This window comes from Ceratotherium simum, chromosome 1 (assembly GCF_057802395.1).
Source record: "Ceratotherium simum simum isolate JZ-2026a chromosome 1, ASM5780239v1, whole genome shotgun sequence".
NCBI classification, from domain to species: Eukaryota; Metazoa; Chordata; class Mammalia; order Perissodactyla; family Rhinocerotidae; genus Ceratotherium; species Ceratotherium simum.
Window position 1 is genome coordinate 103,686,139 of NC_141900.1, and position 72,089 is coordinate 103,758,227.

At 42.0% G+C, this 72,089-nt stretch overlaps 1 protein-coding gene and 1 pseudogene across 3 annotated transcripts; one reads left to right on the plus strand and one right to left on the minus strand.

The window, feature by feature from the left end:
• Window positions 1-9,622: 9,622 nt before the first annotated feature.
• Window positions 9,623-58,391, plus strand: LOC106801813 (GTPase IMAP family member 7-like). 3 transcript variants are annotated; one of them, XR_015553451.1, is made up of 2 exons: window positions 9,623-10,042; window positions 10,617-10,861. XR_015553451.1 is itself a non-coding variant. In XM_087436151.1 (2 exons), exon 2 carries the CDS (start codon window positions 56,958-56,960, stop codon window positions 57,849-57,851), a length of 894 nt encoding a protein of 297 aa, XP_087292277.1. In that variant the 5' UTR covers window positions 9,623-10,042; window positions 56,907-56,957; the 3' UTR covers window positions 57,852-58,391. The 3 variants fall into 3 exon arrangements, 2 of the variants coding, with proteins under 2 accessions (XP_087292277.1, XP_014643132.1); XM_087436151.1 differs by lacking the exon at window positions 10,617-10,861 and adding an exon at window positions 56,907-58,391; XM_014787646.2 differs by lacking the exons at window positions 9,623-10,042; window positions 10,617-10,861 and adding exons at window positions 51,619-51,725; window positions 56,907-58,391.
• Window positions 22,334-25,166, minus strand: LOC147918334 (GTPase IMAP family member 1 pseudogene; annotated as a pseudogene).
• Window positions 58,392-72,089: the final 13,698 nt, after the last annotated feature.

Below are 72,089 nucleotides of genomic sequence, written 5' to 3' on the forward strand. Positions count from 1 at the left end.
ACCGGGGCCACGCACAGGGACCTGGGCTTCTCTCTAGAATCATCTGGATCTCTGCAGGACGCAAGAGGCCAAGCCCGCCTCAGACTGAGACACTCACCCCAGAACGGTTGCTCCAAGGAGAAATAGACGTCTTGGTTGCTTAAGTCCAGTAGCTGTTGGGACTCTTCTAAGAGCATCCTCTGACCCCGACATACTCCTTTATAGAGAAGACCTGAGGAAGTGAGGCCCTCAGACTAGCGCTGCTTCCCAGGCCAAAGATTTCTTTCCCCAAGCTAGTAAAACACTTGAAATGCTAGAACTTGGAGCTAGCAAAACACTTAAAATGCTAGAACTTGGATGCTTTCATATAGGTCTTAAAATGAAACCCTTTTTGTGAGAGATAATACTGTCCAAAGTCCCTGGTTGCTGCTACAAAAGGATGTCCAACACTTCAAAAGACTTTTTTATTTTATCTTCTTTTATTATGGTAAAAAAAACCCATAACATTAAATTTACCACCCTAAGAGCACAGTTCAGGAGCGTCAAGTACATTTACCTTGTTGTGCAACGAGCTCCAGAACTTTCCCATCTCGCCACACGGAACCTCCATACCCTTTAGACACTAATTCCCCCTCCCGTTCCTGTTCCCTCCCTGGTAACCCCCTTTCTACTTCTGTTTCTATGATTTTGATGACTTAGATACTTCATACCGGTGGAAGCAGACAGGGGTTTGTCCTTTCGTGTCTGGCTTTTCTCACTTAGCATCATGTCCCTGAGGTTCACCCATGTGAGAACACGTCATCAGGAAACAGAGCCTGAGCCCACACCGTCACACCAGGCTTTGTCTTCCACACGTCTGAGGTGGTGCTGAGCCTTCCAGAGACCCCACAGAAGGAGCAGCAGTGGGGGCCCTGAACAGGCTTTGAGGGACCTCTCTGTCCCCAGGGGTCCACCTCCCTCTGGGCTGGTCTTCATGGTCAGCCTCCTTGGGAAGCTGAAGGAAAACCTGGTTATGCTGGCGCTGCCCACTGAGGGCTCGGGGCTGCACCCTGGTGGGGAAACTGACAAAGCCTCCCTGTCCCCTCCCACTGACCCCCTTAGTGAAGGAGGACCCGCCGCAGGAAGACGGCCCACCTCTACTTCTGTTGGGCACTAGGTCAGTTCACGTCAAATCAGCTCATCAAAACGATCAGACAAAAGTCTTCATCCCTGCCAGTGCTCACCAGTCACCCCAGAATGAACCGCCCATCAGAAAAGGTGTAACTGACCAGGGCTGGGGTGGGTTTTTGATGACAATCAGACTTCACGAAGTGGGTTATATTTAGGGAAACCCTTAGGAGTGGGGCGAGGCCTTTAGTCGTGGAATTTAGATCAAACCCTGGTGATGTGCGTTGTGGGGGCAGAGTTGTGTTTAGGTGGGAGGGCCCAGGGTGGGGCTGGGTTCGGTCAGGGTTGTCGGGAGGCCATAGTTTGTTACTGACCATCTACAGTATGCCTCGTCCTGGGATAACAGACCACTCTGGGAGGAGCAGGGAAAGAGCAGGCACTCTGCACTCCAGGAGCTTCCACTCGCTCTGATCCTCGGCCAACCTGGAGGGAACCTCCCAGACGCACCCCTTCTCTGCTGATTGTCAGTTCCTCTCCCCTTTACCCTGTAACTGTGCCATCTGCCTTCCTGCCTCTGCCTTCCCTAGTATTGCTCTGAAATGTGCCCCTACCCCCTGCCCCGGCTCAGCCCTCTTCTCCACCAGGGCCTAGCTTCTCTAACCGTCTAGCCCCCATTCCCCCTTACTCCTCTGAGCAGTACCCATGTTAATCACCATCTCACTCTCAGGTATTATGTGCAGTCTTACACTCCAGCTTCCTGTGGGTGTGTGTGTGTCTCGAATCTCCAATGAGACTGTGGGCTCCGGGAGGACAAGGGTCTAGCACAGGGCTGGGCCCGTAACCTCAGGAAATACGTGTCGACTGGCTGACGGGTCAGGTGCCGGAGGTTGTGGGGTGGCTGGTGCCGGGAGGTGCCAAAGGGGAGAGGGCCTGTGAGCTCACCGGTGGGTGCATATCACTGAGCTGTGGGCTGGCTCCCCTGGGCAATAATGGCCAGAGGAGGCCTCAGATCCTCCCCTACTTGGGGCTGTGGGACAGGAGGGACCCCCTATGGCTGTGCAGGAGTGTGCGTAAATGCTTGTCCAGACTGGATATTTCCGAAGGTCACTGACACCTGCCGGAGCTGACCGAGTGGAATAAACATTCTCTCGACGTGAGCAAGTGTGAGGACTGGTCGTTTAGGGCTCAGCTGGGAGAGGGCGGTGGCCTCTGGCTTGCTCCATCATTTCTTGGGGAGTTATGTTCACGGTAACTCGTGGTGGCCAAAGGCTAGAGGAAACACAGCTCAAAGGCCACAGCAGTGAATTAGTTTAGGCTCCCCCCCAGTGTGGATGATTACTGCCATTTGCATTTGGATAACGGATATTGGGGCTCCTTGAAGTAGCCCCAACTGCTTGCTCAGCCCGCAGTGAGGCCTGAGAACCTGCGGGGTGATTCCCATCAGTACCTGAGAGGTGGGTGGCTGAATGTCAAGAGACCATCCAGCTCTGGAGCTGGGCCATCTCCACCGAAGGGTCTTGGCCAGTCACATAACTCTCCTGAGGTTAGTCTTCTCATCTGCCACACGGGGAAAGCAATTCCTGCTCCTCTTACCCCGCGGAGTCATGGGAACAAATAACACACATAAGCTGTAAGCTGCAAGCTGCACAGCACAGGGCTTTGTCATCCTCCTCCTCCTGCCGAAGGGGGCCCTCCCTGGCCACTGACCACGTCATTTCACAGCCCACGTGTCTTCTGTCATGGAAAGTGCTGGAGAGTGTTTATGTCAGGCCGGCCACCAGCAGCCATGAGACTTGGCTGAGTGAGTTCCCTCCTGTTTTTTGGTGAGGGGCTGGGCCCAATCATGGCTGAGGCTCACTCCAGAATGTTCTATCGGGGAGGAAGACAAATCTTCTACCCACTCTAGGTCCTTCTGGCTGGGTACAAATTAAATTGACATGAGTCAGAATAACAGGAGAAAATCAAACAAAGCTTTATAACATGTGTACTTGAGAGAAACCCAGGAAAGCTGAGTAACTCGCCAAAAGGGCTGAGCTGCCAGCTTAAATATCATCTTCAGCTAAAGACAAAGGAGGTTGTTGGGCATAGTGGTGTGGGACTTCAAAGGGGAAGAAGGCAATTCACCTGGAGATGGAAAAGCAAATGTTTGGTAGATAAGATTGGGCTTAGCAAGGACCCTCCAAGTCTCCCGATACCCAGAGTTATCCATGGTGATGGCCTGTCCTGGGGACAGGGCTTTTATCTTAAATTCTTTTGGGCAGTTAGGGGGAAGACCAAAGTTTCTTTTAGAGCCTTTTGTTCTTAAAAATAATCAAGGCAGGGCAAAGAGACACATTTTGGGGTGGCCAGTTCTGATCCCCCACAGTTCCTTCTGTGCCTTGCTCTTTGACCCAGATTTGGGGCTGCATCAGTTGTCTCTGTCAGCCAAGGAGGGTCCCCAGTGGTGGTGACTGGAGGACAGGGCCTTTGAAACTTGACTGGGGGAGGGGAGGGAATCAGGCAGGACTTGTTCAACTCCACTTGATGCCACAAGGGGAAATAGTCCTCACATAACTGAGAGTGCAGTGACTCCATGGGACACCGGGACCGGCCCGCCTTTGGCTCTGCTCTCCCTCGTGTTGGGTGTTGGCCGCCACAGCTTACAGGGAGCCCCCTGCCTGCCCAGGCTTGGTTCCTCCCTGAGCGGATCTGCGGGGCTGACTCGTTGGCCTGTTACCAGACCAGCGTCGCGCCAACACATCTATGCAGTGTTCTGAATGGCCAGGCCTGGGCAGCGCTGCCGCTGAGGGGGTCAGCCCCACCCGGAGTCCACGGTCCGCAAGCGGGGGCAGGGAGGGTTCACAGGGAAAACCGGAGGCAAGAAGGCAGGCGAGTGTGTTCCAGGTGGCAGACCACCACCCCTGCTACCGACCAGCAGACCAGCAGCGTTGCGTCTCCTGGGAGCTCGTTGTAAATGCAAAGTCACAGCCCCCTCTGGACTCCGGGTCAGGAGCTGCATTTTAACCGGATCCTCAGGGAATTGTGATGCAGGTGCTCTGCTCTGCGTCACTTTCCCACCTCTCTGGTGGCTTTTTCACTCTGGTGTTCCGTCAACTCTACCTCCAAAAGGGAGGAGACGGAGGCCTGGCATTTCTCGTAGGCAGGCTTGTGGGATGTAGAGACAAGACACTGCCTCCGCCAGGGCCCAGGGTCTGGGCCACAGTCGCCTCCACTGCACCCTGGGGACAGGCACGTAAGTCAGCGGTGCCCGTCCTGACCGGCCTGCCCGGCCTGGTCTCATGGGAATTTACCGTCAGTACAGAAGACGGTACAGGAGAGAAAGGCCCAGAAAAGGGCCAGTCCAGGTGAGAAAGCAGGCCACTGGCCTGGCGCGATTCCTCCACCCAGTCTGTGCACCCTCCCGTCCCCTTCCCCACCCTCCTACGACCCCCTTCAGAAGATCGCCAGGCCCTGCTTTCCTCACTCTAATAATGCCCAAGCGAGAGGATGCCTGCCGTGATGCAGCTGTGCCAGATCCCCTTTCCAAGCTGCTGATGGTGCACAGCTGCCCAGCCTCGGGGGCTGCCCCTAGCCCACCCCACCTCAAGGATGACCGCTGACACAGGAGGGGCCGGCTCTGAAGTTCAGTGTGCCCAGAGCTCCCAAGGGACCAGAGGACGCTGGTCTCCAGCTGAGACCACATCACTGGCCCCTTTCCCTGCCCCACCCTGCTTCCCACTCCTCTTCTCCAGAGAGCACTTCCCGACAGTTCTTGTTCCCCTTGAACAGAATCCTCGTCTCAGGCTCTGCTCGTGGGGACTCCGACCCAAGGCAGCATCTCTGAGGAGTGCACACTCTGAGCATCTTGCACACATAAGAGATCATGACTAGTCTCTTTTTTGGTGACTCTGTGTGGAGCTGGTCACCTACAGGCTTTCAGGGAATAACTGCTGATGGATTAACAGACTGGAGGTGGCCATCTCCCTCGTGAGAGGCCAGGCCAGAGGACCCACGTGCTGGCGTGGCAGCCCCTTACCAGCTGCTCTGAGGCCCATCAGCTGGAGACCAGGCACAGGAATCTAGTTCAGGGTCAAGGGTTGGGGTCTAGTGACTGTGTGGTTTTGGCCAAGGTCCTTACCGTTTTGAGCCCATTTTCCTATCCACGAAATGAGCGGTGCACCAGCTGCCCTCTGAGGTTTCTTTCTTTCGGGTCTGAAATTCTACAGTTGCCTCCCCACTGCTTGTGTGGGCTCTTTCGGGTGGTAAGGAGCTGAGACCCACTTGGGCTGGTGATGGGCCATGTGGCAAGGCCTCAGGAGATGTGAGCAAGCCCCCACGTGCCCCTGTGGCCCCCAGGACAGCATTCCTTCTCCTCTGGTCCCGAAGCCGTTCCTATGACTCAGCCTTGCTCCTTCCTTCGGCTGCCACCACCTCTACGCTGTAGCACGTGCTCAGGGAACTGGAACTGGATTTTCTTTTCTTTAAGCAAGAGAACTGCAGTTTGTGGTGGCGGAGACAGAAAGTCACCTTGGAGCAGACCTTCTTTGTTTCTGGAAGGTCATCGGACCCTTTTGGTTAAACCCACATAGAACAAATACCCACCAGTATTCTCACTATTCTTTTTTTTTAAATTTTTTTTGTGAGGAAGATCAGCCCTGAGCTAACATCCGTGCTAATCCTCTCCTTTTTTTTTTTTTGCTGAGGAAGACCGGCTCTGAGCTAACATCTATTGCCAATCCTCCTCCGTTTTTCTCCCCAAAGCCCCAGTAGATAGTTGTATGTCATAGTTGCACATCCTTCTAGTTGCTGTATGTGGGACGCGCCCTCATCATGGCCTGAGAAGCGGTGCGTCAGTGCGCACCCAGGATCCAAACCCTGGGCCGCCAGTAGCGGAGCACGTGCACTTAACCGCTAAGTCACGAGGCCGGCCCTCTCACTATTCTTGAACTAGCCTTGGACTCGGGAAGCATTTCAAACGCAGATGCTTCGGACCGGCATGTTCACTGTTGTGTTTAACAATAATCATTTTTAGAAGGCTATTGTTAGGCAGAGCACCTGAAGACAGGGGCCTCTGAGAAGTGGGAAGGACCTGAAATTCTCTCCCTGGTGAGGGGCTGAGCTGGCCCTTCCCCTGGCATGTGGAAGCCTGCTAGAGGGCAGCAGCATCCCCTGGGACTGGGTTTAGACGGTGTGGGTTCAAGAGAGCCTTGTTTATAGGAGCAGCGGGAACTGTGTCCTTGTGCGGGGCAAGAGGGGCTCTGGAGACGGGTGGCATGGTGGTGCCCGTGGGGTCCTGAGAAGTGGGAGAGACACTGGCTGAGGGACAGAGGGGCAGGCAGCCTCCACTGTCCATGAGCACTCCCAGTAATTACTGGGGGTGTGTCTGGGGCCCCTGGAGGAAGAATGGACCACATAGAGGTCTAGGGATGTGGATGGCTCGGTCTTCGTCAGAGCAGAAGAGGCAGCGTGTTTCAGGCCAGTGAAGCAGGACCCACTGGCCATTGCTGCCCCCGCTGCCTTCTGCTTGCTGCTGTGCCTCCTGCTCGTGGTTAGTGCTTGTTCTTCTCTTTTCTGCCACTGCCCTCGGCTTCCTCGCCACCAGCTCTGTGCGCCACCCCCGCTTTGTCTCACGTGCGGACTCTTCGAGGCAGATTTTGGTGGGACTGGTCACTGTCCCTTTAGGGTGTCCCTTGGACAGAGCCCATCCTCCCAACACTGCTAACGTTGCTAGTGAGTCTCTAGCTGGCATCCCTGGGTGCGCGCACACGCCAGGTCCAATAGCTCTGGCCATGCTGCCAGAGGGCCAAGGTGTCAGTGCCGGGACTCCTCGCGAGGGAGGGCCGGAGGGTGTGTTCTCAGAGGGGGCAGCTCACAGGCCCTGGGCTGCCCAGCTGGTCCAGCCAGTGCTCTGTATTTTCTCCCTAACGTGCACTGTGCAAATCTCTAGTTCGGTAGATTATCCCAAATGCTTTGTGCCTTTTGTGTACTGTTTTCTTAGGATTTAGCTTCTCGTGTTTTTGGCTTGATCTGCAGTCAGTGACAGATTGTGCATCATTTGATGGCTCACTGTCGCATGTGTAAACCCCTCGAGGGCTCGGAGGAGATTTTGCAGGTCTGGGACCGCGGTGTCCGACACTGGGAGGCCCCAGCGAACAGGTGGATGGCCTGCTTGCATGAGCGTTGGCTTCGATTGATTCACGCTCTGGGTACAGTGCTGGGGTTGGAACAGAAACGTCACTTTGGGGGCTTCTTTCAGTTCCTGTTGCCTCCTTCTGGTTGGTATAAATTATAGGCACTTCTCCCTAGTGCCCGGAGAGCATTATAAAATAGAACTGTTTTCTTGGTCTCATTGGAGCATATTTGGGAAATCTTACAATGTGAGAAAATCAAGAAACAGAGCCAGTGAATACCGCAGTCCCATTTATCAGTAACTCTCAAGAAAACCCCAGTTATCACTGGTAGGTCATATTCTGTGAACACAATGCAATAGGATTAGAAATTATTAACAACAACAACAAAAGCAGCTCTCAGGCTGCCAGGGTACCCCGAGCCTGAGGCTGACACCACCCCAACAATGTGGGGAGGGGGCTCTGCTCTCCTCATCTTTCAATAAAGCTGTTGGTCTAACTCAAAATAAAAAAAAGCAAATAAAAGCTTCTATACGTTCAAGGATGTAAAAACAGACATTAATAATTCATAGATCATGGAAGAAATTGTAATGGAAATGATAAAATATTTATGAATGAAAGACAATGAAAACACTACATCTCAAACCTTGTGCCAATACAACTACAAGAGTAATTAGAGGAAAACTTTAGCCTTAAATGTTTTCATTAGGAGAAAAGAAATTTTGAAAATCAAGAAGTCAAGAGTTCCGCTGAAAACGTTAGAAAAAGAACAACAGAATATGCCCAAAGAAGGAGAAAAATAAGAAGAAAGATAGAAGTTAATGGAACAGAAAACAAAATAATATTAGAAAAACTCAATAAAACCAAAACTGGTTCTTTGAAAAGACAAATAAAATAGACAAGCCTCTGGCATAAAAGAGAGAAGACACATGTCAACAGTGCTAGACATGGAAAGGGGGTTATAACTGTGGACACAGTAGGGATTTTGAAGTCATAAAAGATACTATGAACAATTTGTGACAATTTTACATTTATGTGAAATGGAAAATTTTCTAGAACATAAATTACCAAAGACTTAAAACAGTCTGAATAGACTTATAGGAATTTGAGTAATTGAATCAGTAATCAAATATGACCCTCATTCACCAAGATTAAGATAGGAGCCCAGATGGCCTTGACTGGGAAGGTTTGTCAACCTTTAAAGATGGGACAATCCTTCATATACAATCAGTTCCAGAGAATAGGGGGAAACCTTCCCAAACTCATTTGATGAGGCTGGTAAAACCTTGAAGATGAAACCAGACAAGGATAGCACAATGAAGGATAATTTTAGGCCAATGTCACTTATGAATATAATCACAAAAATCCAAAATAAAAAATTGGAAAATCAAATCCAGAAATATATTTAAAAATATGTCATGATCAAGGTTTTATCAAACACATACAAGCATGGTTCAACATTAGAAAATCTATTAGAGAAATATACCACTTCAACAGATTAATGGAGAAGAAAACATGGTCATCTCAATAGATGCAGAGAGAGCATTTGCTAAAATTTAATTTATTTGTAATTAAAAACCCAAACCAAAAACAAGTAAACAAAACCAAAATCCAACAAACCTCCTTCCCATGGTTACCTCTGATGTCTGTTCTTGTTTATTGTTTCAAATGTAAAGAAATATTTTTGAGACTACGTTTAACAGGAAGCAAAGCTGATATGTTGCTCTTTGTAGATAGTTAATTGAAGATTTGTTGATTTCAATTTTGCAATTTTCTGGTATTTTGGAATTAAAATAGTCTTCAACATTTTCATAATTTTATAAAACCGGTAAGCCCTAGGCATTCTGCCCATGTCTAGTGGATAAATGGACCTGTTTGGGGAAATATATAATTTCTATCTTTCCGTCTCTGTCCATGCATCCAATAAATGGAATTTATTTCACTTTTAAGGTGCAAGTTGTCTGAGATCCTTCATTTGGTTGACTGTGCAGCTAGGTATAAAGAACCTAAATAAGATGAGGGGGGTAAGATGGATGTTGTTTAAAGGTACAAGCTTGCAACGAGGGTAAATAAGCCACAGAGATCTAATGCACAGTACAGGGAATATAGACAATATTGTACTATAATCATGGAATGTGGTAAATATCGCAATCATGTTCTAATACAGAAACGTATCAAAGTAACACCTTGTACCTTAAATTTACACACTGTTATGTGTCAAATTTATTGAGTTAAAACAAAAAAGGATATAAATAGGCTGCTCATCCAGTTGCCCTGGACTTTTTGTAACCGATGCCAACGGGAGAGTGGCGCCCTCTAGTGCACATTGAGAACTGCTGTTGAATGAATTGGACTTGGTAATGAGGGCTGTTTCTCAGGTGCCCTAAGACCCGCCGGCTACGTTCATATCAGAATGTACAAGTCAGGCACCGCGGAGGTTGTCAGTAAATATTTGTTGAATGAATAAATAGAACCATGAGGCTTTTCAGAGTGCCCTATGGAAGTGAGTCAAAAAAGCGGACTTGTAAAAGTAAATTGTCCACTTAGAGATGAAAGGAAGGCTGATGGTGAATACTGGGAAGAAGAGAAAATTGGAGGGAAAGAAATTAGACATATGTTTCTTTTCTGGGTTTCAAGAGGAAATAAGAAGGAAACATAGAGTAACTTTCCAAAGAGAATTAGCTGAAAAGCCAGCAACGAAAGCTTGCTCATACAAGCTGACAACATTCTAAAAGGGACTGGGCACCAACCCCACTGGAGGCTGAGCCGACCGCAGACGAGAGAGAAGGAAGGATGGAATAAGAGGGTGAGAAACAACAACCAGCTGAAAAGTAGGGGCTGTTTCATCCGTAAGTAAATCTTCAAAATGTAGATGTATTGGGGAAATTTGAACACTTATTGGATGTTTGATAATACAGAATTATTCATCTTTTATTAGTTATAGTTAGGTCATTGTACTTATGTCAATAAGAGGATCTTGACCTTCCAGAGAAACATACTGAATGAAATGCTCTCTGGGGTCTGGGGGTGGGTGTGAGGGGTGAGGATAGAGATGGAACAACCCAACTCTGTGTGACCATTTGAAGTTGGGTGAGAGGCAACTGGGGGCTCATGACACTCTTCTCTGTGCCATTGTCATGTGTTAGAAAATTTCTGTAATAACAGATTAAAGTATGTTTGTATCTAATCCTTCCAGCGTTCTGAAAATTCCCTTCTTAAAAAATTCCCTCCTTAAAAAAGCTAAAGTGTTGGTGAGGGGAGAGGAAATGTTTGAGGCTGATTTATTTATTTATTTTTAGCTTTTCTATTAAGTTTTTTTTATTAGTAATAAAATTGAAATCTTAAACATGTGGAGTAATGACGTCATATAAACATTTCCCAAGGCCTCAGCACTGTTTACATTGACCATTTCTTCCTTTACAGCCACACACCACAGCAGCTTTCTTACTGGCCAGCCAGCACGTCTACCTTCATCGTCACACCTGCATCAGCTGTCCTTATTACAGCCAGCAGGATCTTTTAAAAAGACCGTCTGCTTATATTTCTTCTCACCAAGGCCCTGTGTGATTTGGCTCCAACCACACTTCCCCAGCCTCATGCCACTCTCCCCTTTCTCTGTATTCCAACCATAGAACTCAACAGAGACTTTTCCATGTGCCAGGCACTATTCTCATAATCCCATTATATAGAAATTATTATTACTATTTTATTTACTTATTTATTTATTTTTGTGTGTATTGCAGTAACATTGGTTTATAATGTTGTATAAATTTCAGATGTACATCATTATACTTCTATTTCTGCATAGATTACATCATGTTCACCACCCAAATACTAATTACAACCCATCACCACACACATGTGCCGAATTATCCCTTTCGCCCTCCTCCCTCCCCCCTTCCCCTCTGGTAACCACCAATACAATCTCTGTCTCTATGTGTTTGTTTATTGTTGTTATTATCTACTACTTAATGAAGGAAATCATACAGTATTTGACCTTCTCCCTCTGACTTATTTCACTTTGCATAATACCCTCAATGTCCATCCATGTTGTCACGAATGGCTGGATTTCATCGTTTCTTATGGCTGAGTAGTATTCCATTGTGTATATATACCACAGCTTCTTTATCCATTTGTCCCTTGATGGGCACTTAGGTTGCTTCCAAGTCTTGGCTATTGTGAATAACGCTGCAATGAACAAAGAGGTGCATTTATCTTTACGCATTTGTGTTTTCAAGTTCTTTGGATAAATACCCAGTAGTGGAATAGCTGGATCATATGGTAGTTCTATCCTTGATTTTTTGAGGAATCTCCATACAGTTTTCCATAGTGGCTGCACCAGTTTGCACTCCCACCAGCAGTGTATGAGAGTTCCCTTCTCTCCACATCCTCTCCAACACATTTTGTTTCCTGTCTTGTTAATTATAGCCATTCTGACGGGTGTGAGGTGATATCTCATTGTAGTTTTGATTTGCATTTCCCTGATAGTTAATGATTTTGAACATCTTTTCATGTGTCTGTTGGCCATCTGTATATCTTCTTTGGAGAAATGTCTGTTCAGGTCTTTTGCCCATTTTTTAATTGGTAATTTTTTAATTGGTTGGTAGTTTTTTTGTTGTTGAGATGCATGAGTTCTTTATATATTTTGGAGATTAAGCCCTTATCAGAAGTATGGTTTGCAAATATCTTCTCCCAATTGTTAGGCTGTCTTTTCGTTTTGTTGATGGTTTCCTTTGCTGTGCAGAAGCTTTTTAGTTTGATGTAGTCCCATTTGTTTATTTTTTCTATTGTTTCTCTTGCCCGGTCAGACATGGTGCTTGAAAATATGTTGCTAAGACCGATGTTGAAGAGCGTATTGCCTATGTTTTCTTCTAGAAGTTTCATAGTTTCAGGTCTTACATTCAAGTCTTTAATCCGTTTGGAGTTCATTTTTGTGTATGGTGTAAGGTAAGGGTCTACTTTCATTTTTTTGCATGTGGCTATCCAGTTTTCCCAACACCATTTGTTGAAGAGACTTTCTTTTCTCCGTTGTATGTTCTTGGCTCCTTTGTCAAAGATTAGCTGTCCATAGATGTGTGGGTTTATTTCTGGGCTTTCTATTCTATTCCATTGATCTGTGTGTCTGTTTTTGTGCCAGTACCATGCTGTTTTGGTTACTATAGCTTTGTAGTATATTTTGAAATCAGGGAGTGTGATACCTCCAGCTTTGTTCTTTTTTCTCAAGATTCCTTTACCTATTCGGGGTCTTTTGTTGTTCCATATAAATTTTAGGATTCTTTGTTCTATTTCTGTGAAAAATGTTGTTGGAACTTTGATAGGGATTGCATTGAATCTATAGATGGCTTTAGGAAGTATGGACATCTTAACTATGTTAATTCTTCCAATCCAAGAGCATGGAATATCTTTCCATTTCTTTGTGTCTTCTTCAATTTCTTTCAGAAATGTTTTATAGTTTTCCGTGTACGGCTCTTTCACCTCTTTGGTTAAGTTTATTCCTAGGTATTTTATTCTTTTTGTTGCAATTGTAAATGGGATGGTATTCTTAATTTCTCTTTCTGCTACTTCGTTGTTAGTGTACAGAAATGCAACTGATTTTTGTACTTTGATTTTGTATCCTGCAACTTTACCATATTCGTTTATTACTTCTAAAAGTTTTCTGGTGGATTCTTTAGGGTTTTCTATATACAAAATCATGTCCTCTGCAAATAGCTACAGTTTCACTTCTTCCTTTCCAGTTTGGATCCCTTTTATTTCTTTCTCTTGCCTGATTGCTCTGGCTAGGACTTGCATTACTACGTTAAACAGGAGTGGTGACAGTGGGCATCCTTGTCTGGTTCCTGTTCTTAGAGGGATAGCTTTCAGTTTTTCACCATTGAGGATGATATTAGCTGTGGGTTTCTCATATATGGTCTTTATTATGTTGAGACACTTTCCTTCTATACACATTTTATTCAGAGTTTTTATCATAAATGGATGCTGGATCTTGTCAAATGCTTTCCCTGCATCTATTGAGATGATCATGTGATTTTTATTCTTCATTTTATTAATGTGGTGTATCACTTTGACTGATTTGCAAATGTTAAACCATCCCTGCATACCTGGAATAAATCTCACTTGATCATGGTGTATAATCTTTTTAACGTATTGTTGTATGCGATTTGCTAGTATTTTGTTTAGGATCTTTGCATCGATGTTCATCAGTGATATTGGCCTGTAATTTTCTTTTCTTGTGTTGTCCTTGTCTGGTTTTGGTATCATGGTAATGTCGGCTTCGTAGAATGAGTTAGGGAGCTTCTCCCCCCCCTCCTCAATTTTTTGGAAGAGTTTGAGAAGGAAAGGTATTAAGTCTTCTTTGAATGTTTGGTAGAATTCACCAGGGAAGCCGTCTGGTCCTGGACTTTTATTTTTGGGGAGGTTTGTGATTACTCTTTCGATCTCCTTACTGGAGATTGGTCTATTCAAATTCTCTACTTCTTCTTGATCCACTTTTGGAAGGTTGTATGATTCTAAGAATTGATCCATTTCTTCCAGATTGTCAAATTGGTTGGCATATAGCTTTTCATAGTATTCTCCTATAATCTTTTGTATTTCTGAAGTGTCTGTTGTAATTTCTCCTCTTTCATTTCTGATTTTACTTATTTGTGCCTTCTCTCTTTTTTTCTTGGTGAGTGTAGCTAACGGTTTGTCAATTTTGTTGATCTTTTCAAAGAACCAGCTCTTGGTTATATTAATTTTTTCTATTGTTTTTTTGGTCTCGATTTCATTTATTTCTGCTCTGATTTTTATTATTTCCCTTCTTCTACTGATTTTGGGCTTTGTTTGTTCTTCTTTTTCCAGTTCCTGTAGGTGCATTGTTAGATTGTTTATTTGAGATTTTTCTTGTTTGTTGAGATAGGCCTGTATCGCTATAAACTTCCCTCTTAGAACCGCTTTTGCTGTATCCCATAAATTCTGGCATGTCGTATTTTCATTTTCATTTGTCTCCAGGTATTTTTTGATTTCTTCTTTGATTTCTTCATTGACCCAGTCATTGTTCAGTAGCATTTTGTTTAATCTCCACGTATTTGTGGCTTTTCTGATTTTCTTCCTATAGGTGATTTCTAGTTTCCTACCGTTGTGGTCAGAAAAGATGGTTGGTATTATTTCAATCTTCTTAAATTTATGGAGACTTGTTTTGTGGCCTAATATGTGATCAATCCTGGAGAATGTTCCATGTGCATTTGAAAAGAACGTGTATTCTTCAGTTTTTGGATGGAATGCTCTGTATATATCTACTAGGTCCATCTGTTCTAGTGCATAATTTAAGGCCAATGTTTCCTTATTGATCTTCTGTTTGGATGATCTATCCGTTGGTGTAAGTGGAGTGTTAAAGTCCCCTACTATTATTGTGTTACTGTCTATTTCTGTTTTTATGTCTGTTAATAATTGCTTTATATATTTAGGTTCTCCTACATTGGGTGCATAGATATTTACAAGTGTTATATCCTCTTGTTGGATTGTTCCCTTGATCATTATGTAATGCCCTTCTTTGCCTCTTTTTACAGTTTTTGTTTTAAAGTCTATTTTGTATAATATAGTACTGCTACCCCAGCTTTCTTTTCATTGCCATTTGCATGGAGTATCTTTTTCCATCCCTTCACTTTCAGTTTGTGAGTGTCTTTAGGTCTGAATTGTGTCTCTTGTATGCAGCATATATATGGGTATTTTTTTTTAATCCAATCAGCCACCCTATGCCTTTTAATTGGAGAATTTAGTCCATTGACGTTAAAGTAGCTATTGATAGGTATGTACTTACTGCCATTTTTTTAACTTTTTTTTTTCCTCAGTGTTATGGTAGTCCTTCTCTGTTCCTTTCTTCTTCTATACAGAATTGATGGTCTCTTTAGTTTGACCTCTGTCTGAAAGCTCTACTGTTTAACTCCCCTCCTCCCTCCTTGTATGTTTTTGATATCATATCTAACCTCGTTTTTGTGCATTTGTATCCATTACCCTCTTATCATGGAAATAGATAATTTTTCCTATTTGTGGTCTTCTCTTTTCCTCTTAAATCAGTCCCTTTAACATTTCTTGTAGCACTGGTTTCTTGGTGAGAAACTCCTTTAATTTTTGCTTGTCTGGGAAATTTTTGATCTCTCCTTCCATTTTGAATGATAACCTTGCTGGGTAGAGTATTCTTGGTTGTAAGTTTTCTCCTTTTAGCACTTTAAATATATCATGCCATTCTCTTCTAGCCTGTAAGCTTTCTGTTGAGAAGTCAGCTGATAGACTTATGGCGTTTCCTTTGTATGTAATTTGACATTCTCTTGCAACTTTTAGGATTCTCTCTTTACCTTTAATTCTGGACATTTTGATTATGATGTGTCTTGGTGTGGGCCTCTTTGGGTTTGTCTTGTTTGGGGCTCTCTGTGCTTCCTGTACCTGGATGTCTGTTTCCTTCCTTAGGTTAGGGAAATTTTCATCTATTATTTCTTCAAATAGATTCTCTGCCCCTTTGTCTCACCCTTCTCTTTCCGGGACACCTATATCATGGATGTTAGTGCGCTTGATGTTGTCCCAGAGGTCCCTTAGACCGTCCTCACTGTTTTTAATTCTTTTCTCTTTTACCTGTTCAGCTTGGGTAATTTCTTCTAGTCTTTCGTCCAGCTCACAGATCCGTTCTTGTGTATCCTCTACTCTGCTTTTGAGTCCGTCTAGTGAATTTTTCATTTCCAGTATTGTATTCTTCATTTCTGATTGGTTCTTTTTTATATCTTCCATTTCTTTTGACATTCTCACTGAGTTCATCTATTCTTCTCCCCACATCAGCGAGCATCCTTAACACTCTTAGTTTGAACTCTCTGTCGGGTAGGTTGCTCATTTCTGTTTCACTTAGTTCCTTTTCTGGGGTTTTGTCCTGTTCCCTTACTTGGAATGTATTCCTTTGCCTCCTCATTTTGCCTCTTTCCCTGTGCTTGTGTCTACGTACTAGGTAGGTCAGCTATGTCTCCTGCTCTTGGATAGTGCAGGAGTGATGGCTTAGGAGGCCTGCAGTGTGCTTCCCTCAGTTCTCAGTGTTCCAGGGGTGACCCCTATGTGTGCTACGTGTGTCCTTCTGTTGTGGCCTGTTTGCTCTCCCTGTAGGTGCCCACAGAGGCCGAGTTATGCTTTTGGTCAGCTGTTGTAATGCTCAGCTGCTTGTAGTTGTTGTGGGCCCTTCAGTCTCTTTGCCAGGTGTGAGGAGCCCCAGCACAGTTGGCTGCAAGTTCTAATACCACATTTGTGTTGCAGTCTTTCTTTTAAGTGAGTAGGCCCCCAGCGTGGCAGGTTGTTAGGCTCAGGGCCTTACAATTGCTGTAAGCCTCCAGCCTTTAGGTCTCTTGTCAGCTCTCTGAGGATTGCAGCTGGGTGATTCTGGCCTTAGGCACGGGAGCACCCAATTGTTTCAGGCTTTGGAAGGTGGGGCAAACCCCCTATATGGGTCTTTGAGAAGCACAAGTCTTCTGCATCTGACAAGCCCTGCAGCCCACAGTTCCACACACACAGTCAACACAGTCCTGCCCCGTGCGCGTGCCCCAACCACCCAAAGCAGACCCAGTCTCTCCACGGCAGGAGCCCCACACACTCCGCCACTGCCCCACACTCTCCACCCACTCCTTGTGCACGCCCTGCCCCACTGAAGTCGTCTCAGTTGCCTGGCTGCAGAGAATCCAGTCACCAATCTATGCAGGCCCACAAGTTGCCTGAGGGCTTGTTATTGGGTGGGGCCAGTCTTTAGGGTGGGCTGCCTGCCCTGGCTGAGCTGGATTAAATTGGTGCTCTAGCTGGTGGAGCAGACTCTGGGCTAGCAGGCCTCAGGGAGAACTCCAATGGCGCCTGTGTCAGCTCGCCCACACCAGGCCACCTGGTGGTGGCCGCCGCCACCACCGCCGCCAATGTCCCAGACCCTGGAGAGGTCTCACCTCTCACCGAGATGCACACAGGGCCTATTAGGTGAGTCTCTTTTCACCAAAGCACTGTGCACCTTTCTTTCTGGTGATTTTAGGTTGCTTTCTGAAACGGGTGAGTTTGCGTGGGTGCCCTTTAAAAGCTGGTTTTAATTTCTTTGTGAACCAGCTTTTCTGGGGGTACTCCCCAATGTTTTAGTAGCAGGCAAAGTCAGATATTATGCCACTCGTCTCGTTTGTGCTGGGTCCACACAATGCCCCCAGCGGCGGTGCTCCCCGGTTCAGGGTCCTGCTCCTCCAGGGAGGGCTGCTTACCTGTGGCCTGCTCCTGGGCGACCGTGATGCTGGCGGCTTGTGAAGGCGGTGTTGTTCCTCTCCAGAAGGGAGTTTCTGCCTCTTCTACCTCAGTTAGGATTGTCCGTTGTTGCAGGAGTTCCTCTTATCCAGTTTTCAGTTCTGTTTCAAGGGTAATTTTTCCACGAGTAGTTGTAAATTGGCTGTGTCCGTGGGAGGAGGTGAGTTCAGAGTCTGCCTATGCCACCATCTTGACTTCCTCGTCCAATTAATTCTTAACATGTGCCTTTCAGTATGACTTTTTAAGTGATTGTTCTAAGTATTTTAGTGTATGTAAATAACTTATCACAGTCCACTGATGTTATTGTTTTACCAGTTTGAGCGAAGCATACAAACTTTACCTCCATTTATATCCCCTAACCTCCTCTGTTTACAGTATAACTGTCTTAAATTTATTTTCTCTACATAAATTTAGAACTACATCAGACAGTGTTATAATATTTTTTTCAACCATAAAACATAATTTGGAAATCTCAAGAGGAGAAGGAAAATCTGTCTACCCATATTTTTGCTACTTTCTTCCTTCCTGGTGTTCCAAGGTTCCTTCTTTTATTGTTTTCTTTCTGTTTCAGAACGTCCCGTAGTCATTGTTTCAGTGTAGGCTTGCAGGTGACAAATTCCCTTAGTTAATTTTCCTTCATCTGAGAATGTCTTGATTCCCTTTCGTTCTTGAAGGATATTTTCTCTGGCTATAGAATTCTTGGTTGACAGCCCTTTTAACACTTGAAAAATTTGTCATATCCTTCTGGCCTCCATGGTTTCTGATGAAAAATCTGGAGATGAGCTTGTACCACCATGCAGGTAGAGCATTATGTACCTCACAAGGGTCTTCCACTTCTATATCCCCTGTCTACAGGATGCTAGGACCCAGGCACCCCACTCCCCATCACACTATGTATTTAGGGTTCTGAGGTATACATTTCCTGGTGCTTCCAAGTTTGCCCTTGTGCATCAGTGACTCTAGGATCACCCTGTGCTTGAATTTCACTCAGCTCACAGTGGGTCTCAGCTTACTTTGGTCTTGGTAAGCAGCTGGCCCTCCAGAACCAGTGTCATCCCTAGGTCATTGCTGCCACCACCGAACGATCCTCAGTGGAGCATTCCTCTTACTGCTCTGCCTACCCACACCTATGTATGACCTGCCATTTCATTTCCTAACAACATGTAATTCTGGTGTGTTGACCAGCGTTAACTATAGTGAATCACAACATGGAGGAAGTAGTAGTTTCCTAGGGCTGCGGCAACAAAGTACCACAAACTGGGGGGTTTATAATAACAGAAATTTATTCTCTCACTGTTCTGGAGGCCAGAAGACCAAAATAAAGGTGTTCGCAGGGCCATTCTCCCTCTGAAGACCGTAGGGGAGGAATCTTTCTTGCCTCTTCCAGCTTCTGGTGACCCCACATTTTCTTAAGCTTGTGGCAGCATAATTCCAATCTCTGCCTCCATCTTCACATGACTGTCTTCCCTCTGTATGTGTGTGTGTCCAAATTTCCCGCTTCTGATACAGATACCAGTTATAATGGATTAAGTCCCACCCTAATGGCCCTATCTTAACAATTAAATTTACAAAGACCTTATTTCCAAATAAGGTCACATTCATCACATTCATAGGTACTGTGGGTTAGGACTTCAACATATCATTTGTAGGAGAACACAATTCAACCCAGAAGAGAGGAGGAAAGCTTAAAAAGTGAGTATAAATGTTAACAGAGTTCAAGGAACTAAAACTAAATCCCTTTTAAGGACACTCTCACGAGCTCACTCCAGTTTCTGGACATTTCATATACAAGGAACCATATCTTATGTCGTCTTTCTTGTCTGGCTTCTTTCACTTAGGATAATTCTTTCAAGGTTCATTCATGTTGTAGCATGTATCTGTACTCCATTCCTTTTTGTGGCTAAATAATATTCCATTGTATGATATACGTTATTTTTTTATCCACTCATCAGTTGATGTATATTTGGGTTGTTTCCACTTTTTTGGCTAGTATGAAAAACACCCTCTTACCATTCATGTAAAAGATTTGTATGAACATATGTTTTCAGTTCGCTTGGATATATACCTATGAGTGGAATTATTAAGTCATGTGGTAAATTTACATTTAACTTTTTGAGAAACTGCCACACTGTTTTCCACAGTGGCTGCACCATTTTGCATCCTCACCAGCAATGTAAGTGTTCAATGTCTCCACATCTTCACCAGTATTTGCTATTTTTTCTTTCTATCTTTCTTTTTTTTTAATTAAAACCATCCTAGTGAGTATGAAGTGATATCTTATTCTGGTTTTGATTTCCATTTCCCTAATGACTAATGGTGTTGAGCATCTTTTCATCTGTTTATTGGCCATTTGTATATCTTCTTTGGAGATATATTTATTCAAATATTTTGTGATTTTAAAATTGGGTTATTTCTATTTATACTGTGGAGTTGTAAGAGTTCTTTATATATTCTGGATACTAGATCTTTATCCGATATCTGATTTGGCAATATTTTCTCCCATTTTGTGGGTTGTCTTTTTCACTTTTTTGATGGTGTTCTTTGATAGGCAAAAATTTTAAATTCTGATGAAATCCAGTTTATTTTTCTTTAGTTGTTTGTGATTTTGGTGTCATATATTAGAAACTGTTTTTTAATCCATGGTCATGATGATTTTTACCTGTTTTCTTTCAAGAGTTTTATAGTTTTAGCTCTTATATTGAGCTCTTTGATCCATTTTGCATACAGTCATGTACTGCATAATGATGTTTCAGTCAACAATGGACCACATATATGACAGTGGTCCCATAAGATTTGAACCATGTAGCCGAGGTGCGCAGTAGACTATACCATCTAGGTTTGTGTAAGTGCACTCTATGATATTCGCATGGCGACATCACCTAACGAAGCATTTCTCAGAATGTATCCCAGTCATCAAGCGACTTGTGATAGTTCTAATATTTGCATTTAGTGTGAGACAGGGATCCAAATTCATCATTGTGCACATGGATATCCAGTTGTCCCAGCACTACATCTTGTTTTTATCCATTAATTTGTTTCCAATACATTTCAGGGCATTCTTTATCCTTCTGCAGATATCCCACTGACAGACAGACCCTAACACACTGATTGCAAACACATGCACTTCCCCAGTGTGCCCTGGATTGCAGCCTTAGTGGGGTGTGCTTGCCCTCTGGGGTCCCTGGAGTGCTCCCTCCCACATTCCCAGCAGCTCAGTCTCTGTACCTTGGGAACTCCCTGGCTCTATTCCTCTCCAATGGAAGAGTAAGAACCAAGTGTTTCTCTCTATTTGGGTCACAGGTTAAAACCTTCCATTGCTCACATTGGACACTTTGCTGTTCTTTTTCACATTTATTTTCACCAGTGACCAACCGCTTTCTCAATAGAGTGAAAAAGCAGAGTATTTATCTGTTTGTTCATCACAAGGGTATATTGAAAAGTGAATAAGACAAAAATCATGATTCCCTCTCAGGCCTTGCTGGGATCTGTGCACAACCCTTTAAACCAAAACGACCTGTGCAGCTGAGGAATCTTCAGGTCTCAGCAGTTGGCACTGGAGTTCCTCCTGTTAGTGTTCCCAGTGGCTTCCATGCAGGGCTTGTGGGCCCCTCTCTCCAATATGTGCTCAGCTGTTGCAGATTATTTTCCATTTCTATGTTTTTTTAGTGATCTGAGGTCATCAGTAACTTGAGATTCTCTGGCTGTGAAGGCAACAGGTAGAGGATGCTGTAGGGAAGAGACTTGGAATTCCATAGCAGTATCCGACATGAGCTTGACTGTGTGTGAGGGTGGTGGTGTTGTGGACAAAGCAAGTGTGAGTGGAGAGATGGGGAGGCACAGTTAGGAATGACCACACAGGCTAACCTGGCTCATTTCACCTGGACCAGAGAGCTGACTCTCCCAGATACACATGGGACAGAAGGAGATGACTATATCCCACCATCTTGTCACCACTTCTCAGCCGACAAAGACCTGTTTGCTCTTATTTTGGCATTGAAATAAAAGAAAAATGTCCAGATCTCTTAAATTCATTGATTTATCCCTGAGTTGAAAAGCATATGCTTCCTCCATGAGTGTATAAACCAGTGAGAAAACTCCTCTTTGGAAGCAGACTCTCTGCAGGGTCTCAATGGCTCCTAGGCAATGGAGCCTCTACATACACATAGTTTCCTTGGACTTGTGGAATCGTCGGCCTTCAAGCTGCTGAGGGGTCTGAATGGGGATGCCCAGGGAGACATTCCCCTGCAGGTATAGACAGGAAGTTCTCTCTAATGTGCTCTCTTCTTATGATCACACACCCGAGTGTGTGTGTGTGGTGTGTGTCTGCACGTGGGTGCATGGAGTTTGCAGATGGGGTTAGGGATGACAGAGTAGTGTCCTTGTTCAGTGGGCACATTAGGCAGATGAACAAACATCCACAAATACTGATTTCCTTTGACACGATGTGATGTCCAGTACACTTATTTATTCACTTCAGAGTCAATGCAAATAAACAAGTATACCCTGAGGCTCTGTGTTGGCTCTGCCCTTGGTCCTGTTGGGGGTCCAGGGGATGAGAGAACTGGTGCTCCTCATCTGTCTTCAGGTGCAAAGACAATTCCATGTAAGGAAAGGGCAGCCTGAGGTCAGTGGGAAATAAGCAAAAGCAACAAGTGCTGTTTGGCTTCAGTAGGAGGAGAGCTCAAGGAGGGCCAGGTCACAGGGGAAGGTCAGGGGAGGGAGATGGGACCTGGCAGGACCCTGAAGTTGGTAGAGTAGGGTGAGTTGAGGGAAGGAAGGATCACCTGTGAGCCCTGAAGCAGCAGAACACCAGGCATGAATGTGCTTATCAGTTGATGGGTCACAGTCCTCTTTAGGGTCTGTCAGTCAGGATTGACATCACCCAAGCCGTCCTCCCGGTGCGTGGAGAGGAGCAGATAGAGCAGGCCCAGGGCCACCAGCAAGGTGGCCACGCCCAGCATTGCCCTGCTCCAGGGTGCCCTCCTCCACTCCTGCAGCATGGCCAGCAGCCCACGCCCCTGCTCTCTCTGCAGGTGGGCAGCCACAGTCTCTGCCACCCTGTGGAGCTGCTCCTTGGAGCACATGCAGCCCAGTGCCTGTGCCAGGCAGTACATGTCATTGGTGTAGGGGGCGGCCCAGTGGGCACCGACCAGCTGCTCCAACAGCGCCATCAGCTCAGCCACTTGGACCTCCCGCTGCCCACTGGTGGCACGGTTGTCGAAGACACAGGCACGGTCCTCACAATCGGCCACCATCTCCCACAGCGCATGGTTGTCGGTGCAGCGCACATAGTCCTACAGCGAGTCCCCCACCAGGTCATCCTTCTGCATGAAGAGGATGACCGTGCGCACCATCACACCTCACCAAAGATGTCTCTCAGCTGCTCTGCGGCTGGTCCTGGGCAGTGAAGTGGCCCAGCTGGGTCACCTGGAGCGGGGCTTGGGGCCCGGGGCTGAGAGCAGGTAACAGCGGCCTCTCTCCTAGAACCCCGGCTCTGTCTTTGGGTCTTCAGTGCTGAACAAGTCTGGGCTGTTGATGACTTCTACGTGCCACCCAACCTACCTCTGGCTGCTGATGAGTGTTCAGGGTAGGCCTCCCCATGATGCGCCACTCTGGTATGCAGATTATTTTGAGCTGAAAACAGTAAAGGCTCAGAAGACTCAGGAAGAACATTTGAACTTCTCCTCCCAAACTGCCTAAAGAGTTTAACATAGAAGGCCTGTTACAGGAAGGAGCCACTACCATATGATGGCTGTAGTATAGTGTAGCATAGATGCGATAAGAAAGGCACCAAGAAGCCCATCTTATTAAGAACTGTCTCCTGGGCCACATTCTCTAGGTGGTCCAGTAAAAAGTTGTCTGACAAACATTTGCATTTCCATCTCCATGTGAATTGTCTTCTTCCCCTCTGAAATTCCAAACCACTACCCCTCAATGCCTTCTGTGCCTTTAGCTGAAAATACTTAAGAGAGCAGCTTAGTCAGAATGATGAGTTACTCAGTTCTCTTTCTGAGTTTCCCGCATGTATACATGTTATTAAAGTTCGTTTGATTTTCTCCTGATAGCCTGCCTTTTTAATTGTTTGGCCAGCCATAAGAACCTTAAGGGAAAGGGAGGGGAGGAATTCTCCCTCTTCCCCAACAGTTTTGGCGTAGCTGGTGGGATCTGCACTGGCCGGCAAGTTGCCTTCTCTGGCTGGAGGAACTGTTTTCTCCCTGGGACTGGTGCAGATGAGGAGATACAGGAACACCTGACAAAAGCTGGCAAAAGTTAGGACTTCTTACCACATCAGCCTCCCAGAATCTCTACCTGCAGGATCTGGTGAAAGCAAGTGGTCAGAATTTTTTTCTCTTTCTAAATATAGATTGGCAGGAGAAAATATTTGGGAAACTAGTTTCTTGTGCTTTTAGTGACTCTGGTAAATTTGGTAGAGTACTCTCGGTTTTAAAGATCCTTTTCCTCCCAGAGACAGTCACTGCTTTTCTCTTTTGTCTCAGTATTTTGTGTCTTGTGTCATAAGAAGGAAATACCATAGGGTAGGACAAGGCATAGGTTCTATAAGCCTGCTGTCCAGGCTGGCCCTACAGGCTGGTAAGTTTGCTGGTCTCACCAGATCAACATCTGTCTAGACAAACTTTGCTGTGGGTTAATATGCACATGAAATGAAGGCCATTGCCAAGGGCATCTTGGAAGCCAAAAAGGCTGCAAATTTGGTGGAAGTGGGTCTAACAGTTAAGAGACATTAGGGCGCTTGCCACTTCAAGAAGTATCCCATGAAAGGATCAGTTGATCACAGAAGGATTTAGGTGACACTGGTCCTCCACCAATTTCAACAAAATGTCCATGCAACAACAAGGCACTCTGTAAAGCACACACAATCCCCAGCCCTGTAGCACCACTCTCCTAGGTATTATTCTGGTGTTGGGAAAGAGGGAGAATTGCCCTTTCCCTTAAGGTTCTTATGGCTGGACAAATAATTAAAAGACAGGTTAGCAGGAGAAAAGAACACCAAATTTAATAACATGTATACATGGGAGAAACCAAGGAAACTGAGTTTCTCAACACAATGGCAGAGATTCTCATCTTAAATACTATCTTCAGCTAAAGACAAAGGAGAATGTTGGGGGTGGGGGGAGTCAGTTATGGGAGATTACCAGAAAAGCACATTAAACAAGAATAAGGTTATTATGCAGATTTAAGGCCTCCCCTTCCACACTGATAAGTTTCTAGAGATGAAGAACTTATCCTCCCTCTTCCCAGTACAGAGAGGGAGATACTTTTACAAATGGAGATTTCCCTTATAAATGTAAATGTTTGTCTGGCAACTCTTTGCAGGACCACCTAGAGAATGTGGCCTGGGAGAGACAGAATTTTTGGTAAGATCGGCATGAGCCTTTCCTATTGTAACATCTACTTTACATTATATTACAGCCGTCATATGATAGTGCCTCCTTCCTGAAACAGGTCTTTTATGTTAAATTCTTTAGGCAGTTTGGGGGAGGTCAGATATCCATCAGAGAAAATAATCAAGGTGAAGAGACATATTTCAGGGTGGTCAATTTTGATCTCCCACACTGGATCCAAGAGACCCAAGATGTAGTCTGGGTCTGGATGAGGTCTTTCTTTCTGTCTTGTTTTATGTCCTGAGAACGTGGCTTCTTGACCAATGAGAATATTCTCCTTGGTCTCCACCATATGGAAGGTGCATTTACTGGGGAGCAACTTGGTGGCCAGTCAAATAGACTGGTGTTCCGAACTATCTCTCTGTCCAGCTTTGTCAAGCTCTCAGGGGAGTTTGTCATAAAGGGCCTAGTCCATAAGGGCTTTTGTCATCTTAACCTTTGTTGCTTTTTAGTGCTGGAAAAATCTCATTCCAGTAGTGTCTGCCTGGTGTCACAGATTAGCAGATCTGTGGCTTGAGGCATCCGAAACTCTCGTGGGAGACCAGAGACACTGTTTTCACGGCACCATCCTTACTTCCTGTGCGATGAAGGTCTTTACTTTCTCTGAATATCTTTGGGAGTGAATTCTGTGGATCATGGGGGCTACATCATCTGCACCCTCACCAGGGACACCTCTTGTGTCCATGGTAAAGATTTATTCTAAGCCTGGAAAGTTACCTCCAGGTCTTTCCTTTAAAAAAGGCTTATTGGATTGAGCCACTACTGGAATAAATATACAAATGGAGATCCTACACGTCAATGGCCAGACAACAGATCCTTTGAATTGAAAAAACTTCTATATTCGAAAAATATTTTAGAGAGTTCTCATCAAAAGCAGCTACCTTATTGGTATTTATGAGAAGATCAAATTGAAAAGAAAACCCAGAAAAATATAATGACTAGACTTAGGGAATCTCTTAATAAACTGAAAGAACAAAAGTCAGAGTTAGAACTAAAATTGAAAAGAAAATTTAATGAAAATTCCCCTTCTCCTCCCTCTTACACTCCCCTATATCCCCAACTCCCTGTCCCTGACTCCCTAGAAGATCTTTTGGATCTCTGGGTACCTGGTTCAAACCCTCCTCCTCATTCATTCATTCATCAAATAGCTTTAACTACCTACAGTGTGTCAGTGTAAGTCCGAGGAGTTGCTGACACCATACTGAGAAAGTCATGGTTCCCTTCTGCCCCTATACACTCGAATTTAGGGAAGAACAGTGGAAGAGCCTGGTCTGGGATTGGAATGAGACTGTGAGAACTTGGTTTTGTCTTTTCAGGGACTCCAAGTGTGAATAGCAGAGCAGAGATTGTAACACTTGCTCTGTGTCAGTGAGGAAGCTGTAGATATTAATTTTCCAGGTAATTCAGTGTCAGTGACATAAGCCATATATATTAAGTTTTCCCAGGAGATTCAGCAGCCAGGGGAGCCTTTGGAAAACCCTGAGAACCAGAAACTTTGCTCTGCGACTTAGGGAAGCACCTCAGCGTGGTTGCCCTGGGAAACAGCCAGAGGAAAGTTGGAAATTTGTTTGTGAAAATCTGGAAAACAGAGATACCAGCAAAGCTGACCTGGAGAGCCTTTGACTCTTCTCTCAGAAATCCAGAGAATTTGCCTTGAAATCTGTCTAAATATGATCTGTGTGCTGGAAACACTAGGATGCTCCCCTCCAACTCCTGGTGCTCTGGTCTCAAATATGAGGCTTCTCAAGGTAAAGTCATGATATCCAATTCAACAGTAAACATCCCATGAGCAAGTTTTCCCTATCACAAGTGCACAGTCTCTCCTCCATCTGCGTCTCCAGCCTCAGTTCCAACCACTCCCTCAACTCAATGAGCTTCTCCACAAAGAGCAGACTTCAGGGACTTTCCCAACCTGCCTTGTGCTGTCCCTCGTGTGACCCTTCATCCTCTCACACATTCTGTCTGAGTCCTGTCTGTGCTCATCGTCCATTTGAAATTCTACCTCTTCCTGTCATCCACCTGGTTACTGCAGGTGACTGTGTTCCCTCTCCCGGGCTCCACACAAGGGAAAGCAAAGGCTGAGACTGGCTGAATAACGTGTCTCTGGCGAAAGGACCTAGATGACAGGTTTGCCTGGTCCCCAATCCAAAGTGCTCGTGTTTCTGCAGTAGGTCCCCTGCCACCTCCCCAAGCCTTCGGTAAAGTTCACCCCACGGGCCTCCTGTGATTAATTATTTTGTGTGTATAAATCAACAAGATCCCATAATTGACAGCAGAGCAGAAATGAAGAAACAGCCACAAGATTAGAGCAAAGAAAAAGAATTTAGGTAAAGCAACAAGTCCTTGTCAAAGATGGAAATGAGTAAGCCTGCTACAGGTAATTCACAGAACCCTTGGGTAGGCCATTTGGAACTTCCCATGGAGTTTGGAATGGGATTTGAAAAGTTCTACCAAAGTTCGTAAGAGATCAAATCTGGGGGTGCAAAAGGCGTATTGTTACTGAAGAATGTAAAACATGTCAAATCCTATGATCTTAAAACTCCAAGGGATTGGAGTTTATTTATCTAGTCCAGTGCTCTTAAACTATCTTTGGAATTATCTAGGGGATTCTTTAAAATGAATGTTTCTTAGAGATTTTGATTCACATATCTGCACGTTAAAAAAATAAGTACCCCCCTCTACACTGATTCTAATGCATTCAGTCCATGATCTGAGTTTATGAATCCATTATTCCAGCTCATCCTTCATTATACAGATGAGACGAGATGAGGACATTGAGGTGGCTCAGCAGCCCACAGAGCCCTGGGAGGCTTAGATTGGGGAGCAGATGTGTAAGGGCAAACGTAGGGCAAGGGTCTGAAGACCAGCTTCATAACCTTAGATGTCTCCTATGAGACCCGATTGTGGACAGTGCTGAGGAAAGTGGAGAGTTTTAGGAGGATTCAGTTCAGATATATACAGAATTTCACTTTGTAACTTGTGCTGAGTTTAGATTCATTTATGTGCCCTCGGAAATGTTTTTTGCATTTGCTGAATTTGCATCAGTGGAGTATTTCTGCCTTCTAAAGTATGTTTTGTTCCCTGAAGCAGTTCTAGCAAACACCTTCCTTATTTATTAGGGGAGTAGGGAAGGAGAGAGGATTTGGTAAGACTGTGTGCTCTCCAGAGCTGGAGAAGATACTTCCCACTTCTTCGGATCTTACTCTATTTGAAACTCAGAACATCCTTAAAAACCAGGAAATGTGAAGTTATTCTTTCTAGGTGCTGCTGCCCACCTCGTACCTAGGGGAGTGTAGGTGCTCCCTTAGCGAGCTCATACAGGCACTGAATTCCTCACAGGTCCTACTTCCCGGCCAGCTCCCTTTCCCTTGGGCTCACCTTTCCTGCAGAGTTGGTGACAGGCTCTGAGGCTGGCTCTGAGAAGCCCTTGACCTACTGCTTTCCCTTTGGTGGTGAGTACGCAGGCTGTTTCCTCCCAAAACAAGAAGTCTCCCAGCTCCTGAGACTTCAGAGCTCAGACAGCTCAGGGAGGGAGGGCCCAGTGGTGATGACTTAAAGAGACAGAAACATCCACCAGTGGTGGGTATTTGATGTTTCCACTGTGAAACTCACTCCCTGCTTTGGACTGTGGTGATGTTCTCAAAGGTCCTGTGACACCAACATCTTGTCCCCAACAGGGCAGGGGATCCCTGTGACACCTCCAGAGTGTCCCTGTGACACCACCATTCTGTCTCCCAAGAGGGGAGAGCATTTTAGGTTTCTGAGCCTGTTCTCACTTCTGGCCTTTGACCACCAATCTTATCTCCTTTTGCTTTTTAGGTCTTTTCCTATGAAATGGCCTCTTGAGGGTCTCCTTCCCCAGGACAGGAATCCTGAGAGGAATCCTTGACTGGACGTCAGTGTGGACAGTGCTACCAGTGCGGCCTTATCTGCCAGGAACATCACATGCAGATCTCATCATTCTCATGAAACGGAAGCTTTTCCTGCTGTTAAAAATAGGACAGCAGGTAGAGGATGGAGATTTGTCATACAAGTCTTAGTCTAGCCATCTCTGTTGGCATCTCCAACCCACGTTACTGTCTTTCCCCTCAAGAGGGTCATGAGAAAGGTGTGTAAAATGGCCAATCGCCGTGTGGAGAGAAGGCTACGACAGGATCATGGTGCAATGGACCCTGGGCCTGGTTAGGTCATTAACAAGCTATGTGATCTTGCCTAACTCACTTAAACTTTCTGAAATTGACTTTCCTGTATGTAGTGAGGAGATTAACTAAATCTGAAGCTGATGGGCTGGTGTCTGATTTTCACCCATTCTTGCCAGCTCATTGTCTCTAGTGAAGAACCCAACTCTCACCGAACTCCACCTTGTTTGAAGAACCCAACTCTCACTGAACTCCACCTTGTTTTTATTCCCCCAGATTTATTGAGATATAATTGATACATAACATTGTGTCACTTTAAATTGCACAATCTGTTGATTTGATACACTTATATATTGCAGAAATGATTACCACCGTAGCATTAGCTAACACTTGCATCACGTCATATAATTACCATTTCTTTTTGGTGGTGAGAACATTTAAGATCTACTCTCTTAACAACTTTCGAGTGTATAATATAGTAGTATTAACTATAATCACTGTGCTGTCCATTAGATCCCAGAACTTATTCATCTTATAACTGGAAGTTTGTGCTCTTTGACTGACATCCCCCCATTTCCCCACTCTCCAGCCCCTGGTAGCCACCATTCTACTCTCCATTTCTATAAGTTCAGCTTTTTAAAATTTCACATATAAAGGTAATATCCTACAGTGTTTGTCATTCTCTGACTTACTTCACTTAGCAAATGCCCTCGAGGTCCATCCATGTTGTAGCAAATGACAAGATGTCCTTCTTTCTCATGGCTGAGTATTATTCCATGATATATATGTACCATATCATCTTGATCCCGTCATCTGTACCCAGTCTAACAGGTATGAGGTGATTTCTCATTGTGATTTTGATTTGCATTTCTCTGATAATTAGTGATTAGTGATGTTGAGCATCTTTTCCTGTATCTGTTGGCCATTGGTATACCTTTGGAAAAATGTCTATTCAGTTCCTCTGCCCATTTTTTTCAATTGGATTTCTTGTTTTTTAACTATTGAGTTGTATGAGTTCCCTGTATATTTTGGATATTAACCCCTTATCAGACATATGACTTGCAAATATTTTCTCCAGTTCCATAGGTTGACTTCGTTTTGTTGATGGTTTCCTTTGCTGTGCAGAAGCTTTTTAATTTGATGTAGTCCTGCTTGTTTATTTTTGCTTTTGTTGCCTTTGCTTTTGGTGTCAAATCCAAAAACTTATTGCCAAGAGCAACGTCAAAGAGCTTACCACCTTTGTTTTCTTCTAGGAGTTTTATGATTTCAGCTCATATGTTCAAGTCTTAATCCATTTTGAGTTGATATTTGTGTATGGTGTAAGATAAGAGTCCCAATTCATTCTTTTGTACGTGGCTATCCAGTATTCCCAACACCATTTATTGAAGAGGCTATCCATTTCCCATTGTATATATACTTGGCTTATTTGTCATAAATTAATTGACTATAAATACATGGGTTTATTTCTGGGGTCTCTCTTCTGTTCTGTAGATCTAAGTGTCTGTTTTTACGCCAATACCATGCTGTTTTCATTAGTATAGTTTTGTAATATAGTTTGAAATCAAGAAGTGTGATGCCTCTAGCTTTTTTCTTTTTTAACACTGCTTTGGCTATTGGGGACCTTTTGAGTTTCCATACAAGTTTGGGGATTGTTTTTTCTATTTCTGTGAAAAATGCCATTGGAATTTTGATAGGGATTGCATTGAACCTGTAAATCACTTTGGATAGTATGGAGATTTTCTCAATATTAATTGTTCCAATCTGTGAGTACACAGTATCTTTCCATTTATCTGTCTTCTTCAGTTTCATTCATCAATGTCTTATAGTTTTCAGTGTACTGGTCTTTTACCTCCTTGGTTCAGTATATTCCTAGGTATTTTATTCTTTGTGATGCTGCTGTAATAGATTGTTTTCTTAATTTCTCTTCCTGATAAATCATTATTAGTGTAGAGAAAGAACTGATTTTTGTGTGTTAATTTTGTATCCTATGGCTTTACTGAATTTGCTTATTAGTTCTCACAGTTTTTTGGTAGAGTCTTTTGGATTTTCTGTATATAAAATCATGTCATCGACAAATAGAGACAATTTTACTTCTTTGTTTCTGGTTTGGATGCCTTTTATTTCTTTTTCTTGCCTAATTACTCTGGCTAGGACTTCTATTACTGTATTGAATAAAGAGTGGCATCCTTGTATTTTTTCTTGATCTTAGAGGAAAAGCTTTTAGCTTTTCACTGTTGGGTATGATGTCAGCCTTGGGCTTGTCATATATGGCCTTTATTATGTTGAGGCATGTTTTCTCCATACCCAGTTTCTTGAAGGTTTTTATCATGAAAGGATGTTGAATTTTGTCAGATGCTTTTTCTGTATCTTTTGAGATGATCATATGATTTTTATCCTTTATTTTGTTAATGTGGTGTATCACATTGTTTAATTTGTGGATGTTGAACTGTCCTTGCATCCCTCTCCATCTTGTTTTTGAACAATGTCTTTTCTTCCCTAATTGCCCTTGTTAGAACCTCCTGCACAAAGTTGAAAAGAATTGACAAGAGCAGATATCCTTGTCTTATTCCCAATCTTAGCAGGAAAGCTTTCAGTCTTTTGTCATAAAGTATGGTACTAGTCATGGGATATTCATGGATGCCTTTTACCAGGTTGTAGAAGTTTCTTTCTCTTCCTAGTTTGTTGAGTGTTTTTATTTTGAAAGGATATTCAATATTGTCAAATGCTTTTTCTGGGTCTATTGAGATGATCATGTGTTTTTTTTTCAACTTTGATTTATTGATATGGTTTATTACATTAATTGATTTTTGGATGTTAAGCCAATATTGCATTCCTTGTATAAATTTCACTTGGTCATGATGTATACTCCTTGTTATATATTGATGGATTCTCTTTGCTAGTATTTCATGGAGGATTTTTGTGTCTATAGTCATAAGAGATGTTGGTCAGTAGTTTTCATTTATTGTGATGTCTTTTTCTGGTTTGGTATCAGGATAATACTGGCATCATAGAGTGAGTCAGAAAGTGCTCTTCTTCTTGTATTTTTTGGAAGAGCTTGTGAAGAATTGGTATTAATTTTCTTAAATGTTTGGTAGAATACACCAGTGAAGCCATCTGGGCCTGAGTTTTTCTTTGTAGGTAATATTTTTTTATTACTAATTGAATCTCTTTATGTGTTACAGATCTGTTCTGACTTTCCATTTCTTCTTGAGTCAATTTTGGTAGTTTATGAATTTATCTATTCCATCTAAGTTGTCTAATTTTGGAGGCATAAAATTGTTCATAATATTTCTTTATAATTGTTTTATTTCTGTAAGCTCAGTAATAAGGTCCCCTCTTTCATTCCTGATTTTAGTAATTTAATTCTCTTTCATGTTTTTTTGGTCAAACTAGCTAAAGATTTATCAGTTGGGTGATATTTTCAAAGAACCCAGTTTTAGTTTTGTTGGTTTTCTATATTGTTTTTCTATTCTCTAGTTCATTAATTTCTACTCTAATTTTTATTATATCCTCCTTCTGATTGCTTTAGGTTTAGTTTGCTCTTAATTTCTCACTGCCTTAATGTGGAATATTAGGTTATTGGCTTGAGATCTTTCTCCTTTGTTTAATCTAGGTATTTCCAGCTATAATATTTCCTCTGAGCATTGCTTTATCTATACCCCATGAGTTTTGCTATGTTGTTTCTTAATTTTCATTCATCTCAAAGTATTTATAATTTCCCTTTTGATTTCTTCTTTGAGTCACTGGTTATTTAGGACTGTATTGTTTACTATCCACATATTACTGAATTTCCCAATTTGTTTTCTGTTATTGATTTCTTTTTTGTGTGTGAGGAAGATCAGCCCTGAGCTAACATCCAATGCAAATCTTCTTCTTTTTTTTGCCAAGGAAGATTGGCCCTGGGCTAACATCCGTGCCCAATTTCCTCCACTTTACATGGGATGCTGCCACAGCATGGTTTGACAAGCGGTGCATCCGTGCACGCCCGGGATCCAAACCTGTGAACCCTGGGCCACCAAAGCGGAGCATGCACACTTAACTGCTACGCCACCAGGCTGGCCCCTGTTATTGATTTCTAATTGCACTCCACGTTGGCTGGAGAACATAGTGTGTAAGATTTCTAGCCTCTTATATTTATTGAAGCTTATTTTATAGCCTCACAAATGGTCTATTTATGAGAATGTTCCTTGTGCACTTGAAAAGAATGTATATTCTGCTGTTGTTGGGTGGAGTGGTCTGATGTTAGACCTTGTTGATTTATAGTGTTGTGGTCACATCTTCTATTTCTTTGTTGACCTTTTGATTAGTTGGTCTATGCATTATTCAAAGTGGGGCGTTGAAGTCTACAACTGCTGTTGTTAAATTGTCTATTTCCCCTTGATTTCTGTTAATTTTTGCTTCAGGTGTTTCAAGGCCCACTTGTTAAGTTCAAATATGTTTATAACTGTCATATCTTCAAATGCATTGATTCTTTCTTCCACTGGTTCAAATCTACCATTAGAGCCCCTCGACTAAATTTCTCATTTTCAACTATACTTTTCAACTCCACAATTTTTATTTTGATCATTTTTAAAAAATAATTTTTATGTCTTTCTTGATATGCTGTATTTGATGAGATGTTGTCATCCTGGCTTCATTTATTTAAGTGTGCTTTTCTTCAGTTCTTTAAACATATTTATAATTGTGGCTTTGAAGCCCTGTCTTTAAATCCAGTATCTGGGCCCTCTCAAAGGCAGTTTCTGTTGCTTGATTTTTTTCCAGATTTTTTTCCAGATCACACTTTCTTGTTTCTTGTCTTATAGTTTTCATTAAAAAACTGGGCATTTTACTTGGATAATTTATATTTTCAAGTTAGCATGAAATAATTTTCAAAAATAAATCAATTCCCCATCCACTAAAAAAGAAACTGGGCATTTTAAGTAATATAGAGTAGCAATTCTGATACTTCTTCACCTTCTGCTTTTCTAGGGCTTGATTTGCTGTTCTTTGCATACTTGTTTAGGGACTGGGCTAGACTCTTCTAGTGAAGTCTGTTTCCCCTGCAGTGTGAAATCTCTGATGTTCCTCCTCAGATAGTGCAGCCTGGGGTGTGCACACAGTCACCTGGGATGACAATAGTTTAAGCAGTGCTCTCTCTGACAGTCTCTTTTCCTAACCTCTCTGTTAACCTGTGTGTCTCTGTTGGTATTACACCCAGCTGTTAGGCTTACTAAGTACAAGCTGATTGCTCTCTTGGTTTTGACAGTACCCTTGGGCATAAATTGCTCCATAGTCTGATCTAATTAAATTTTGCTTCCTTTGAAGGGGTACTTTTTGTGGCCAGTCTTTCAGGTTTTCTCTGATCCTAGAAGGACTCTTCTTACCTGTCTCTTTTCCTGGTTCTCTCTGATAAACTTGCTGGCCTATGGTTTCTCTTATGGCTCTCAGCCTCCTCTAAATTGCTTACCATTAAAATTTTCATTATTTTTAAGAGTGCCCTTTGACTTAAACTTCCCACATACTGTTTCAAATAACGTTATTTCCTTTGGGGAGACCTTTGGAGTTCTCCAATATTATAGACTTCTTTTCATCCTGAACAAAATCTCTGAGCCACAGCTCTGGGCCCAGAGCACAGGAAGGTAGCTTATTGTCTTCTCAGGTTGCCTCTCTCAGCATGGAACCTCCATCACATGAGGGAGCTGGAGGCAGTTAGGGCCCCAGTATTTTTAGCCTATTGTGCCTATGGTAGAGCCTCTGCCCTATGAATAGAGGAGCAGTCGATTGCTGTTGGCTGCACTTACCAGGAGTTTAGTCTCTGCAACTCAGAGTGGGAGGGGATGATAATGCTGCCAGTCTGCCCATATTGGAAGATACTACAGTCTTGATGAGTAGCTGAGGGGAGAGGGACCCCATCTTCCTGGTCACATCTGCCCAGAATGGAGTTTCCTTCAAGCTGAGCTGAGGGTGGGTTAGGGAAGGAGGAAGTAGGTCATGGCTCAAGTACCACATAGAGTCTCACTGTTCTTACAAGATTTAGTAGATGCTTAAAAAAATAAACATTTCCTTATTTGCCATATATCCTTAGGACAACTTTTAGAGTCTTAAATTAAAAAAAATAATTTTCACAAGTTATGGTTATTCTACCTGTAATAAGCCTATAGGATTCCTTATGATCCTTTCTGGAAGTGGAAATCCTGTCAGTTGTTTTAGACTAAACTTTGGCCACATTGCTAGCTCCCCTCTTCTTTTCTTCCTGCCGAGTGCATGGATTTTGTATAGTTTAGTTTTCCCTTCTTGTTGTTCTTCACTGTAGTTGAATGAAACACTGCTAAATGGGGACCTAGGTGGCAGCTGTCATTGTCTTCCAGATTGCTATCTTTAGCTGGAGTTCTTGCTTTTCCACCAAATGCAAATATGTTCTACGTGCAGAGGATAAGAGAAATGTTGGTGTCTCCTTATATTTACGAATAGTCATTTATGGCCTCTCACAGCTTAGAAATGAGTCATTTAAATACAATTCTCAAGTTACATTTCTTTATGATAAACAATAGTCAAAAATATTGAGGCTGCTCAGCTGTTTATTGGCTACTTAGGCTTTGAGAACTTCATTGCTAGAATTTTGAAAGACAGCAACATCCATATGCACCTATTCCAGTTTAGAGCAGAGTTTATTTTTCTTAGCTCACGTCACTGTCAAAATGGCAACTGTTGTGCCTGCTCTGAATGAGGCCCTGGTGTGGGTTTGGAGATTCACAGGAAAACTCTTCCGCTGCATCCTCAGGCCAGCACCAGCCTGAGGAGGGAACTGAAAAGGAGCCTGAGCACAGTTCAGCGTGATCTCCGTGGTGAGATTTCTTCTTGGCCCAGCCTTTCTCCTCTCATCCCTTCTGAACTCTTCAGCAGGTACAAATAAGGGGGAGATGGGCCCTGTGACCTGGCAGTTCTAGCCTGTGCCATGACCACAACTCTAAGTGCAGAGTACGACAGAATCGAGAGGAGATGAGGCAGGAAATGGCTGTGGCTGAGGCAGGATGCATGTTTTTCTGTGCACAAGTGAATTTACAAAAAATCATCCTGTTGCTCATTTCTCAAAAATATAAGGGATTATGAGAAACAAAAAAAAGTCATGTTGTGATATGCTGAAATATACATTCCAATTGTCCCCTTTATCCCTTGTTAAAGTTTTATTTATAGCATTTATCATTAGCATTAAAGCACTTAAGAACACTCCCTTAATGTGAGGATTGGAGTGAAGCAACAAAAGATGCAAATGGAAACCAAAAGGAAGAAATGAAGACAATAGCAGAAATTGTGCAAACTGAATTGCAAATCCCAGGAAGAAGGCAAGCTATCGAACGCTATCAGGCAGTTGTGGCAGCCTCTGAATCCTTTCCCCGATTCCTCTTCTCCAAGGCAGTCTTTTCTTCTACCACTGGTATCATGGAGTGGCTAAGAGTTCAGGGGATATGAATGCAAATATTGTGGGTTTTGGAGGGATGGGAATAAAAGTCTAGGTAGACGAGTAAGGAAGGGAGCCATGGGTGTGTTGAGAGCAGCAGCAAATTATTGTATGATACAGTTCCACGGCAGGCATCAAACTTCGACAATCTGACACTTCCCTATCTTCTTATCTATAAAGATGCTAGTAGGGCTCGGAGGGGTTATGAGTTTTTTTGCCCAAAGCCATAGGTCTTGATAGTGGCAGAATCAGACCCACACACTTATCTTCTTACTGCACTTCCTGTATTAAAGGGAGACACCCAGTGCTGATGTGCTGACATGAGACTCTACTTCTGAAGCTCGTGGAATAAAACAAGTGCGATTGGGCCACAGAATGATGCAAATTGCTGTTAAACATCTCAGACAGAGTAGTCATCCTGTGCTGCCAGTGTAGCCTAGGGAAAAGTCTCCTGTATATTGAAATGCATTAAAGCTTGTTTTGTCTTATTTTAAAGGGACAATGCCCACCTCTTTTTTTTTTTTTTAAGATAAAACAATTTTCTTTGTGTGCATTCAGTATTCTGTAAGGTCATGAGCTTGACTCTTGGTGGTGGGACCGGGGCATGATTTTAGGCAGAGGTGGTCTTATAACCTACTCAGCTCAGACCATCTTGGCAGTCTACTTGTTCCCTTAAGGGTTCAGGAGGCCTTAATTGCACTCTCAGGACTTAATTTCCTCTGTTATTCTTTAAAAGAAACATTTTTTCTGTTTTTATTTTGGTGTTGTATTAATTGTTGACAAAACGTAATTCCCCTGAGAATTGAAAAGCTAAATTCTCCTGAGAGAGACCCAACATCTCTCATCCAGGAGACTTCCATGGTCCATTTGGGCCGGATGTGTGGATGAGGAATGAGGAAGAACATGTTGTAGTACATTTGTACTTATCAGACTGTGTAATGCAGAAGGCGAGATCTTTGAGTCGTTATGAGGATGGAACAAAAACAGGCAGGAGAAAAGGTGGAGGAAAAGAGACAGGGGGTGTATTAGATTCCCAGGGCTGCTGTGACAGATCACCACACACTGTGTAGCTTAAAACAACAGAAATGTATAGTCTCTTAGTTCAGGGAGTCCAATTGCTCTCTCTGAAGGCTCTAGGGGAGGATCCTTTCTTGAGACGTCTGAGTTTCTGGTGGCTGCTTACAATCCTTCGCATTCCTTTACTTATAGGTGCATCATTCCACTCTCCTTCCTCTTGCATTTTATTGTAAGTAACCAAGAGAAAGCAGGCTGCCCCTTCCACACTTTGCTTGGACACTTCCTTGGCTAAATATTTGAGTTCATTGCTTACAAGTTCTACTTTCCACCCAATAGTAGAACATAGTTCTACCAACTTCTCAGCCACTTTATAGCAAGTATCATTTTTCCTCCAGTGTCCAATAACATGTTCCTCACTTCAGCCTGAGATCTGACCAGAAGGACATTTAACGTTCATATTGCCACCAATAGTCTCTTCAAGGCAATCTAGGACTTTTCTATCATGTGCCTCAAAATTCTTCCAGCCTCTGTCCAGTACCTAATTTCAAAACCACTAGGTATTTTTTACAGCAGTATGGCACTTCCTGGTACCAAAATCTAAATTAGTTTCCCAGGGCCATTGTAACAAATGACCACAAACTCGGTGGCTTAAATCAACAGATTTATTGTTGCACAGTTATGGAAGCTAGAAGTCCAAAATAAGATGTTTTCGGGGCATGCTTTCTCTGAAGCCTCTGGGGAGGATTCTCATTTTCCTCTTCCTAGCTTCTGGTGGCTGCTGGCAATCCTGGGCATTCTTTGGCTTGTAGATACATCACTCCAATCTCTGCCTCTAATGTCACATGGTGTTCTCCTTTGTGTATCTGTGTCCAAATTTCCTTCACTTCATAATGATACCAGTCATCGTATTAGGGCCCACCTAATGATCTCATCTTAACTTGATTACATTGCAAAGACCCTATTCCAAATAAGGTCACATTCTCAGGTACCAGAGTTTAGGACTTCAACGTATCATTGGAGGACACAATGTAACATATAGCAGGTGGTGAAGTATGCAGTTTGAGGGTGAAATGTGCTGGTATCTTCCTTTCCAGTCCTAGTTGTAGTTAGTAGGTTAAACCCATGTAAATAGTTTCCCCATGTCACTGGGAAGACTTCTACTGCCTAGAGCTTAGAGTCCACATTCCTTGGCCTGGTATTCAACAATCATTACAATCTGCCTCAACTTTTCTTTCAAGGCCAATCTTCCTCTACTGCTCTCCTTGAGAAGCAATCTAATTCAGTGTTTCAGTGGAGCTCTGCTTACCTAAATTTCCAGTCATGGTTCCTTTTAATATCTGTTTTACAATCTCATAAGGAATGAAGAAGAGAATTATATAAAGGCCAGTGCCTGGAACACAGTAGGCCCTTAATAAATGCTGGTGGTGGTCTCCCACTCAAAAATGTTTGCTGTTCTCTGCCCATGTCCAGTATATTTCCACCTCCACGGCTTTCTCATGCCATTTCTCCCTCTCTTTCTTGTGAGAGTGCAATTTTCAAAAACACAATTTCATGACTCTTGTGAAAATGTAAAATAAACACATGTCAAAGATTTTGCTCAACTCATTGATGAATGAGGGAACCAGTAAAATATTATAATTGATTCAAAGGGCATTTGAGAATCCAGGATTAGTGTCCAAGACAGTCATAAAATGTAACTTATGGGTTATACATCTCACTGGACAGAATATCATTTGCATGTCTCTAAGACAAAAACCTGCAAAATACCTCGCTGTCCTTGTAGAATTTAAAATATCTCAGATGATAGTCAAAACCCAGCACCACACAGAAAGAACACTCAGTAACCTCTTTTACCTCTTTCTAAATATTGGATCATTTTCATGGCATTCTCCACTTCGTGATCATAAACAGTATTCAACAATTATTGTTGATCCCTAGAAGATTGCTCTTATTATCCATGGCCTGATTATTTACGTAGATGCAGGAAGAATTTTAATTAACTGGGTAGGCTTTCGTGAATTTGCTCAGCAACTCTAGAGCCTAACTGTATTAAGGAGCTACTAATTCCAAAGAATTGACTTCTCTTGGAAATTTTCAAAATGAATCCTGAGTCAGACTTTAAGAGCCTCTGTTATTCGCTCTTCTATCCCAAGTGTGAGAAACCAAGACCCAAACACTTTCTCCAACAAATTTTGCATGCTGTACCTGTAACTTTCAGTGAATTTCCCTCTTTACGAGGTCTCCAGGATTTTCTAAGGTTCCTGAACTGCCACGGAGTGGCCTTCCTTACTACCTGAGAGACTGGGACCCTGGAAGCTGGGTGTCATGTGAGTTTTCCTGGGAGGGTTTTGTAGGCATTAGCTCCAAATGTGACATCCACCATTGCTCCTCAGTAGTGGCCTGGCTCTACCTGACTAAATGAAGATCACTCTCAAATACGACACTCTAGTTATGGCCTTGGTGGAGAACTGGTTTTTCCAATTGTATCTTTGTAAAAATGAGAATAGATTTTTCCTGAACCTATGTAAATGATTATACTGTCATGAAACATAAAAGAAACTCAGTAGAAATATTTGTTTTTGAATTCTGAGGGTGAGTGAAAATCAGATAAAATTTAAAAATAGTTGATACCAGTTTACAAATACAAAGTCTACTAATTTGTGGACCAGAGATAGTTTATAGTTTATATGAAGTTTTCCTCATATATCCATAAAAATATAACATTAAAAAATAATATCAACAATATTCCAAACAAACAAACACAATGAAATTTCCTTGATCAGTTCCTTCAGTCCTATGTTATTAATTCTTGTTCTGCTGGACCTTGGGTCAGTCATCTGATTTCATGAATTACATCTGCTTCCAGACTGAAATAATCCTGGAAATCCTGGCTCCATTCACCGGTGCAGTCTGAGTGTTGACTAAGCATTGCCATCTTGGAAACCTGTTGCTAAGAGTCTACTTTTTGAAGTAACAGTGGTTCAGAGTACCTAGTACTGTTTTTTCCACGGAGTTTCTCTGTTGAAGACACAAATTCTGACTGGTAACTTGTAGCAGAGTCTTCAGGCAAGCAGTAGAAGAAAGCAGAGACCTGTTTGATAATGAGAATGAATGGTTGTAGCTAAATTATTAGAGTAACCAAAAATATCAGAGTGGAGGAGAGCAAAAGTGTCTCTTGGGGCATGGTTTTTATTTCCTGAGGGTTTGAGCCATGTTTCCCTTGAGGGATCCAGCCCCAAGTACCTGTCTACAGCCAGCACTTGTGTCACTTTTGTTACAAGGCCACCCTCAGCCTGCAAGAGGCAGCCCTTCTTGTGCATTGGGGGAGCCAGAGAGCATTGAAACCAAGACTTGTGAGTGCAGGGGTATAACTAATACAGATCCCTTGCCTTGGTAGACAGTCTGTGGAAGTGCTGAATTTTCCTTTTCACGCAGGTACCATTTGGGGGAGGAGTAAAGGAGGGAAACCCGGAAAGCATGAGCAATACCCAAAGCCAGGTAGTGAACCTGAAGGAGACTGTTAAAAAGTGGAAGTAACTAAGAAATTTTATTTGGTGGCAGGATGGAGGGCTCCAATATCCCTGGCTGCTTTCTTCACCCATGATCTGCTGACCCTCTTGCTGAACAACAAACTGGTTAGGCCCAATGTCTGTCCCTGCATGGACCCTGGCTGAAGGAAGTGGTGTTTCCTGGCAGAAGTTTGTGATTTTTCTTTTTTAAGGACTGAAGAGGGAACTGTTTTCAGATGCATAGACAAGGATGAGAAACTGAACCAGAAATCAACAGACTCCTAGAACTTTCGTATTTGCTCATTAGACACAGTCATTCTCAGAACTGGAGGGCAAGCCCCTCTGCAGTGGTTAGAAAACATGAAGTAAGGGTTTTCCAGCTTTCCACCGCTCCCTGTAGGGCCTTCAGTTCTGTTTATGTATTTGGGTACTGCTATAGACTGAATTGTGTGCCCTTTCCTCCAAATTCATATTTTGAGACCCTAACCCTCAATGTGATGGTATTTGGAGTTGGGGTGTTTTGGAGGTAGTTATGTTTACATGAGTTCATGGATGTGGGGCCCTCATGACGGGATTTGTGCCCTTACAAGAAGAGATACCACAGAGCTTGCTTCCTCTCTCCACCATGTGTGGACACAGTGAGAAGGTGGCCATCTGCAAGCCAGGGAGTGAGCCCTCCCCAGGGAAGTGAATTGGCCAGAACCTTGATCTTGGACTTCCCAGCCTCCAGAATTGTGAGAAACAAATTTCTGTTGTCTAAGCCACCCAGTCTATGATATTTGGTTATGGCCATCTCAGCTGACTAAGACAGGCACTTATGGTGTGAATTCCACAGTAGGTGAGTTTAAGGAGGATAATCTATGATCTGAGACTAGCATCAAGAGTTCTCTTACTACTACTAGCTAACATTTATAACTCATTTACTATAATCTGAGTATAACCATTCTAACTGCTTTATATATACTACTTTGTTTAATTTCATAACAACCCTATGGAGTAGGTGCTCCATTTCAATATTAGGAAAGTGAATTGCGCAGTTTAACTTACCCAAATGTGATCAGCTGAATAGTGGCCCCCCAAAAGATAGCCGTGTGCTAATCCCCAGAACCTGTGAGTGTTACCTTCTTGCAAAAGTGTCTTTGCAGATGTGATTAAGTTAATGATTTTGAGATACAGAGATTGTCTTGGATTATCTGGGTGTGCCCTAGATGTAATCACCCGGGTAGTTATATGAGGGACGCAAGAAGGTCAGAGAAGGAAGAAGCAATATGATGGCCTCAGAGATTGGAGTTATGTGACCACAAGCTAAGGAATGCTGGCAGGTTTTAGAAGATGGAAAAGGCAAGAGACGGATTCTCTCCTAGAGCCCCAGAAAGTACCAGCCCTGCCTATCCCTTCATTTTATCTTCGTAAGACTAATTTCAGGCTCTTGACCTCCAGAACTGTAAGGCACAAAATTTGTATTGTTTTAGGCCAATAAATTTTTGGTAATTTCTTATGGCAGCAATAGGAAACTGATACACAAAGATTACATAGTTAATTTGAGGAAGAACCACGACAATGTGAGGGGCCCTTGCTTTCACCTCCTGTTATTCTTTCTGCAATGTCTTAATAAGTTGAGCTTTGAATTTATCTAGATCATAGCAGCAGAAAAAGCCCTGAGCTGCACAAGGCAGACTCCCACAGAATTTAAAGAAATGTCTTTTAATAACTCCACAACCTGTTGGAAAATTCATTATATCCACGTTGTCATGTGTGTGTCACATAAAGAATAGAGGGAAAATGTAAAAAGGAAGCTGTGGCTATCTCCACATTCATCTCTTTTCTTCTGACTATGTGGAAGGAGCAGCATCCTAGGTGGAGCGGGAAACTTCATGGAGTTGCAGATGGGGACCAGCAGCAGAGAGACAGGTGGCCCCCAGCAGAGATGGAAGTGGAAAGGAGCTCTTAAGGATGAGGAGCATGGCCTAGTGAACACTACAGGAGAGATATGGGCAACGTGGCTCCTATCAAAATTCTCCCAGAGTGAGATTACTCCTAAGTTAGGGTTCAGGATGGGACTGATATGTGCCAGATGCTCCCTCTTGGCCAATGGCCTCAAAGCTCTTACCATTTGAGACCCAATTCCTATTCCCTATAGCATCTGTGGATTCTATCCCAACTACTTCCCTCTTCCTTTTCAGGAACTTACCAGTGTGCCCAAGTGTAGTACTTGGGAAACCAATTAGCTGACCAGGAAAATATCCAAGGCAGCTTCTGGCAGGACAAGTTTCATTCAAGGAATATGTAGAGTGAAATGAAACTGGGCAATGGTGGAGCTCTTTTGAGCAGATGTGGTTCTGGCTCTCCTCTGGACTCATGTGTATGTAGCCTTGTCAAGGTTAGCTTCATGGGTGTGTGACCTGTACAGTTGCACAGGGCCCTGTACTTAGAAGGGCCCCTCACTTGCTTTAATGTTGTCTTGATGTCATCTTAAAATTCTTAATGATTTTTGACCAAGGGCCTGGCATTTTCATTTTGTGCCAGACCTTGTGAATTACATTGTTGGTCCCAATCTCTGCCTTTATTAGAAGTCAGAATACTGTCACCTGTGGCTCTTCAAGGTGACCCAAGTCATTAACACCAATAATTGGCTCAATAATATGGACCAGTAGTATGGTCTTTAACATCGTAATTTCCAAATCTAGCTGCTTCACTCTGTGGGTGTCTACCCTATTGTCTGCTACTTCCTGCCCACATCTGGTCTTCTTAGTACCTACTCTCAAGCGTGAGCATTGACTAATCCAATTTTTCAATGTAATGAATTAAAATATACAATCAGGGTGAGAAGTCAAGGTGGCGGCGTAAGCAGACTCGGAACTCACCTCCTACCACGGACACAGCCAATTTACAACTACTCGTGGAAAAATTACCCCTGAGACAGAACTGAAAACTGGATAAGAGGAACTCCTGCAACAACGGACAATCATAACTGAGGTAGAAGAGTCAGAAACTCCCTTCTGGAGAGGAAAAACGCTGCCTTCACACGCCGCCAGCTGCACGGCCACCGGGAGCAGCTCACAGGTATGCAGCCTCCCTGGAGGCGCGGGGTCCTGAGCCGGGGAGCGCCCCCCGCTGTGGGCATTTTGTGGACCCAACACAATCGAGATGAGCGGCATAATATCTGACTTTGCCTGCTACTAAAACATTGGGGAGTACCCCCAGAAAACCCGGTTCACAAAGAAACAAAAACCGGCTCTTAAAGGCCCCACACGCAAACTCACGCATTTCAGAAAGCAACCTAAAATCACCAGAAAGAAAGGTGCACAGTGCTGTGGTGAAAAGAGACTCACCTAATAGGCCCGGAGTGCATCTCGGTGAGGCGTGAGACCTCTCCAGGGACTGGGACATTGGCAGCAGCCATTGTTGTGGCCTGGTGTGGGCGTGCTGACACAGACGCCATTGGAGTTCTTCCTGGGGTCTGCTCACCCAGGGTCTGCCCCACCCACTAGAGCACCAATTTAATACAGCTCAGCCAGGGCAGGCAGCCCACACTAGAGACTGGCCCTACCCAACAACAAGCCCTCAGGCAACTTGTGGGCCTGCATAGATTGGTGACTGGATTCTCTGCAGCCTGGCAACTGAGCTGACTTTAGCGGGGCAGGGTGTCCACAAGGAGCTGGTGGAGAGTGTGGGGTGGTGGCGGAGCAGGTGGGGCTTCCGCCGTGGAAAGGATGGGTCCACTTGGGGAGGTCCGGGTGTGCACACCGGGCAGGACTGTGTTTACTGTGTTTGTGGACCTGTGGGTGGCAGGGCTTGTCAGCTGCAGAAGACTTGTGCTTCTCAAAGACCCACATAGGGGGTTTGCCCCACTTTCCAAAGTCTGAAACAATTGGGTACTCCTGTGCCTGAGGCCAGCCCCACCCAGCTGCAATCCTCAGAGAGCTGACAAGAGACCTAATAGGCTAGAGGCTTACAGCAATTGTAAGGCCCTGAGCCTAACAACCTGCCACGCTGGGGGCCTACTCACTTAAAAGAAATACTGCAACACAAATGTGGTATTAGAACTTGCAGCCAACTGTGCTGGGGCTCCCCACAGCTGATAAAGAGACTGAAGGGCCCACAACAACTACAAGCAGCTGAGCATTACAACAGCTGGCCAGGAGCATAACTCGGCCTCCCTGGGAGTGAACAGGGAGAGCAAACAGGCAACAACAGAAGGGCACACGTAGCCCACATAGGGGTCACCCCTGGAACATTGAGAACTGAGGGAAGCACACTGGAAGCCTCCTAAGGCATCACTTACATAAGGTCACCTATCCAAGAGCAGGAGATGTAGCTGACCTACCTAATAGGTAGGCACAAGCACAGGGAAAGAGGCAAAATGAGGAGGCAAAAGAATACATTCCAAGTAAAGGAACAGGACAAAACCCCAGAAAAGGAACTAAGTGAAACAGAAATGAGCAACCTACCTGACAGAGAGTTCAAACTAAGAGTGTTAAGGATGCTCACTGATGTGGGGAGAAGAATAGATGAACTCAGTGAGAATGTCAACAAAGAAATGGATGATATAAAAAAGAACCAATCAGAAATGAAGAATACAATACTGGAAATGAAAAATTCATTAGAGGGACTCAAAAGCAGAGTCGAGGATACAGAAGAACGGATCTGTGAGCTGGACGAAAGACTAGAAGAAATTATCCAAGGTGAACAGGTAAAAGAGAAAAGAATTAAAAAGTGTGAGGACGGTCTAAGGGACCTCTGGGACAACATCAAGAGCACTAACATCCGTGTTATTGGTGTCCCGGAAGGAGTAGAGCGAGACAAGGGGGCAGAGAATCTATTTCAAGAAATAATAGATGAAAACTTCCCTAACCTAAGGAAGGAAACAGACATCCAGGTACAGGAATCACAGAGAGCCCCAAACAAGATAAACCCAAAGAGGCCCACACCAAGACACATTGTAATCAAAATGTCCAGAATTAAAGATAAAGAGAGAATCCTAAAAGCCACAAGAGAATGTCAAGTTACATACAAAGGAAACCCCATAAGGCTATCAGCTGACTTCTCAGCAGAAACCTTACAGGCTAGAAGAGAATGGCATGATATATTTAAAGTGCTAAAAGGAAAAAACTTACAGCCAAGAATACTCTACCCAGCAAGGTTATCATTCAAAATGGAAGGAGAGATCAAAAATTTCCCAGACAAGCAAAAATTAAAGGAGTTTCTCACCAAGAAACCAGTGCTACAAGAAATGTTAAAGGGACTGATTTAAGGGGAAAAGAGAAGACCACAAATAGGAAAAATTATCTATTTCCATGATAAGAGGGTAATGGATACAAATGCACAAAAAAGAGGTTAGATATGATATCAAAATCATAAAAGGAGAGAGGAGGGGAGTTAAAGAGTACAGCTTTCAGACAGAGGTCAAACTAAAGTGACCATCAATTCTGTATAGAAGAAGAAAGGTACAGAGAAGAACTACTAAAACACTGAGAAAAAAAAAAGTTCAAAAATGGCAGTAAGTACATACTTATCAATAGCTACTTTAAACGTCAATGGACTAAATTCTCCAATTAAAAGGCATAGGGTGGCTGACTGGATTAAAAAAAACAAGACCCATATATATGCTGCATACAAAAGACACACTTCAGACCTAAAGACACTCACAAACTGAAAGTGAAGGGATGGAAAAAGATACTCCACGCAAATGGCAATGAAAAGAAAGCTGGGGTAGCAGTACTCATATCAGACAAAATAGACTTTAAAACAAAAACTGTAAAAAGAGGCAAAGAAGGGCATTACATAATGATCAAGGGAACAATCCAACAAGAGGATGTAACACTTGTAAATATCTACGCACCCAATGTAGGTGCACCTAAATATATATAGCAATTATTAACAGACATAAAAACAGAAATAGACAGTAACACAATAATAGTAGAGGACTTTAACACTCCACTTACACCAACGGATAGATCATCCAAACAGAAGATCAACAAGGAAACATTGGCCTTAAACGACACACTAGAACAGATGGACCTAGTAGATATATACAGAGCATTCCATCCAAAAACCGAAGAATACACGTTCTTTTCAAATGCACATGGGACATTCTCCAGGATTGATCACATATTAGGCCACAAAACAAGTCTCCATAAATTAAAGAAGATTGAAATAATACCAACCATCTTTTCTGACCACAATGGTATGAAACTAGAAATCAACTATAGGAAGAAAACCAGAAAAACCACAAACACGTGGAGATAAAACAAAATGCTACTGAACAACGACTGGGTTAATGAAGAAATCAAATAAGAAATCAAAAAATACCTGGAGACAAATGAAAATGAAAATACGACATGCCAGAATTTATGGGATACAGCAAAAGCGGTTCTAAGAGGGAAGTTTATAGCGATACAGGCCTATCTCAACAAACAAGAAAAATCTCAAATAAACAATCTAACAATGCACCTAGAGGAACTGGAAAAAGAACAAACAAAGCCCAAAATCAGTAGAAGAAGGGAAATAATAAAAATCAGAGCAGCAATAAATGAAATAGAGACCAAAAAAACAATAGAAAAAATTAATAAAACCAAGAGCTGGTTCTTTGAAAAGATCAACAAAATTGACAAACCTTTAGCTAGACTCACCAAAAAAAAAAGAGAAGGCACAAATAAGTAAAATCAGAAATGAAAGAGGAGAGGTTACAACAGGCACCTCAGAAATATAAAAGATTATAAGAGAATACTATGAAAAGCTATATGCCAACCAATTCGACAATCTGGAAGAAATGGATCAATTCTTAGAATCATACAACCTTCCAAAACTGGATCAAGAAGAAGTAGAGAATTTGAATAGACCAATCACCAGTAAGGAGATTGAAACAGTAATCAAAAACCTCCCCAAAAATAAAAGTCCAGGACCAGACGGCTTCCCTGGTGAATTCTACCAAACATTCAAAGAAGACTTAATACCTATCCTTCTCAAACTCTTCCAAAAAAGTGAGGAGGGGGGGAAGCTCCCTAACTCATTCTACGAAGCTGACATTACCCTGATACCAAAACCAGACAAGGACAACACAAAAAAAAGAAAATTACAGGCCAATATCACTGATGAACATCGATGCAAAAATCCTCAACAAAATACTAGCAAATCGCATACAACAATACGTTAAAAAGATTATACACCATGATCAAGTGGGATTTACTCCAGGTATGCAGGGATGGTTTAACATTCACAAATCAATCAACGTAATACACCACATTAATAAAATGAAGAATAAAAATCACAAGATCATCTCAATAGATGCAGAGAAAGCATTTGACAAGATCCAGCATCCATTTATGATAAAAACTCTGAATACAATGTGTATAGAAGGAAAGTACCTCAACATAGTAAAGACCATATATGAGAAACCCACAGCTAATATCATCCTCAATGGTGAAAAACTGAAAGCTATCCCTCTAAGAACAGGAACCAGACAAGGATGCCCACTCTCACCACTCCTATTTAACATAGTACTGCAAGTCCTAGCCAGAGCAATCAGGCAAGAGAAAGAAATAAAAGGGATCCAAATTGGAAAGGAAGAAGTGAAACTGTCACTATTTGCAGATGACATGATTTTATATATAGAAAACCCTAAAGAATCCACCAGAAAACTTTTAGAAGTAACAAACGAATATGGTAAAATTGCAGGATACAAAATCAACATACAAAAATAAGTTGCATTTCTGTACACTAACAACGAAGTAGCAGAAAGAGAAATTAAGAATACCATCCCATTTACAATTGCAACAAAAAGAATAAAATACCTAGGAATAAACTTAACCAAAGAGGTGAAAGAGCCGTACACGGAAAACTATAAAACATTTCTTAAAGAAATTGAAGACACAAAGAAATGGAAAGATATTCCGTGCTCTTGGATTGGAAGAATTAACATAGTTAAGATGTCCATACTTCCTAAAGCCATCTATAGATTCAATGCAATCCCTATCAAAGTTCCAACAACATTTTTCACAGAAATAGAACAAAGAATCCTAAAATTTATATGGAACAACAAAAGACCCCGAATAGGTAAAGGAATCTTGAGAAAAAAGAACAAAGCTGGAGGTATCACACTCCCTGATTTCAAAATATACTACAAAGCTATAGTAACCAAAACAGCATGGTACTGGCACAAAAACAGACACACAGATCAATGGAATAGAATAGAAAGCCCAGAAATAAACCCACACATCTATGGACAGCTAATCTTTGACAAAGGAGCCAAGAACATACAATGGGGAAAAGAAAGTCTCTTCAACAAATGGTGTTGGGAAAACTGGATAGCCACATGCAAAAAAATGAAAGTAGACCCTTACCTTACACCATACACAAAAATGATCTCCAAATGGATTAAAGACTTGACTGTAAGACCTGAAACTATGAAACTTCTAGAAGAAAACATAGGCAGTACGCTCTTCGACATCGGTCTTAGCAACATCTTTTCAAACACTATGTCTGACCAGGCAAGAGAAACAATAGAAAAAATAAACAAATGGGACTACATCAAACTAAAAAGCTTCTGCACAGCAAAGGAAACCATCAACAAAACGAAAAGACAGCCTAACAATTGGGAGAAGATATTTGCAAACCATACATCTGATAAGGGCTTAATCTCCAAAATATATAAAGAACTCATGCATCTCAACAACAAAAAACTACCAACCCAATTAAAAAATGGGCAAAAGACCTGAAAGACATTTCTCCAAAGAAGATATACAGATGGCCAACAGACCCATGAAAAGATGTTCAAAATCATTAACTATCAGGGAAATGCAAATCAAAACTACAATGAGATATCACCTCACACCCGTCAGAATGGCTATAATTAACAAGACAGGAAACAACATGTGTTGGAGAGGATGTGGAGAGAAGGGAACTCTCATACACTGCTGGTGGGAGTGCAAACTGGTGCAGCCACTATGGAAAACTGTATGGAGATTCCTCAAAAAATCAAGGATAGAACTACCATATGATCCAGCTATTCCACTGCTGGGTGTTTATCCAAAGGACTTGAAAACACCAATTTGTAAACGTACATGCACCCCTGTGTTCATTGCAGCGTTATTCACAATAGCCAAGACTTGGAAGCAACCTAAGTGCCCATCAAGGGACGAATGGATAAAGAAGCTGTGGTATATATACACAATGGAATACTACTCAGCCATAAGAAACGATGAAATCCAGCCATTAGTGACAACATGGATGGACATTGAGGGTATAATGCGAAGTGAAATAAGTCAGAGGGAGAAGGTCAAATACCGTATGATATCCTTCATTAAGTAGTAGATAATAACAACAATAAACAAACACATAGGGACAGAGATTGGATGGGTGGTTGCCCGGGGAGGGGGCGGGGGGGCGGGAGGGGGGTGAAGGAGATGGTTCGGTACATGTGTGTGGTGATGGGTTGTAGTTGGTGTTTTGGTGGTGTACATGATGTAATCTGTGCAGAAGTGGAGGTGTAGTGATGTACACGTGAAATTTTTACAATGTTGTAAACCAATGTTACTGCAATAAACAAAAAATTAAAAATAAAAAAATAATAAAATAAAATAAAATATACAATAAAAAAAATAGGGGCTGACCCAGTGGCATAGTGATTAGGTTACACGCGCTCCACTTCAGTGGCCCAGGGTTAGCAGGTTCAGATCCCAGGCCTGGACCTATGCACAAACCTATCAGGCCATGCTGTGGCAGATGTCCCATATAAAGTAGAGGAAGATGGGCACTGATGTTAGCCCAGGGCCAGTTTTCCTCAGCAAAAAGAGGAGGATTGGCAACAGATGTTAGCTCAGGGCTAGTATTCCTCACAAAAAAAAAAAAAAAGTAATATTTTTATGGTGATGCAACAGACAACTGGAACAGCTAGTCAACCATGAGAGGTTTGACAACCTGCCTCTCATCTCAAAAAAACTTCGGAAGCAAGATGGTACCATCCATTGGGTCAATGTGGGAAAATCTATCTCTGCCTGGGCCTGGAGTAGGAGAAAGTAGGAAATTTTGGAGTGAAAGTGGAGTATTCTCTCTGGGTGCATCTTTACTTGTCACATCATTTATACTTTCAAGCTTGCGAGAACCATTTGAAGAAAACTAGAGAAGCTAGTGGTCATTGGAAGATTTTTTCCAGGCCTCATCTTTCTCTTTTTGTCTTGGTTCCCAATGGTTTAGACCCTTCTGGCTTAGTACCTGAGAGCTATTAACTTTTGAATGATACCATGAGACCTTCCTGAAAGACTATAATAAGAACCCATATTATACAATCACTGGGAAGGATCCCCAGGCTCTGAACTTGTAAACGCCAAGCCACATAGCTGACTTCTTTCTTCCCCAAATCACCCTCCAGTCTCCCACTCAACCCCGAGAAGATGATGAGACATTATGCATGGCTTTCCGGGCAAGATTTTGGTCATTTAAAAAGGACCTCTTAGATAAACACTTATAACCCAAAACAAAAAATATAGCTTGGGAAATTTTGGTGTGATACCAGGCACATGGAGAAAATCTTTCAACTTGGCAACACTGAAGTACCCACCAAATTATAAGACAATATTTCTGTCTCTTTAAAGGCAAACAGTTCCTTCACTGGCTCCACCCAATCTGAGTTTCCTGACTCAGGTTTCAGAGGGTGCAAACACTTTTTTCCCCACAGTTAAAGCAAAAGCACCATTTTAAAGAGCTTCTTTGGAGAAAACTTGAGAACTCATGACCTCCTTCAAAAGAAGGTGAGCCTGGCTGGGAAGAGGCCCCAGAGCGACAGAGCTGTGAGGGACAGTAGGATACAGGGAGTCTGCATGGGGGTGGATTCTGGTCTGAGAAGGGATCCGGTACTGTGACAGCAGCACAGCAAGGAGGATGCTTCCAGAGTGGTGGGGGTGGAGGGCAGGGAGGGGAGTAAGGAGACGTGTTAGCACAACGTCCATCCATCTCCTATTGAACAGGACAAACTCTCGCTGAATAGTGCTGCTTCCATCCAATTGCTCTTGTGATAGACATTGAGTGCTGCCTGATAACCCATCCTTTTCCCTGAAGAGGAGGTTAGTGTCCCCAAGGCGGGTCTTTAGAGCTGGAAGGCAATTGACAGACACCCAGTCTAAATCTCTCTTTTTACTGAAAAAGAATCAGAATCCCAGAGAGTGTGGTGATTCTCCAGGGGTTATGCAGGTCACTAATGGCAGAGGAAATCTGGAATTCAGTTTGCTGCGTCCTTTCCAGCATTTAACAGAGAGAAGCTGTGTCCCCAATAGTGTAAGATACGAGGTGAGGAGGGGGAGAGGATGAGCTACTCTAAAGAAAGAACATATGTGAAACCCTCCTCATTGCCTTCCATAATTACAGGCTTGCTGCCAGTTCACGTTTCTGGAAGGAGTGTGGACTGTCTTCCCTGCCCTGCCCTGATCTATCTCTGACCTGATGTAAACTGAAGTTTAGAACCATGGGCCTGAGAGGAACCAAGAAGAGGCCGTGGTGTTCAGTGGTTAAGAGGCAGCCTGGTGGAGTCAGACAGACCTTGAACTGGATCCCTCTCTGCCCAATGCCTGTTAACTGCGTGACCTTGGGCAAGTTTGTCAGCATTTTTGCGCCACATCAGTTCCCTCAGTTAAAAAATTAGAGTAATAAAATTAGCTTCCTTGCAGGCTGCTTTTGGAGAGTAAATGAGTTAGTGTACGAAACATATTTATCAGAGTGCTTGGTATACGGTACACATTCAGTAGTGGTTATACTACATACCGGTTAAATTTTTTATTATGGAAATTTTTTAACTTATTCACAGATAAAGAGAATAATATAAGGAAATTTCATGACCCTATACAAAACTTCACCAATTATCGATTGATGCCCATCTTGTTTTATCTATATACTCAGCACTCTCTATCCACCCCAGATTATTTTGAAGTAAATGTCAGACATTGTGTCACTTTATCAGTAGATCAGTAAATGGTGTTATAGATAAACCATTTCAAAAATATTACCATAATCAGACTTCAAAAAGCAACTAAAATTTTAAAAAATATTAATGATTGTATTCAGACTTCTCTGAGTATTCATAATTTTTAAAATTGTTTGAAGTCAGATCCAAATAAGGTCCATAACTTGCAATTGTTCCATACTTCTTAAGGTTAGCTTAATATATAGGTTTTCACCTTCCTTGTCTCTTTCTGCAATATATCTTTGCTTAAGAAAGGGGTAGTTTTTGTCCAACAGAATTGGACAGTGTCAATTTTGTTGATTACATCCTCAATACATCATTTAACACGCTCTTCTGGTTTTAGTGTTTTGTGTGAATTTATATTTAGGGAGAGGCTTAATCAGATTAAGGTCTGACTGTTTTTTTGGTGGGACTGCTTCAGAGGTGCAGTTGGAAACTTCCATCAGAATGATCTTTGGTTGTCTCTCTTTCTGTGATGTCAGCAGACATCAGTGATTGCCTGGAGCAAATTTGTTTCATTAAGGGTCACCAATTATGATATTCTATCATTCTTTCTTCATTTATTAGATGGAATAATCCTATGAAAACAAACTTCCCCTCAACAATTCTTTCATTTCTATGAGGTACAGTTATATAAAAAAGACAAGATAAATGCTTGATTCTTTCCCTTTTTTCGTCAAGGTTCCAAATGATTAGACACTTTCCTAGCATACTCCAAAGGAATAATTGACTTCTTTTAAGGAGGTGGTACTCTTATGAACTCATGGATTTCAACACATCTCATATATTTCAATCCATTGGAATTATTATTCTTATTGAGCCTCAAATTGTCCCATCTTTGTCCACTTGGAGCCTCTTCAAGTTGACTCTTGAGTCCCTTTGATGAGATCCTAGTAATTTTTGATAGCATCCTGGCTTTCTAGTATAGCAAGATGGTCTAGGGTCAACTCGTACCTTTCCTGGCCCAGATCTGGAATCAGTACATCTCCCTAAGAGCCCTAATTTTTTTGGTGGGAAATGGCATTTGAAGACCACAATCTGGGCACTAAGGGTACTTATTGCTCCTGGGCTCATCATTATTTTTATGGCTTTTCAGTGGACCTTAAAACTACATGCACATGCACATAACTAAGAATAAGATTCCTAAAAACAATTTAAGGTTCTTTTTTTTTTCTTTTTGGCCTTAACGTAATTCCCATTAGGGTGGACGATGAGATTACTACATTTTCAAATCTCTTGGGCCAATACTTTCTGTAGTTCATCCACCACACAAATACAATTAGGTTCATTTGTTTCATTGCTTTTGATTTTTACTAGTATCTTTTCATGTAATTTTTGTTGTATAATTATGTAAACTATTTACATGAATTCAAGATCAAATCTATGAAATCTAAGTGTATCCAAAAAGTCTAGTTTCCAGCTTCTATCCCTGTTTCCTCACCCTGGTCCTCCCATCCCTACGTAAGTAAATTTTTTGAGAGTTTAGTTTTCAGATTAGCCAGGCCTGATGGTCTAGTGGTTAAGAATTGGCAGGTTCATTTCCCGGTCAGGGAACCACACCACTGTCTGTTGGTGACTATGACTGAAAGCTATGCCACTGGTATTTCAAATAGCAGCATGGTCACCCTTGGTGGACAGGTTTCAGCGGAGCATCCAGACTCAGACAGACTAGGAAGAAGGACCTGGCCACTCCTGAAAATATTGGCCATGAAAACCCTATCAATAGCAGTGGGGCATTGTCTGATACAGTGCCAGAAGGTGAGAGGATAGTGCAAAAAGACTGGGCAGGGTTCCGGTCTGCTGTGCCCAGGGTCGTCAGGAGTCAGAATTGACTCCACAGGACTAACAACAAAGTTTTCAGATTATCCTGCCACTGCTTTTTCATATATATGAAAAAATATATATAAATATTATATTTTGTATATGTAGTTCATAATCCTCCTTATCAGAGAAATGGTAGTAAACTATACATTATTTTCTTCACTTTGCTTTTTTCACTTAATGATATATCCTGGAAATCTCTCCATACTGGTCTATAGAGATATTTCTCCTTCCTCTTTACAGTTGGATAGTACTTAACTATGTGAATAATTTATTTTATTCAACCAGTCCCCTGATAATGGGCATTTGATAGGGTTTTGGTCTTTTGCTATTACAAATAGTGATGTAATGCCTTATGCCTAATTTTTTCTGTATTTTTGTCAGTGTAGCTTTGGAATAAATCCTAAAATTGGGATTGCTAACCAAAGGGTAAATGCACATGTACTTTTACAAGATATTGCTAACTTCTCCTCTGTAGGTTTGGGCTGGTTTTCCATTCCCACTAGCCCTGTAGGAAAGGACCTGCTTCCCCCTTACCTTTACCAACAGATCAGGCCAGCAAACTTTTGGAGGTTTCCCAAAACTGTAGGTGAGAAGTGGTATCTCAGTGTAATTTTAATTTAGTTAATTTAGTTATTTTATTTTTTCTATGTTTTGATTTATTTTTCTCTATATGAGTGAATGAGAATATCTTTTTATCTATTCATGGGACATTTACATTTCTTTTTTTCTTTGACCTGTTTATTCATATCTCTTGTTCTATTTTCTATCAAGCTGTTGGTCTTTTGTTTCTCTACTTTTAGATTTTCTTTGTCTAATAGGAAAACTAACCCTCTTTGATATAAGTTGGAGATTTTTATTCCCTACTTTGACATTTGTGTTTTAATTTGTCTATGGTGATTTTGCCTCACACTGTCTTTTAGATTTTTATGTAATCAAATTTATGAGTCTCTTTCCTTACTCTATTTCAAATCTTAGAAATATTTCCCCTACCCTCAGGTTGCAAAGAATTTATCCGTGTTTCTTCTATTATTTATAGGGATTAATTTTTTACATTTAAATTTCTAATCTATATGGAATTTGAATGGCATGAGGCAATGGATGCAGTTTTATCTTTTCTGTATGGTTATATAGTTATCCCAATCTTGCTTATTAGTCTGTCTTTTTCTCCATTGATGTGAGATGTTGCCTTATTGAATATAAATGTAATGTAATATAATTGAATTGAATACAAATGAATGTAGTATGATCTATTTGGTCTATTTCTGAATTTTCTGCTTTTGTTTCCCTGTTCTGTCTCTCTTTTCATGCACCAACATCCTACTGCTTTAATTATAGAAACTGTAATGTTTCACTCTCTGGTAGAGCTAGTCTTCCTTCATTGTTTTTCTTTTTCTTGATTGTCCAAGCTGATGTTCTTTTATCTTCTTCCAAATGAACTTTATAATCAACTTTTTAGCTACAGGTAAAAAAAAAAGGTGATGACAAAATTTTAAAAATTTATATTTGTATAAAATCATATTAAAGAAATATCTATTAATTCCAATTTTATGAAATTCTTTAAACATGAATTAGTGTTGAATTTGGTCAAATGTCTTTTCTGCATCTAGGAAATTTTCTTCTTAATCTATTAATGGGGTGTGTTGTAACAATCAATTTTCCTATATTGAACCACCCTACTATTTCTGAAATAAATCCACTTAATCATGATGTATTATTTTTTAGTGTCTAATAATATATTTAGAATTTTTGCATCAATATTCACAAATGAAACATGTCAGTAGCTTTATTTATTGGTGAAATCTTTGTTTTCCTTTGGGATCAATATTATACTTGCTTCTGAAAAAGAATTGAAAATTTTCCTTCTTTTTTATATGATCAGGAATAGTTTATGTAGCATTAAGATTATCAGATCTTTAAAGCTTTGAGTTCCCCTGTGAAACCATCTGGACCTGGTACTCTTTTGTGGGGAAACTCTTTAACTACTTTCTCTATTATTTCTTCCATAGTGATTGAACTGTTTCATCTTTCTGTCTCTACTGGGATCAATATTGATAATAGATTCTTACTAATTTTTCAGGGAGGAAAAGAAAGAAAAGAGAGTTGGGAATGGTTCCCATGCACCCAAATTGACCCTTTTTTCTCTTCTTCTCAGCCTTCCCAACCTTAAGGTCTTGTGAGTACCTAAGCCCCAGAGCCTCTTGATATGAACATGGCTGACTCTCAGGACAATGCTCTGAGGATTGTTCTGGTAGGGAAAACTGGAAGTGGGAAAAGTGCAACAGCAAACACCATCCTCGGAAAAAAAGTATTTGCTTCTAAAATTTCTGCCCATGCTGTTATCCCGACCTGTCAAAAGGAATCTCGAGAATGGAAGGGCAGGGACCTTCTTGTTGTTGACACCCCAGGGCTCTTTGACACTGGGAAGAGCCTGGAGACCACCTGTGAGGAAATCAGCAAGTGTGTCCTCTACTCCTGCCCCGGGCCTCACGCCATCATCATGGTTCTGCAGCTGGGCCGCTACACAGAGGAAGAGCAGAAAACCGTTGCATTGATCAAAAATCTCTTTGGGAAGGCAGCCATGAAGCACATGATCATCTTGTTCACTCACAAAGATGAATTGGAGGATCAGAGCCTAAGTGACTTTATAGCAGCGGCGGATGTGAAGCTAAGAAACGTCATCCAGGAGTGTGGGAACCGCTACTGCGCCTTCAACAACAGAGCAGAGGAAGCTGAGAAGGAAGCTCAAGTGCAGGAGCTGGTGGAGCTGGTGGAGAAAATGGTGCAGAACAACGGAGGGGCTTACTTTTTGGATGACATATACAAGGACGCAGAGGAAAGGCTGAAACGACAGGCAGAGGGCTTGAAGAAAATCTACACTGATCAATTGGAAAAGGAAATTAAACTAGTAGAACAGGAATATGCTGATAAAATAAAATATGCACAGCAAGAAAAAGAGGAAAAAAATAAATTACTAAAGATGAAATATGATGAACAAATAAAAAATATAAGGCAAGAATCTGAGAATAGTGTATACCAAAATGTTTTTAATCGGATTATCATGACGCTTTCAACAATATGGCATATGTTGTGGCAGTAATGTAAATTTCATTTTTCTTTCTTAATTTACTATGATTGTTAATGTAGAGGATTATAATTTCCAAGGATGGCTACAATTGTATCTTCTATCCTACTTATTCTTTTTACAATCTGACCTTGTTACTTCTTCCATTGAGTTATGGAATCTGTGTCTTCTATCCTGAAATTGGATGGACTTTGTGACTGCTTTGATAAATAGTGGATACGTGAAGCAACACCATGTGACTTCTAAAGTTCGATAGGAAAATTGCATCCTTGCTTTCTTGGGGTGCTTGCCCTTGGGACTTGGCCACCGTGTTATGAGGGAGCCCAAGTTGCCCGTTGAGAGGCCTACAGGCAGAGAATTTGAAGTCACTGGCCCACTCCCCTGACTGGTCTTTCATCTGCCAGCCATGCAAGTGAGGCAACACAGAAGTGCATTCTCCAGCTGCTGACAGAGCCACCTCTGATGAAGCTGCAAAGAGCAAAGATGAGCATCCCCACTGAGTCCTGCCCAAATTGCAGATTCATGAGAAAAATAAATGACTTTTGTTGTTTTAAACCCCTAAGTTGTGGGATGGTTTGTTATGCGGCAGTAGCTAATCAGAATGAAACATCTTCCCAGCTCATTCCCTACCACTCCCTGGCCCCACCTGTCCCGCCTCACAATGACAACAAATTTAAAGAAGTTATAACATTGGCATAATCAGGCAATAAATTATCACGTAGAGCTCAAAGACTCACTTTAGGGAAATTCAAATAAGAAATCCTGTATCCATTAAGTGTTGGCCCCACTGGTTATGTGTGTTATTTTAGTCCACGTCTGTGAGTAATTTTTTAGTGAGGCATCAGGCTTCTCTGGCAACATTGTTTTGTGGTTCATGGTGATCTGAAAGTTGACAAATTCTCTTATTGTTTGTCTCTCTTTTCTTTTTCAGATACCATCCTAGCTTAAAATGTCCTGGACTATAACTTAAAAATGCCAAATACTTTCTGTTTACCACGGCAGATCCACACTTCACCCTTGCTCACCCTGGCTCTTTGCCCAGGAAGCTGATCTCTATGGACAATATCAGTGGGATCCCTTGCTCTTTGACATCAACCCCACTCTCCTTCCAGTTTTCATCACCCCTTTAGAGTTAGGATGTGATCACCTCACTGTTACTAGCACGCCCCCTTGTTGTTTCTGAACCCCATGTCCACAGCTTGTAGGAAGCCCATTCACTAGACTTCCCTCCAAGTCCTGAATCAGAGAGGGCCATCTCTCCTGCTAGAATCCAGATTGATTGATGTTATGATACCCACTTCCTTTCCTCTTTCAGAGCATTCCCTGATCTTTATTATTTTTTAATTCCCTCTAGTGTTTTCTGCCACCAGAAAAATCTCTCCTGACAGCTGAAATCTCTGGGACAAGTTTACTCTCACAAACTGTGACACTGGCAGTGAACAGATGAAAGGTTCTGTCTTGCTAAAATAATTGAGAAACTTCAAAGTTAGAGGGATGACTCTATGTCATTTCTAATGATTGCAGATAACCCAAACTCAAATTGTTGGAATTTTTACAGCCGTCCTTTATTTGGTCTGTGAAAATGACTGAGAGTGTTGACTGCATCAGCGGATTTTAGGGAGACAGGGAATAGAGATTAAGTCTGGAGAAAGTAGATCCCAAATACCTGCTCATTCTAAGGTTCACTACAAAAGTTATGAATGGAGTAAAGACAACAGGGAAGGAAATAACTGCTGTGAGATAACACGTTCATAAGATACACGAAATAACAAGGCTCACCAAACTGCTGTTTGCCATAATGCAGTTCTTCTGTTTAAAGGTAGTTCCTGGTGAGTGACTCATCAGTGCCGTATTATCTCCAGAGAGCAAAATATGCATGACTGTCCCGACTTCTTTCATTTAAGAACCGTTTAAAAGACATTTTCCCTCAGAGACTCACAAAAGCATTATTAATTCAACTAACTTGTGCGTGTCTAGGCCTGTATTAGGGCTTGTTGAAGATGCAACTTAAATGAGTTGATTTCATTTCTCCTGACTCATAGTTTACTTTGGAAGGTAAGGCATACCCAGAGGAAAAATGAGTAAATCAAATAAATTATGTCAACATTATCTCTTTGCTTGACAAATGAAATAATTCCCACTCAATTATCTTAACAATCTTTATATCCCAGTTTTCTCTGAAAGTGGTTCTAATTGAGTTCCGAGGCCTCTGGAAGTTCCCTCATTTAGTGTGTGCATTATCCCTGTTGTTGAAATATGTGATCAACATGACCCATAATGGGGAATTAAACTAGGATTTCTAGGAGAAGACTTGCAGAAGAACTCAGGTCTTGCAGTCTACCGTGAAGGATGTGTAGAATGTGTCCATGTGGGTGATTGAACGATGGTCATGCTTCTTTTCAGAAACGGGAAAGTTAGGGGCTGCAGGTAAGATAGTCAGGGGAAGCATAGACTCAGGAGCAACAGCATTCAGTGAGGTTTGTGACAAGCTGAGTATCAGATGTCAAGGGAGGGTTCAAAGTAAGAGTCCTGCATTAACTTGAAGTGTTGGACTGAAGGTGATGTGAAAGGCCTGGGGTGAACATGGCAAGACATAAACATAAATATCCCCCTCAAGTTCAGCTGAGTCCTTAGTAATTGCCAATATCTCCACATTCCAAAGACGTATGCTACAAGATCTATGTAGTACTTGGCAAAGGAAGCAGCTAGAAACCAATTATATGAGGTTTAGTTCTTGAACTAATTCGATAGGTATTGAGGAGATCAAGAGGAAAGGACTTTGTGAGGGAGGACGTTTAGAGTATAGGGACAATGACTCTTAGGATGGGCAAATTCTTGGGGCTCATCTGTAGACTAACCATCTTCCCAGTAAGAAGGCGATCTTTATGTAACAATGTGTTTACATAAGGGAGGCTCCACAGTGACTCCACTCCACAGTGTCTCCCAGCCAACGGGATGATGGTTCCCTCTCACCTCAAACCAAGTAAGGAGTCCTCTTGGACTTTGAAGCTGCCAGAAGACATGGGTGGTGTATGGTAAGATATTCCTGGGAGGAAGTGACCTTTGTCCTCTGGGGTTTGGCTTTACAGCCTAGTGCTCCCATGGGAATCATAATATGAAAGGATGTTGCTATGTGCTGGAGGGAGCAGGGTAAAGATGAGGAGGCTGTTTTGGAAGCAACCATAACTTTCACTGATGGAGGGGAAAAAGTGTGTGTTTCCCATAAATCAAACGTGGGCCACACAGAGGGGAGCCAGATAGAGCCAGCTTGAAGGGAACTTGCCCAGGAGTCCACCAGGCATCCCATCAGTGGTGTATGGACCAGACCTCTGGAAGTCCAGGTGCCAGCAACTGAACTTGAAGTAGCCAGCTGGAGGGGAGATAGTGGCCATTGGTTGGACTTGTAATTGCAGATTTCCAGGGGACACTCTGAAGAGTCGTCAACGATGCCCTAGGAAAAGAAGAGCCACTAGGTGTGCCTCCAACCCCCCGAAGGCCAGATTACACTTGACTTGTCTTCAATGTTTCTTCCTCTTCTCCTCCAACCCACCAGGGGTCAGAACCAAGGCAAGTGACTGGAGAAGGAAGAGGAGAAGGGCAAGGTGGGGAAGTCCTGTCCACACTGCAGGTCCTTCTGCTGAAGCAGGCACAAGCCAGGGGAAGGAGAAGCCTTATCAGTCAATGAATTTCAGAGTTTGATTATTAGGTTGGATGTTCTAATTACACAAATGTGACTAACAGTGATTGGAGAGGTTTTTTGCTTAGGGTAGAACCCATCCAAGATTTTCCTCATGAGGCACTGATGGAGCAGTTTGAAGAGCTAGTATGAGAAAAGAATAAATGTCTTCTTTCCACGCCCCTGTGGAGTCCCTCTTGTTTAATCACATAGATATGTACAGACTACCTTCTTTGCTGTGGAGGAGATGACTCTAGAGAAGAACCCCAGGATCTTGCCAATCCTGATTCCTGTAACTGAAGTCTTGTGTGTTTCAGTGAGTGGCAGGAGCAGGAGTCCAGGGCAAGGCACTTTGCTCACGGGGGTTACTGAGAGAATTTTGAAGTTATCACATTCCTACTGGGGAGGGGTGTTTGTGTATAAATCCCAGAGTCCAGAGGTTCAAAGAGGTGGAGTCGGGTCTGTACTATCTGAAGTGGGAGAAGTGTCCCTATGAGCCCTGGGCCTTGTTTACTCAAAGTCAGTCAGAGCCCAGCCTCGACCAGCCAAAAATCTGTGCTGAGGAGTCTCCACGTCCTTGTGCCGAGGAGAGGACCGGGAGTGAAAAGCACTGTGGTGCATGGGCAGGATCTTTACGTCTGCGTGGGAGACTTTCACGGCAAGCTTACGGTTTATCTGTGGCAAAACTTCTGACCATTCTTAGAGATCACAGCTCAGCTTTTTGAGAATGGATTTCATTTTTGACAGAATCTCAATCTGGTGAACAGGGTGAATGACCAAACTTGAAAGTGTGCTTATGGTTGAAAACAAAAAGAAGCTATAAACTAGAGACTTGTCTTCCATTGTGGCTTTTAACTCTGAAGACGATGCTACCAGAGGTGTTCCAGAAATACTGTGAATAACAAGCTCCCGAGGTCAAAGGAGGCATCTATGAAACGCAGCAATCATTTGCCGAAGAGCTGTGTCCATGGTCCATGGGCAACAACCCAAAGTTCATTTGAATAGTCATTTGTTGAATATGGATGTAAAAAATGCATAATTTCTGGATGTAATAGCCCAGATGGGAGCCATTACTAAATTCGTAGAGCAAGCCTTGACTGGTAGCCAACAACATCTGTCCTTATGAATGCTGAAGTATCTCTAATGGGAAAAGCTGTCCTCTGGAATAGAAGGGCCTGAAACATTACTAGTGCCTTGCAAGGAGGCACCTGCGCCATTATCCAAACAGAATGTGTGTGTTCATACCTGATGAGTCTGCTAATGTGTCGTCTTTATTAAATCACATGAGGACACAAGTGCATGCTTTGATCTGACCCCCAGCCTAGGGGACTTAGTAAATCAATGGTTCAGATCGTGGGGCTCTAGGTGGAAAAAGTTGTCAGTGATTTGGGGCATTATTGTCTCAACCTGTGTTTTCTCTTGCACATGCCTGTATTGTTGCTGTGGCCTCTGCCTCCAATGCAGCCAGATGGCTGCCCAATGAGTCACCTCCACACTAGGGAAACCCCTTGCTGACTGCTGAGGGCCCAGAAGAGGGGACATGTGAGACTGTAAGAGCTGGTCACTAGGGGTGGAGTGGTGGGGGAGGTCATGGAGAGGACACCCTCGAGCTGGACCCGGGCAATTGGAGGCTCCGTGCCCCCCCATTCTTGGAATGTGCATTCTTCTTGCCTTCCCCATTCCTGGAAGCTTCCCCAAGGATCCAGCCTTGAGACAGAAATGTGGTGTTGAGACCATTTGGATGGTATACGTGACTGAACCCAGTTAAGGCCTCTATATAAACTTTTAAGATTGGCGGGCAGGTGTGGAAAATTACTCATCTAGCAGCCACCTAAGACAAGTCTTATAAGTTCCTTTGCTTATTAAACCTGCCACCTGTCCATCTGGAGTGGTCTGCCTCTTTCTTAGGTCCCTCCTTGCCCTCCACCTATGGGGGCCAGGAAGCTCCTGAGAAGGTTGTGAACCAACATGTACTTTTAAGACAGCAGTCTTATCTATGTTTATCAACAAATATAAAAAATGGCATATCTAAGGCAATGGCTCTCAAGTTCTTTCTTCTTGTTAAAAAGCATCTTGATGATCTAAAATACTTTCCAGATTGGACTGCATTCTCTGGGATTTGGAATCAACAAATTGCATGTTGCAGAAGGTGGTGATGACGGTAATGAAAACCCTCATCATCTTCATCATCTCCTCCTCCACACAGAACTGCCGTCTCAGCTCTGAATCTGGGTCTCAGGCAATGTCTCAAACGTTCACATCAAGGGACAATCGCTACGCATATCTGTGCACAGGACATGAGTGGTTGCCTGGGGATGAGCGTAGGTGGGCTGGGGAGGGATTACGAAGGGGCATGAGGAAACTTTTGTGGCTGATGGATATATTCTTTATCTTGGTTGTGGTAATCGTTTCACTGGTGTATACATATGTAACAATTTATTCAAATATACACTCTAATTATATGCAGTTTATCATATGTCAATAATGCTTATTCATATCTTTTGTCTATTTTAAATTGGGTTCTTTTTATTAATGAATTGCAAGTGTTCTTTATATATTCTGTTCTTTGTCAGCTCTTTATCAAGTATGTATACAAGTTCTTTATCAGATATGTGATTTACAGACATTCTCTCCCGGTTTCTAGTTTGCTCTTATTTTTATTATTTTCTTATTGCTTAAGATATATATTTTGCTGATTGTCATTCCTTTCCTCATTTCTAATATGTACACTTAAAGCTAAAATTTAATCTGTAAATGCTGCTTTAGCTGCATCTCATAAGCTTTGAAATGCAGTATTCTAATTATGCTTTAGTTCTAGATATTTATCAATTTCTATGATATCTTATTTAATCCATGAGTTATTTAAAACTATGTCCTCAAATTGCCAAACAATGGCATTTTATTTATTTATCTTTTAATTACATTGTGGTTAGGAAATATGGTCTATTTTAATCCTACGAAATTTTTAGAGCATTCCTTTATGGACAAACATAAGACCAGTAGTAATAAATGTTCCCTGCATACTGAAGACAGTTGACTCTGAAATTTTATGAAATAGTCTGTATAGCTCATCAGATCAAGCTTATTAATCATGTTGCTCAAATTTTCTGTGTACTTTTTCAATTTTCATCTGTCTGTTCTAGCAATGCATGAGAGATGTGTGTTAAAATCTGTCATCCTACATGTAGAATTGTCTATTTTCTCTGGTGATTCAATCACTCCCTTTATAACATGATGTCTCTTTATGTGGTAGATATAAACAGAAAGCTGTTTTTTACCTTGATGGATAGGACTGTATAGCTATGCCCTGACCACACTATTGGTGTGTAACCTGCCATCTCACTCTTGATCCTCTTTACCTTACTCTACAATTTTGTTTCTTATCTAAGTGAACATCTCATATATTTTATAATTTACCAATTTATTCCTTTTTTGCCTATTTTCTGTCCCTTCACGAAACACTGAGAGATCCAGAAATGTGAGAATCTTTACCTGCTATTATTTGCTGATATACCCAATTGCTGAGAACAGTGCCTGTACATAATAGGCTCTCAATAAATATTGAATGAAAAGTCAACTTCGCATGATGTTTTGCTCTTGTTTGTTTAGAATTTGATTGCTGTATTTGCCTACACTTCTGTTTTCAACCTTTCTCAGTTTCACATTTTAGATTTGGATTTCTTTTGCAATCCACTCCAAAAAATGTTTATTTTTTATTTGTTTTTTGTGTGTGTATGAGGAAGATTAACCCTGAGCTAACATCTGTTGCCAATCCTCCTCTTTTTGCTGAGGAAGACTGGCCCTGGGCTAACCGTCGTGCCCATCTTCCTCTACTCTATTTGTGGGATGCCGCCACAGCATGGCTTGATAAGCGGTGTGCATGTCCGCATCTGAGACAAACCTGAGAACCCCTGGCTGCCAAAGTGGAACTCGCAAACTCAACCACCAAAATACCGGGCAGGCCCCAAAAATGTTTATTATTTAAACTGAAACCTATGGTGCTTTTATCATAATTATAATTTCTGATCTATTTGGATGTATATATAAAATTTTATTTTTTGCTGTCTACTTGTCCAACATATTCTATGATTTGTTTTTTCCTTCTTCTTCGTGCTTTAATTTGGATTATTTGGTCATTTGTTCACATTATATTTTTTTCTCTACTAGTTTGGAAATTATATACACTTTTCCCAATTTTCAATGGCCACTCAGTAATATCAACACATATTCTTAACTTGTCAAGGTCTGAAGGTAATCTATATTTTTATCTTCTTCTAATACAACAAATTACTTTAGAATATCTTGATTCCGTTCCAAGCCTCCACCTCAATCTACATGTTATTGCGGTCATGTATTTTCATTTCTTTTTCCTGTTTTAAACTCTAGAAGTTATTGCTATTATTTTGTACTGTTTATGCTCTTTAGACTTGGTCCTTTTTTTTCACATCTGATTTACTCTCTGAGATTACCTTCCTCTTGCCTCAAGTACATTCTTCAGAAATTCCTTTTTTGAGGTTGTGCTGGTGGCAAGAACCCTCAGCCTTTATTGACTGAAATGTGTTTATTTTGCCCTTATTTTTGACAGCTATTTTCCCTGAGTAAGGAATTTTAGGTTGACCATTACTTTCTCTCTGCACATTGAAAATCTGTTTCCACTGTTTTTTGGCTTCCTTTGTTACTATTAAGAAATTAGTGTAGTTCCAGCTATCTCTTCTTCGAAGGTCATCTGTCATTCTTTCTGACTACTTTTAAGATATTCAATTTGCTTAGATGTCCTACAGTTTCACTACTATGTGTTAATGTGTTAATTCTTTCTTAATTCTCTCCTTTGGGATTGGTTAGATTTCTTGACTGTATGGATTGGTCAGTTTCATCAGTGAAGAAAAAAATTCAGCCATTACCACTTTGAATATTCCCTCTGCCCCATTCTCTTCTGTTTTCTCTCTGTAAGCATCGTTTGCCTGTTTAATTGCATTCTGGCCTGTTCTTTTTCAAATCCATCATCCAGCTCACCAATTGGAAGTCACTGCTTCTAGATATCCCTTCTAGATGGAGGAAGTGGCCCTTTGGGGTTTACTTTTCATGGTAAAATTTCCCCTATTAGACCCCCCAAATCAGCTCTGGCCTTTGAATCTCACTTTCATGTTGGTGTGGCTTTGAGAGCAGAGCTCTCCAGGGTTGGTGAGATTCCCCAGAGCGACAGCCAGCTGCCACCCTCACTCACCCGTCTGGGTTTCCTCCTTCAACTTGCTCCGTGTCTGAGAAAGCTTATTTTCTTGTCTGCTTACCTATGCTTTTAAGCAAATATAAGTAATATTTCTCAGTATTTTTAGTTGATTTCAGTGGGAGGATTAAAATCTAGATATCTGAATGAGAGGTTTATTTTTATTCGTTTGGTTAGTTTTTGTTTTTGTTTCCTGAGTTAATGGCTCCCTTTAGAGTTATTTTTCTGTTTACTTAGTCTCTTCTCTCTCTCTTTCATGTTGTAGTCTGTCCTCAAATGTCAGTTCTCCCTGATCGTCTTTTCATATTTGAGGATAAGTCATGACAAAAGCTTCCTGGAAGTTCCTCGTGATGGGTGAGAGTTGTGACTGCAGTCTTCACCTGAGGTGACAGAGTGGTACAGGCTGCTATGCAGAGGGAACCCTAAATGCCAGAATGCAGAGGGTTTTCTCTGGAGATGTTCTAATCTATAGAGAGGAACCCTCTAATTACACACTTGGAAGAGATTCCTTGAAGTGTGTGTTTCTGAATTAGGGGGCAATGAGGGGATGATGGAAGAATCAACTGTCTCATGTTCACATCACACGCTACTTTCAGCCCCGCTGCCCCATTCCATGCGGCCGTAGTTTCTGAAGCTGAACCTCCCCGAGGTGGTCCAGTCACCATCTGAGGCCAGCTCACCCACAGCCTCTCTGGGACCGTGTTGACTGGGGATGTTCTGCCCCAATGCAACTTTCATCTCTCTGCCTTCCAGAAACTTGTTGAAACCTCTTGTCACTGATGTTCATTCTTCCAGGTTCTCGAGTCGTGGTTTAATTAGGGGTTGCCAAAAGAGAGGACGTCTGTGGTCTACAATTATGTTAATCCATTTTCTAGAACGGTTAGAGTATGGAAGTTTGCTATCTTCACTCTGAAATCCTTGATCTCTTGTTAAATAGAAATAAAATATAAAAAGAGAGAATGTGCAAACTACTTTTACATATTTATATTTACGTGGAGTCATTTGTGGCCATTCACAATTTGCAAATAGAGAAATTTGAATACAAATTTAAAGTTGCTATAACTTCAAAATAAGCAATAATAAAAAAGTAATTGACCTGCTAAATTGTCTATAAGCAGTGTAGGCTTTTCAAGCTCCATTGTCAGGATTCTAAAAGCAGAGACAGTCTGAACAACCTGCAGCCACTAATTGCACTGGTCATTTTACTCAGCTCAAGACAGGGTGTGACTATCTTTAATTAGGCCTCCTCTCCAGGTCTGAGTGCATTGTGAGCACCACCCGACGCAGACTAGGGAAATGGACCTTGCTTCTTAACCTTTCTATCCTGCGAAGTGACCACAGCTAAATAGAATAGGTAAGACAAAAGGTGAAGGCGAAGAGGCAGGAAATGGTGGTGGCGGAGACAGGGAGGAAGCTTGCTGCGCACAGGTAAGTTTACAACGACCTTTCTTGTTTTCCTCCCAAGATTCTGAGAAATGGGCTAACGTCGGTTGTAGACCACAGACTTCCTGGGGACCGTGCTGTGATGTGTGTGAAAACCGTTCTCTGGTCTCTTTACCATAGAATTTCTAGTAATGTGGTACAGATATTTTGATATGTGTGAGAAGGTAGTTCACAGGTTGAAAAAAACGTGTCAAATTGTGAAGCAGAGACAGGAAATGCACAAAAGAGCAGAAGCTGTCGGAAACCAAGCTGCACAGCCTTTGTGGCTGTGAGCTCCAAGAGGTGCCGAAATAGACCCCATCTCTGCACGGGAAGAGATACGGGTTCATGTTGTCAAAGGCCGTGGACGCAGGTAGTGTGCCGACTGGTGGCCAGTTTTACAATCAATCTACCACGACAGATTATCCAAGTTACATCCAATTGTACCTAAACAGCAGCAGGTTTTCAGCTTTACTGAGTTTTAATTCACATAAAATAAATTCATTCATTTTCAGTGTACAGCTCGATGCATTCTGGTAATTTTACACAGCTGTATGACCACCACCCTAATCAAGATACACAACAGTTCCAACACCTAACAATTTTCCTCATGGCCTTTTGGAGTCCATCCTCTCCTCCAACTCCATGTCCCAGGCAACCAGTAGTCTGCTTTCTGTTGTGATAGTTTTGCCTTTTCTAGAATTTCATATGAATGTAATCTACAGGATGTAGTCTTTCCTGATTGACGTCTTTCACTTAGCGTTACTTTTCAGATTCCTCCATGCTGTGGCAAGTGTTATTTTTTGTTCATTTTCATTGCTGACTAGAATTCCATGGTGTGTGCGTTAGTTTCCTGGGACTGTCATAACAAAGTACCACGAATTGGGTGACTTAAAACAATGGAAATTTATTCTCTCACAGTTCTGGAGGCTAGAAGTCCAAAATCAAGGTGTCTGCGGGGTCGTCCTCTCTCTGTGGGCTCTAGGGGAGAATCGTTCTTAGCTTCTTTCTTTTTCTTAGCTTCTGGTGTCGCCAGCAATCCTCGGTGTTCATTGACTTGTGGACCCATCACTCAGGGCTCTTCCTCTGTTGTCACATGGCATTCTCCTCTTCCTATAAGGACACTAGTCCTTGTAAGATTAAGGGTCTACCCTGCTCCAGTATGACCTCATCTTAACTAATTATGTCTCCAATGGCCCTATTTTCAAATAAGAACACATTCTGAGGTTCCAGGAATTAAAACTTCAATGTACCTTTTTAGGGGACCCAATTTAACCCATAGCAGTATGGAGATACCAGAATTTGTTTCTTCATTCACCAATTGATGAACCTTTGGGTGTTTCCGGTTTGGGCTATTAAAATATCATAACAAATAAGCATTCACACACAAGTCTATGTTTTTATTTCTCTTAAGGAAATACCTAGGAGTGGGATTTGTATGGTTTAACCGGTTTGTATGGTTAACTTTATGAGATACTGTTTATTTCCAAAAATGTGGTACCCTTTCGTACGCTTGTTTGTGATCTATGAAAGCACATCCTTGCCAACGTTTCGTATTTTCAGTGTTGTCAGCTTTAGTCTTCCTCACAGGTGTGTAGTGGTATCTCATTAAGGTTTTCGTGTGCATTTCCCCAAAGATTAGTCAAGTTGAGCAATTTTCATGTGCTTATTGGCTATTTGTATATCTCCCTTTCATTAAAATCATTTGACCATTTTATTGTTGGCTCGTTTGTCTTTTTATTATTATTTTTGTAGGAATTCTCCCTATGTTCTAGATACATGTTTTTGCTAGATATGTTTTGCAAATAGTTTCTCCCAGTTTGTGCCTTGCCTTTTCATTTTCTTAAGTGTGTCTTTAGAAGAGCAAAAGTATGAATTTTGATGTCTATGTTTTCAGCTTTTTCATTTATATTTGGAACTTTTTTGTCCTATTTAAAAAATCTGTTTAACACAGTATCATCAAGATTTTCTTTATACTTTTTTCTGGAAGTAGAATAGTGTTAGCTCTTACATTTAAGCTTGAGTCCATTTTGATTTAATTTTTGTGTGTGATGTGAGATAAGGATTCAGGTTTATTATTTTCCATGCAGATATTTAGCAATTTCAATACAATTTGTTGAAAGCACTCTCTTTTCTTTCTGTTACTTTGGCGCCTTTGTTGAAAATCAATTGATGGTTTACATAGGGGTGTGTTTCTGGACCCTCTGTTCTTTTCCATGGATCTCTGTTATCCCTTCACCAATCTAACATTGTCTAGATTATCACAGCTCTATAGTGAATCTTGATATTAGGTGTTGTAAGTCCTCCATATTCCACTCCTTCTTTTTGACATTGTTTTGCCTATTCCATGTCTTCTGCCTTTCCATGCAAATTTTAAAATCAGCTTAGCAATTTCTTTTAAAATATTCTGTTAGGATTTTGGTTGGGATTCTACGGAACTCATAGATCAATTAGGGGAGGACTGCCACCTTAACATTACTGAGTGTTCCAATCCACAAACATTGCATTTTACTCAGGTCTTGATTTCCTTTTGCAATTTTCCGTGTATCGGTCATGCACATCTTTCATTAAATTTATTCTTAAATGTTTTGTTCTATTTTAAATTGTTTTATTTTTAAAATGTAATTTTCCCATCGTTCGTTGCTAGTGAATAAACATACAGTTGAATGTTATGTACTGACCTTGGATCCTGCAGCTGTGTAAATTCACTTCTTAGTTCTACCAGCTTTTTCATTGAGTCCTTAATATTTTCTACATACATGATCATGTCATCTGCAAATAAAGACAGTTTTACATCTTCCTGTCTAATCTTTATGCCTTTTATTTCTTTGTCTTGTCCTACTGCAATGGCTAGGGTCTCCAAGACAATATTGAAGAGACATCCTTGCCTGATGCCTAATGTCAGATCTAAAACACTTAGCCTGTCACTGTTAAGTACGATGTTAGAAATAGTTTTTTCCTAGGTGTCTTTAATCAGATTGAATAAGTTCCTTTCTAGTCCTAGCTTGATGAGAAGTTTAATCATGAATGGATGCTGTATTTTATCAAATGCTTTTTCTAGAATGATTAAAATGATTATAGATGCTCCTTGACTTACAATGGGGTTACATCCCAATATACTCATGGTAAGTTGAAAATATCCTAAGTTAAAAACGCATTTAGTACACTTAACCTACTGACCATCATAGTCTAGCCTAGCCTACCTTAAACGTGCTCATAACTCTTACATTAGCCTGCAGTTGGACAAAATTATCTAACAGAAAGCCTATTTTATAATAAAGTGTTAAATTCTTCATGTAATTTATTGAATACTGTACTGAAAGTGAAAAACAGAATGGTTGTGTGGGTCCAGCATGGTTGTGAGTGTATTGCCTGTTTACCCTCATCTTCACGTGACTAACTGGGAGCTGGAGCAGCGGCCACTGCCCAGCATCACAAGAGAAGATCGTACCGCATTTCACTAGCCCAGGAAAATGTCAAAATTCAAGATTCTAAGTACAGTTTCTGCTGAATGTGTATTGCTTTCGTACCATTGTAAAGTTGAAAAATTGTGAGTCGAAACATCGTAAGTCAGGGACCATTTGTATATGTTTTCTTTCATCTGTTGATGGTGAATTATGTTGATTATCAAATGTTAAACAAACTTTGCACACCTAGGATTGACCCCACTCAGTCATGATATAGTATTTGTATGCATATTGTTGGATTTCATTTGCTAATATTCTTTAAAGGATCTTCGTGTCTATTTTGATGAGGGATATTGGTCCGTTGTTTCTTTTCTGGTGATGTCTGCATCTGGTTTTGGTTTCATGGCATTTTGGGCCCCGTAAAATGAATTGGGATGTGTTCCCTTCTCTTCTAGTTTCTGAGTTTGTGTTAGATTGATATAATATAATTTTTTCCTTAAATATTTAATGAAATTTACCAATGA

Coding starts and splice junctions, on each gene's coding strand:
- LOC106801813 (XM_087436151.1), top strand. CDS start 56,958: ATGAACATGGCTGACTCTCAGGACAATGCTCTGAGGATTGTTCTGGTA.